The 66,968-nt window shown below is 35.5% G+C and overlaps 13 protein-coding genes across 27 annotated transcripts in view; 7 read left to right on the forward strand and 6 right to left on the reverse strand.

Annotated features, from left to right (window-relative positions):
* The window catches only part of LOC108556621 (17-beta-hydroxysteroid dehydrogenase 13-like), a 3,834-nt gene extending 803 nt beyond the window's left edge, over positions 1–3,031 (reverse strand). Inside the window, exons 1-6 of one of the 2 annotated variants that reach the window (XR_001890825.1) lie at positions 2,883–3,031; positions 2,224–2,441; positions 2,040–2,166; positions 1,727–1,980; positions 884–1,359; positions 287–373 (exon numbers count right to left, since the gene is read on the reverse strand). Coding sequence is in view for 1 of the 2 variants with exons in the window: in XM_017912801.1 (XP_017768290.1) it covers positions 1–146; positions 217–373; positions 884–1,002 (422 nt within the window). In the remaining variant the exon portion in view is untranslated. Of the gene's footprint in view, positions 147–216; positions 374–883; positions 1,360–1,726; positions 1,981–2,039; positions 2,167–2,223; positions 2,442–2,882 lie in introns of those variants that run through there. The other variant, XM_017912801.1, reaches the window with a different exon arrangement.
* Positions 3,032–5,770: 2,739 nt separating this feature from the next.
* Positions 5,771–11,408, reverse strand: LOC108556614 (casein kinase II subunit alpha). 7 transcript variants are annotated; one of them, XM_017912796.1, is made up of 7 exons: positions 11,314–11,408; positions 10,156–10,451; positions 9,840–10,090; positions 8,557–8,916; positions 8,332–8,480; positions 6,264–6,353; positions 5,771–5,943 (listed from the first exon to the last, which is right to left on the reverse strand). In XM_017912796.1, exons 2-7 carry the CDS (start codon positions 10,360–10,362, stop codon positions 5,819–5,821), a joined length of 1,182 nt encoding a protein of 393 aa, XP_017768285.1. In that variant the 5' UTR covers positions 10,363–10,451; positions 11,314–11,408; the 3' UTR covers positions 5,771–5,818. The 7 variants fall into 7 exon arrangements, with proteins under 7 accessions (XP_017768285.1, XP_017768284.1, XP_017768279.1 ...); XM_017912795.1 differs by lacking the exon at positions 11,314–11,408 and adding an exon at positions 10,945–11,170; XM_017912790.1 differs by lacking the exon at positions 11,314–11,408 and adding an exon at positions 10,788–10,921.
* Positions 11,409–12,819: 1,411 nt separating this feature from the next.
* Positions 12,820–17,611, reverse strand: LOC108556616 (trafficking protein particle complex subunit 8). Its single transcript, XM_017912798.1, has 7 exons — positions 16,808–17,611; positions 16,458–16,755; positions 16,115–16,392; positions 15,813–16,061; positions 15,292–15,757; positions 13,357–15,233; positions 12,820–13,300 (listed from the first exon to the last, which is right to left on the reverse strand). The coding sequence occupies exons 1-7, from the start codon at positions 17,416–17,418 to the stop codon at positions 13,033–13,035; spliced, it is 4,047 nt and encodes a 1,348-aa protein (XP_017768287.1). The 5' UTR covers positions 17,419–17,611; the 3' UTR covers positions 12,820–13,032.
* A 1,033-nt stretch (positions 17,612–18,644) lies between these two features.
* On the forward strand, positions 18,645–20,358 carry LOC108556613 (protein tipE). The gene has a single exon (XM_017912788.1). It carries the CDS (start codon positions 18,752–18,754, stop codon positions 19,544–19,546), a length of 795 nt encoding a protein of 264 aa, XP_017768277.1. The 5' UTR covers positions 18,645–18,751; the 3' UTR covers positions 19,547–20,358.
* Positions 20,359–20,443: 85 nt separating this feature from the next.
* LOC108556611 (tripeptidyl-peptidase 2) lies at positions 20,444–25,416 on the reverse strand. Its single transcript, XM_017912787.1, has 10 exons — positions 24,981–25,416; positions 24,795–24,923; positions 24,247–24,745; positions 23,958–24,192; positions 22,516–23,898; positions 22,220–22,454; positions 21,928–22,169; positions 21,648–21,868; positions 21,014–21,278; positions 20,444–20,951 (listed from the first exon to the last, which is right to left on the reverse strand). Exons 1-10 carry the CDS (start codon positions 25,137–25,139, stop codon positions 20,573–20,575), a joined length of 3,747 nt encoding a protein of 1,248 aa, XP_017768276.1. The 5' UTR covers positions 25,140–25,416; the 3' UTR covers positions 20,444–20,572.
* Positions 25,417–25,786: 370 nt separating this feature from the next.
* LOC108556608 (E3 ubiquitin-protein ligase MSL2) lies at positions 25,787–27,580 on the forward strand. The gene is made up of 3 exons (XM_017912784.1): positions 25,787–26,835; positions 26,902–27,070; positions 27,133–27,580. Exons 1-3 carry the CDS (start codon positions 25,936–25,938, stop codon positions 27,231–27,233), a joined length of 1,170 nt encoding a protein of 389 aa, XP_017768273.1. The 5' UTR covers positions 25,787–25,935; the 3' UTR covers positions 27,234–27,580.
* Positions 27,581–28,190: 610 nt separating this feature from the next.
* On the forward strand, positions 28,191–29,316 carry LOC108556610 (adenylate kinase). The gene is made up of 3 exons (XM_017912786.1): positions 28,191–28,434; positions 28,494–28,730; positions 28,782–29,316. Exons 1-3 carry the CDS (start codon positions 28,330–28,332, stop codon positions 29,166–29,168), a joined length of 729 nt encoding a protein of 242 aa, XP_017768275.1. The 5' UTR covers positions 28,191–28,329; the 3' UTR covers positions 29,169–29,316.
* A 196-nt stretch (positions 29,317–29,512) lies between these two features.
* Positions 29,513–36,187, forward strand: LOC108556609 (ATP-binding cassette sub-family A member 3). Its single transcript, XM_017912785.1, has 15 exons — positions 29,513–29,765; positions 30,374–30,589; positions 30,648–30,994; positions 31,046–31,290; positions 31,361–31,607; positions 31,667–31,846; positions 31,905–32,554; positions 32,616–32,781; positions 32,841–33,216; positions 33,270–33,373; positions 33,432–33,787; positions 33,843–34,052; positions 34,109–34,772; positions 34,825–35,556; positions 35,643–36,187. The coding sequence occupies exons 2-15, from the start codon at positions 30,393–30,395 to the stop codon at positions 36,122–36,124; spliced, it is 4,956 nt and encodes a 1,651-aa protein (XP_017768274.1). The 5' UTR covers positions 29,513–29,765; positions 30,374–30,392; the 3' UTR covers positions 36,125–36,187.
* A 207-nt stretch (positions 36,188–36,394) lies between these two features.
* On the forward strand, positions 36,395–38,627 carry LOC108556607 (mitochondrial folate transporter/carrier). 2 transcript variants are annotated; one of them, XM_017912782.1, is made up of 6 exons: positions 36,395–36,820; positions 37,046–37,250; positions 37,325–37,475; positions 37,601–37,853; positions 37,914–38,027; positions 38,085–38,627. In XM_017912782.1, exons 2-6 carry the CDS (start codon positions 37,061–37,063, stop codon positions 38,337–38,339), a joined length of 963 nt encoding a protein of 320 aa, XP_017768271.1. In that variant the 5' UTR covers positions 36,395–36,820; positions 37,046–37,060; the 3' UTR covers positions 38,340–38,627. The 2 variants fall into 2 exon arrangements, with proteins under 2 accessions (XP_017768271.1, XP_017768272.1); XM_017912783.1 differs by lacking the exon at positions 36,395–36,820 and adding an exon at positions 36,866–36,983.
* Positions 38,524–44,961, reverse strand: LOC108556604 (oxysterol-binding protein-related protein 8). Of its 5 annotated transcripts, XM_017912777.1 has the most exons (15): positions 44,760–44,960; positions 42,618–43,491; positions 42,517–42,557; positions 42,234–42,467; positions 42,021–42,165; positions 41,756–41,962; positions 41,534–41,694; positions 41,303–41,481; positions 41,055–41,250; positions 40,727–41,002; positions 40,539–40,664; positions 40,292–40,484; positions 40,016–40,239; positions 39,794–39,948; positions 38,524–39,743 (listed from the first exon to the last, which is right to left on the reverse strand). In XM_017912777.1, exons 2-15 carry the CDS (start codon positions 42,775–42,777, stop codon positions 39,533–39,535), a joined length of 2,508 nt encoding a protein of 835 aa, XP_017768266.1. In that variant the 5' UTR covers positions 42,778–43,491; positions 44,760–44,960; the 3' UTR covers positions 38,524–39,532. The 5 variants fall into 5 exon arrangements, with proteins under 5 accessions (XP_017768266.1, XP_017768263.1, XP_017768262.1 ...); XM_017912774.1 differs by having other exon boundaries at positions 42,517–42,790; positions 44,760–44,961; XM_017912773.1 differs by having other exon boundaries at positions 42,517–43,153; positions 44,760–44,961.
* Positions 44,550–47,914, forward strand: LOC108556605 (glucose-6-phosphate 1-dehydrogenase). Of its 2 annotated transcripts, XM_017912778.1 has the most exons (8): positions 44,550–44,812; positions 45,007–45,717; positions 45,796–45,917; positions 46,073–46,437; positions 46,490–46,648; positions 46,705–47,347; positions 47,400–47,560; positions 47,631–47,914. In XM_017912778.1, the coding sequence occupies exons 2-8, from the start codon at positions 45,693–45,695 to the stop codon at positions 47,719–47,721; spliced, it is 1,566 nt and encodes a 521-aa protein (XP_017768267.1). In that variant the 5' UTR covers positions 44,550–44,812; positions 45,007–45,692; the 3' UTR covers positions 47,722–47,914. The 2 variants fall into 2 exon arrangements, with proteins under 2 accessions (XP_017768267.1, XP_017768268.1); XM_017912779.1 differs by lacking the exon at positions 45,007–45,717.
* Positions 47,915–47,925: 11 nt separating this feature from the next.
* Positions 47,926–50,001, reverse strand: LOC108556606 (isocitrate dehydrogenase [NAD] subunit gamma, mitochondrial-like). Of its 2 annotated transcripts, XM_017912781.1 has the most exons (9): positions 49,797–50,001; positions 49,666–49,725; positions 49,394–49,613; positions 49,147–49,337; positions 48,960–49,093; positions 48,671–48,902; positions 48,430–48,616; positions 48,299–48,374; positions 47,926–47,971 (listed from the first exon to the last, which is right to left on the reverse strand). In XM_017912781.1, coding segments are annotated over exons 1-9 (1,158 nt in total). In that variant the 5' UTR covers positions 49,854–50,001; the 3' UTR covers positions 47,926–47,970. The 2 variants fall into 2 exon arrangements, with proteins under 2 accessions (XP_017768270.1, XP_017768269.1); XM_017912780.1 differs by lacking the exon at positions 47,926–47,971 and having other exon boundaries at positions 47,985–48,374.
* An 8,486-nt stretch (positions 50,002–58,487) lies between these two features.
* The window catches only part of LOC108556618 (dual specificity tyrosine-phosphorylation-regulated kinase 2), an 8,746-nt gene continuing 265 nt past the window's right edge, over positions 58,488–66,968 (forward strand). The window contains exons 1-3 of the mRNA XM_017912800.1: positions 58,488–59,325; positions 65,110–65,618; positions 65,936–66,968. The exon at positions 65,936–66,968 is cut by the window's right edge and continues 265 nt beyond it. Coding sequence (XP_017768289.1) covers positions 58,908–59,325; positions 65,110–65,618; positions 65,936–66,616 — 1,608 coding nt within the window. The 5' untranslated portion in view covers positions 58,488–58,907 and the 3' untranslated portion in view covers positions 66,617–66,968. The remainder of the gene's footprint in view (positions 59,326–65,109; positions 65,619–65,935) is intronic.

Consider the following 66,968-nt stretch of genomic DNA (forward strand, 5'->3'; position numbering starts at 1 on the left):
TAAGCTTTGGAGTATCCTTTTTTCTCGATTTCCTTGATTGTTTGTATATTGTTAGCTTCATTGATATCCCAGGCTACAACAGTCGCACCATGCGAAGCGTATTGCAAAGCAATTTGTTTGCCAATTCCATGACCTGCACCAGTTACCTACAAATGTTATAAATATTAGAAGATATTCCAATTTCCAATTATATGACAAAACTGAATATATCCTTACCAATACAACTTCTCCTTTCACGGAAACTTCAGTTGCCGGCACAAAGATCCTATAGATCGATTCAATGTTGAAATATGCCAATTTCAATAAAAGCAATAAGATTTCCCCGATAATCTGCAAAACAGTCCTTGCTTGCACAAAAGCGCTAATCTCCTGCCTAAAAAAACCACAACCAATTTATATTATATACTTGTGATGACAATAATACACAATTAGCATAAATAAATGTCTATGTAATATTTAATGTAATATTTAAGAAATTATGTGACGATTTCAAAACTTCTATAAATGAAGTTTAAATACAACACAAAAAAAAATATAAAAAAAAACTGAACAGTAAAAATTTGATAAATTAATAAAGATAATGTTCATAAAATTGAAAAAAAAAATAACAATCATATCTCATAATAATGTAATACAATGCTCAGAGAAACATACTAATCCGTTTGAGTAAAGTTCAATCATTATTATATTTTTTTAATTAAATACGATTATTATCACAATAATAGATTTATTATATATTTCTCGCTGTTTGAATTGGAAATAATGAATTTGATGTTAACCAAATAATGGAATTTAAAAGCTACTTCATGATATGTAAAAGTCCTCGTCTGTGTATATTTCGTAGGTAAAATCTATTTTCAATAGTCTATATTTAGTAACTCACTTGTGTACAGCTTTCGTGTGTTTAGCCATTCTGATAAGGTTTGGTAGAGAGCGATCGCGATGCGCAACTGAATGTAGTATATTCTGGTTGTGACCATTAAAACTGGAGCTGAGATACATACAAAGAGCGCGAGGCTTATGGTGGGGATTAAAATGAAAACAAAAACTACCAAAATATTAGATATGAAACTAAGCTGTGAAACTAAACACATTGCTATTTTAAATCAGGTTTCTTGATTACAGCAGTCTCCTCATCATTGTTTCAATGTTGCAAGGAAAGTGTCCTTGAAGCGTTCCGAAGGTAAACAAGTACCAAAGGCTTCCAGCAGGAGAGGTTCCTCCTCCACTGATCCTCTGAAATCGTCAAGAGACACCCTACCATCTCTGTCTCTATCCAGCTTCCTCATCACTATTTCCACAAGATCTTTCACACCTTCGTCGGGGTCTTCGTCCTGTGGATGCTTTACCAAGCAGTTCCTTAAAGAAAAAATGTACAATCCTATAATTTTATTAATTGTCTATTTCAGTTAAACAATGTTTATTTTTTATATTTCTTTAATGATTAGTGTTATGTAATATAATATAATCTTTTATTTGAATATTCATAGAAAGTTCACAAGTTTAATTATAAGATTATATAATTTAACTTTGTATATGTTGTTTTTGTATGTAATAAATTTGACTAGATAATATATCAAAAAGTATAAACATTTTATTTAAATCTGAAGATGTGGGTTGAATGAAATTTTCTTAACGAAGATAAATTGTTTTCAGGACGAAGAAACGAGTTGTGTGATTTAGTTACATGGTCATATACATTTATATTTAATGGGATTTAACTTACTTGAGCAATTGAAACATTTCGTCCTTGCTTATGAAACCATCCGCGTTCAAGTCGTAAATGGCGAAGCAGAAGTCGATCTGTTCGACCTTGCTACCACGTAAATAAATGGAGAGGCCAGAAAACCAGGCGTGAGGTGTCAGTAGACCCAAGTTCTCCTTGTCCCACACACAGAAGATTCGATCCATCAACATGTCTTCACTTACAATACTGAAGGTATTATGCAGCAGCTCGCAGAAGACCGTCCGATTGATACCCTGAAATCTCGATACATTCAATTGAATATTACAAATCATTTCCTGTTATTCTATATTACTTCTTGTATAGATGTAGGTTTCCTAATTACCGATCCAGCATTGGATCTCCTTTTATCATTGTTCGCTCTCGGCTTATCAAGTGATATCAGTTTCTTGTAGATCTTGTACAAGGCCTCGATCTCTGACCTGAATACAAACAGAATCAAATCAACAATTTTCCACAACCTGGTCCAGTTCATTTACCTGCTGAAATGGGTGTCCCGTTTGCAAGATTCCAAAAGCTTACTGGAAATCTTATTCTTATTATCCTTGTCCATCCTTCTTGGTTTCGCGGCTTTGGCGGAGGCAGAAGATTGACTTGCATGCACGCTCTTTGCATTCCTTCCACTCGAAAGGAAAATCGAGATAGTTTTCAAAACTAGGGCTCCGCCGCGCAAACTCAACCCTTGATCCTTGGACATCTAAGACATAAATATCACACGACAACATCCCTACATTCAGAGGAGAGGAAGGAGAGAACCAATGGGCAATAAACAAGTAAAATAGTAAAAAAAAGAAAACATCAAATAAGAGGAAATTTGATGGTTTTATGTTCGGTACACACGTAGGCAGACCTATCGATTTAACATGCCCTAGTATTAATTTCGAAAGCTCGATGTCACTTTTGATTGATATCTAGAAGCAATAACTAAATGACGTTCGCCTCGTCTTTTTTTGCCCCGCTATGGTTTTTATTTTTTCACATGTATTAGGATATTGTTTCGGGGGTGGATTTTGCCTTCAATCTTTGAAGCATGCAAGCTACCACACGCAACGTCTATCACATATACATGAATACTACTATTACTACTTCTTTTTTCTCTGACTATGGTCGTTAATAGTTTCTACTTAGCCAAATTTACCTTGGATGAAGCTACCTCGCAAATCGAGTTCTGTTGGACTACATAAAACCTATCAAGTTGTTTACAGCTGTCGCCTTGGCAATGAAAAACCTCACCAGACTCATCAATTCCAAGTTAATTCCCATACTTTATTCCCACAAAATTTCATTAATATTACTCATTTCTAGTAAAAACTTAAATAATATTAATTAATTATTCAACAAGCACGAAAACAACTATTTTTATTTCTAAAAAAATGTTGGAATTAAAATAACCGGTAAATAAATAAAAATATATATTTTTTCATTACGTGATCAATTAAATGTCTTATCAAATTCAATTCTATATATTAAATTTGATTGCAACTTATTTATTTACGCTTATTAAGCAGATAATTTTTATTGTTTAAAGCTACATGATAAAAATAAATATACTGGGGTCAAAAGATTATTACATTTGACCCCAGTATATTTTTAACATGTAAAAACAGATAACCAAAACATTTGAAAACAGATATTCCAAAATTTGAATTGTAAATGTAGAGAAAACATTTAGATTTCTAAAACTAACTGATATATTTATAATTTAAGTTAATACTTATAATATTTGTCCAATGGATTAAGATTTATATCGTAATTCAATTTAAAAGTTAGTCTATTAATACTTGCTGTCTTATAATTAGGACCCTGAGACGCAGAAGTGAATCAATGTAATATATGGATGATGCACATGCCGTAATCATTGGATATCAAAACATCTTTAATAGACCTTGAACATGAGCTACAAGCATATAGTTATTCGATACATAAAATGTGATTGCAGTTTTTAAGCATTTTACTTTCAATTAATATTCATGATTCAAGTCTCATGTAACTTATTGAACTGTATTATTCCATTTTACAAAGGTAGATGGCAGGGATTAAGGAAAAACGCTCACTGACTATAGTCTTTTCAAAATAAATCGTTCAGGAAGTTGAAGGAAAAGAATAATAATAAAAACATCGAATTAATAAAATCATTTATTCTACAATTCACATAAATCTCTCATGTAGATATAACTTTCTTCAGTATGTGTTATTCTCCGCTCCCATTTCATATTTTGGTTTTCTCGCTTCGTTTTCATTACAAAAATACAGAAAAACAAACTCGATTTGAATAACTTTACTTTAGAGGTAACAGTGAATTATTTGTTCATTTCGCAAAACAAAAGTAAATGTATAGAACGCAAATCAACTTTTGACCCTCCCCCCCACACTGATAAAGTGATTTGCCCTAGAGTCTCACAGCACGACATACAAAAATATAATAGTATAACAGATAAGAAGGCTTTTTCATTTGAAGGACAAACACTCTTGAAGCAATTCATATATATATATATACTTTTTTATATATAATATAATCATTTATCCTGGGCAAATATTGTCTGCTCTACAAACTAAGCTCTATGGATTTATGCTCAATTTTATCTTAAGTATTATTTTTTATTAATTTCTTTTGTCTTAACTATTATAGGATTTTACATAATAGGGGATGTTTTTTTTGTTTGAAAAAATGTCGTTTTGCTTACTTTTACGTTAATTTCAATCGTAACGGGATGTACAAGTCTTAAACGAATATAAGAAGTCGGGTAAAACAATGCGGTCATGATTCTTAATATTATTATTTTTTTATCATTTTGTTTTCTTTTTACTTATAGAACTGGTAAAGATGGTAGACAACACAAATAGCATACAATATCCTTTAACTACTAAAGAGAATAACAAAGAAACAACAATAATATAAATATAAGTGTATATAATCAGGACAACGGCATCTTCTGGATGGACATCCGCGCCCGAACGCAAGGACAACCACAACAGAAACACAGCAGCGTAACTCACGATCATGACTGGTACAAAGGCCAAGGTTGCTTGGCTTTAGAATAGTTCCTTAATATTATGAATTATTAACAATTGCATTCGGCTTTAGAATATATGTTGCTATCTCTCGTATGTGATCACATTGGAAACTGATTACATAGTCAAGTTGGTGTTGAGATTTTGTTTGTTGGGGACCAACAAAAATGGTCCCCAATTTAGAATCAATGAATATTATCACACTACTTTATATATATATAAAATTCATTTATATTAAATACTATTTCTCATAAGACTTAATTAATATAGTGCATCGCCTAATGAATTCTTCATCGTTTATTTACTTATTCCTTTTACTATTCATCGAATTTATCACTTACTCTTCATTATTTTTTTTTTTTGAAAACTTGCGAAATTCTGTAGTGTACAAAATACAGCGAAAAAACAGTAATTTGTGTAAATAATTAAATATTATTCCTTTCAACGTCCGCTCTTATTTTTTTTTAAGTATTTAACTTGGCAGTATTACAGTCATGAAATTTAATTCATTATCTTTCACCTTACTTTCTGCTTAATAAAGACTTACTAATAACTATACTATACTTTAGTTAAGGCTCCTTGGGGGGCTCTCGCATATCAAATAATACAAATAATCCTAACACCTAACGAAACATAAGTTTTGTATTATTATTAATTAATTATTATTTTTATTTTTTTTTTGGAAAATTTTTTGTATCACTTTTTGTTTGTATTTTTTTTTGTAATTGTTTTTAGACTTTTCATATTTTTTTATATAATATATATATATACGTAGTGGTGTATACGTGTTCATAGAATTTAGTTATGCAATGAAATAAAATAGATATTGCTTTGTAGTCGATATGAAAAATCTGCTTTCTATGTACACGTATGAAAATAATTAGTAAACTTCTTTCTTCATATATATATACTAATATTAGACTAACTCTTTATATATGCACAATAAAATCTTTTGCTGAGGAAACTTAATCTCCTTAATCATAATTTTCGTCTTGTTTAAAGAAAATACAAAGCTTACGATTAATGCATGTTGTTGTTTATGTGTTTATATAATAAGGTGATTCATGTGGGGGTGGGTGTTGTTGAAGAGTCGAGGTTAGTGAAAAATGCCGATGACTTTCGCATCGACATCAGTTTTGGGGACGCTGGAATTGTTAGCGGCGATCCAATTGGGGAGGCAGGACCACCTAGAAAAACCCAAAGATCAGAGCTCTGAACTTTTCAGAAAAATTCCTGAGTCCTGGAAAGAAAGAAGACAGTGTGGACAGTCCACGACAAACATACAAACAGGCAAACAACAACAAAGACATTCAATTTATTCTGTACTTATTATTTCTTGCATATTCTTTTCTTATTTTTTTTTTTTTGATAACAACATCGAACATTTAGGGGAGAACATAGATGCTGTAATATTGAAGAAGTGTGTCGTGAAAAGTATTGTATAGCGAGGGAAGGAAGGATGAAGCTTGTGTCCAAATGATAAGTGCTTTACCTGGTAGCTACTCACCTACTCCTACAACAGACATTGTGCCTGTAGGCGGAGTAGGAGATGAAGTCACCGTTGACATCATTCGGCAGTGTTCCTGAACAACGGGGTCTGCAATAGGACCAAAAACAATACTCATTAAACCTCAGTACCAAAGATCGCAACGCTTCTATAACACCAAATAACGAAAAGGAACAGAAATTTAAAAAAAAAAACAAATCATAACAACGAACATAATGAAAAGTATAAAGAAATAATAATGACACCCATTCAAAGACAGATTTTCTTTTACAAATAGTTATTTTTCTTACATAAAATCTGTGTGTGAGAGAGATCAAATACCTTTCCAAAAAATCTGCCTTCGTTACACTCTTTATCCATTCCGCCAACATACAATGATAATGATAACATCTATATGGTTGGTGAAAATGAGTCCAGCGATTTAAATGAGTAATGGGGCTGAGTCATCCTGAAATGGTTAATTCAAAAAAAATGGACATGGGATGATTAAAAATGTTCGTAACAGAAACGACGAAGAAAATCAAAATTAATAGAGAACCACCGCCATCGAACAAGACATTAGAAACAAGTAAGAGTAAAATAATTAAAAAACGTACAATGAAATGTTTTATTTGAAAAAAAAAGAAAGACAAAAAAAGTAATAATAATGAAAATACATTTTTGCAGATAAATTTAAATAATTGTACAAATCAAAATTAAGTTTCAACATTTCCTTTTCGAAAATGAAGACGACAAATAATAATCAATAATTTTTTTTAATCAGAAATTAAATCAATTGGAAAACATTTTTTTTTTGCTTCAAAAATGGAAACAGTACAAAAAGAAAATTAATTAGTTAATTTGTAAAAAAAAAATCAGTATTCCCTCGGACTACTACGTAATATTAATATTACTTTTTGTTTTATCTTTTTTAGTAAAAGGGTTCAAAGATGCAATTCCCTGAACAAAGCTACTTTTGTTTTCACTCACTCTCTCTAAAACATATCTTTCTTCACATCAGCTTATACAGTATATACAAATCAAAGGAATGACGAGTTGATTTTATTTAAACTTATGGATTTTGAAGGGTAGATTGTCGAGCTGCGTACAAATTGAAGCCAAAAAGAAAAAAAACGCATTCTCCAATACGTAATCACTAATCAACGAGCAAAAAGGGGGAAATGTGCTTATAGAAATAATAGAATAAACATAGAGAATAAAAGCACTTCGCCATTCCCCATTGTATGGGATCAATTAGAAATTATTGGCTATGTCGAAAGAAGAAAGAAAATCATAATCCTATAAAAAAATGATATATATATATATATATAATAATAATAATAGTCAAGCGGTTCGTTTGTGAGAAACAAAAACTAACTTTGAGCTATATTTTGCTTCAATAAATAAATAAATAGTTTTCCGATACAAAACACGTTGTATTTTGGTTAGCAATTAATCTGTATTGCTGTACGATTCATTATTACAAGGTAAATTGAAAATCATAATAATAAAACAAACAAACAAAAAAAAATAATAATGTAATAAAAATCGATGTTGAGACATGTACATAGAAAAACAGGATGCCTTTGATCATTAAAATATGTTTATTTCTTACATACAAAATATATCATTAATATGCTCGACGAAAACAAATACTTTTCAATTCACTTCATATATATATTCCAATTAATTTTATACATAATAATTATAGCACACAAGCAAGTTTTCATTGATGTCAAACAGCATATCTAAGGTGGTGTTACAAATTGCGTACAAAACGTTTTTCCATGTACATGACAAAAAAAAATTGATAGAAATAATAATAATAATAATAAGAGAAGAAATTAGGATTATGGTAGCGTAAACAATCAATAATATTTATAAATCCCGGATATGAAAATGTGTCCATTTTCAGAACATAGGTTGGAAAGAGGAGAAAGTGATACTAAGCAGTAGATGTTATATACACAACGAAAACTTGAAAAATAATATAAAAAAAAAAATTAATATACTTTATAACAAAGAATTTAACTGTCCTAGCTGATTTCAAGGGAAAGCGCGGATTGAGACGTGCGTTGCGGCAACTTACAAAAGTAGGAGTGATCCATCGCGTCACGAGCCGTCAAACGCTCCAGATGGTCGTAACGTAGCAGCTTGTCCAAGAAATCGAGCGCCTCTGGGGATACTAAATGTTGGTTTTCGCTATGGACGAAGCGTTCCCATCTTTTGCGGGAATGTCTGCAATCACGAAGAACACGCACAAATATATCAATAGTAATAAGCATATTAAGACTGTAGACGCGTCACTACTCACCTTCCAAGAATATCATTAAATCGTGGATCTAGTTCTATATGGTATTTATCAAGATACTCGAAAAGCTCTTCGGTGCCCAGCACCTTCGCAATGCGAACTAATTGATCGTAATTGTCGTGGCCATGGAAGAACGGCTCCTTCCGGAAGATCATCGACGCCAGCATGCATCCTAATGACCACATGTCTAGCGAATAGTCGTACATTTGATAGTCCACCAACAGTTCAGGACCCTTAAAGTACCTAGAAGCTACGCGAACATTGTACTCTTGCCCGGGATGGTAAAATTCAGCTAACCCCCAATCTATTAAACGTAATTTTCTATTTTCGTGGTCTATCATTACATTATGAGGTTTTACGTCCCTGCGAAGAAAAACGACGCGTTAGTTTATATTACAACTCACTATCAACTACTAGCTCCAAAATCAATACAACTATTAAAGAGATGCCACGCCCTTAACATTCGTAATCAAGAAGTAGCGAAAAGACTTTTTCTAAACCGTATCTCAAACAAATCACAAACCCATCTTTTAAATATGTAATAAATTTAATACTTATTTTCTTTCTACTGACAAATTATTATTTTTTTTAGAATAAATAAATAGAAAAATTGTAATTCCAATAATTTAGATTAAAAAAAACTGTTTTAAAGTTAGAACTACAGAAAATAAAAATTTCTTTTAATTACATACGGCCACTTATTTCCAATGAAAATATTAAGCTGAGTTTTAAGAGCAATTTAAAAAACTATTCAAAAATAATTTCAAATACGTTTGTGATCAACAGACAATAATGATCATCATTGGAGCACAAATAATATGAATCACGTTGTTTGTAATTTGATTCAATCACGTATGCAAGTTTTATAGCATTAAACAATACATATTGTAAAGACTTAAGTCTGTATTGTTTAGGAAAGAATACGTTCAAATGCGTAACGCTTTTTTTATTCATATCTTCGTTATTCACTGCTATTTATTACTAATTGTAAGAAATTACGTGCATTCACAACGAATTTTAAGAAAAATATATCATTTCGAATTTATCATAAACAAAATAATTGTGATATGCAATACAATTAAAATTCTCGTTTTAAAATCCTTTGATAATAAATAGATTAAAAAATTAGTTCCATTTTAAATAATGTGAATTTTTCAGTATTAAATATTAATATAGAAATGTAATTGATGTTAGCAATTTTTGGTATTTAAATATTTTAAATATTTTTTATAAAGTTGCAGAAAATAAATAATGTGATATGTGTATAGATATTATGTAATATTTACCTATGCATAATTCCTTGACTGTGACAATAATCCAAAGCCTTGAGCAATTCGAATAGGTAAAAACGAATGTCAAAATCAGTAAGCGTCTGGTACAATTGTTTGAAGTCTGTATTGTTTACATGTTCAAAGATAAGAGCAGGTGTCCGAGAGACAGGATCTTTGACCACAGCTTGCAAAGTAATTATATTTGTTCCACCACGCAGATTCTCCAAAATTTTAATCTCCCTTTTAATTTTCTTCTTCTTAACAGGCTGCAACAAATGAAATGATTAGTACAAATCAATATATATGCATAGTATGAAAGTTCAAAGGTTACCTTTAATATTTTCACTACGCATTTCTCATTGTTTGTAACATTAATTGCTTCGAAAACCTCACTATATTTTCCACGACCCAACTTTCGCACCAGTTGGTAGTTGTCCTGTTGGCCCCAATCCACTACATAGCTTTCATAGTCCCAGTATTCCCTTGGTTTCAGAGAATTAACGTCAGTATAGACTCGGGCCCTACTTGGTACAGACATTGTGTGTTTGTAGTGCCTGTTAGAGTGTTGAGCGTCTCCTGCTGCAACCGCTCTTTGAAACCAGGTACTAGCAATGTCATAAGACGTTACTGAAATGAAAAAAACAAGAAAAAATGTACTTACATTTCACTGAAACTTTATTTTGGAATTATTAGCATGCAGTGTAGGCATAAGAATTAATTCTGGCTGGCTATAGAGTGTGTAATCAACCGAAGATTAATATTTCTCTTCTCGAGAAAGCATGGTTGCTCAAAAAAAAATTATTTGTTTACTTGATATTTCGAAGTGCATGCATTTACTCTGAAATTGTTCATTAATGAATGGGCTTTTTTGAATCTAAATACCACTACAAGTGCTGTATGTAACTGAGGTCTAGAGTTACCTTGTCGAATGCACAGTTTTGCTAATCTAGAACAATATATTACCATGACTAAAATTCATCATCTTCTAATAAGGATATCCACGTATTATTTAGCAGCCTTGTTTCAATGAGTATTTGCAAGCACACGCCATTTCTCACTCTTTTAGTATTACTGTACTGTATATAAAGCCTACACTGGCTACTTTTTTAATACCTCATACCTATTGCATGCCGAGGGATACGATTTATCAATCAATAAAATCCGCAAATGAAACACATGTGAACGTAAACAGAAACGTAATTTCGTAAGGATTAGGTCGCCAAAAGTTTATGTATTTGATACGAGCCGGCTTCCCAACGAGGAGTTAAATCCAAGATGGAAGTAACATCCCGCCACGGTAGACTGGGTAAGAGGCTAATAAAGAGGCACACGTTTCAGTATAGCATGTACCCCTCTAAATGTACATTGCCAAGAACCAGGGTCGTATTCCGAACCTTCAAAAATTCTCAATCCACATTGCCACACAAAACCTAACTAAATTTCAACGGGTTCTAACTCTCGTACGTTTTCTACACATAATGCATCTTACCCAAAACAACAAGCGACCACTCTCCACTCTTTAATACAACTTTAAAATATAGCCTCAAACTCTTCTAAATACGGGACTACATTTACTATAATTCCATATCCAACCACACTTACACCACGCTACAATACCCAGCCTTTCTTCTAATACTGACGATCGCGTTGTGGTGGCGCTACCATCTAACTAATACCACCTCCAATCCAAATACAAAATTACATTTTTAACTTCTAATCCCACCTATCATCGACCGCGAAACCATCATCCCTCGTACTTTAGTAATCCAAAACATACCACTTTCCAATCAAATATTATATATCATCTATGAAATTATCAAAAACCTAGATCACAGCACAACAATATTACTAGTCATCTCACTTTTGCCAACTCACTAGTCTGAAATCTGAAATCTAATTTACACCAGGAAACGCTTATTATCACCAACTTATATTTCATATACCAATATTAAATCGATTTTCTTTACGTTTTTACTCAATTTTATTAATATTTCTTATTGATTGTAAAATTGACCTTTCATCGTCATTTATAATTATATATTAATACATTTTTCAACTTTATTTGTCTACAGGTCTTTTACACTTTTATTACAATGTAATTATTATCTTTATGTTATCGTATAATTGTTATAATAAAAAACAAAGTTGTAAACTATTTCTTAAAATATTCATATACTAACATATTCAAATATTAAGTTTGTTAAATAATTTAAGTATTTATATGTTCAAATGACTTCTTATAAGTTAGATATTTAATGTTCACTATGGTTATACAAACTGTGACAAAATGTGATAGATAACAGCAGATATAAAATATTTCAATTAAGTAATTCTATAGAGTAATTAATTTAATAATCTTGTAAAGTAAATATATATCAAACTATAAATCAAAACGGTAAAATAAAACTTTACAGTAATAACGATGTTACGAGCTAAGAGTATCCCTTACATAAATGCTTAATAGTCTGTCTATTATTAATTACGTAACACGGATGAGGCACATTATTGTGCGCGCCGTTATTGGCGTATCCGGATGCATATTTGATGCTATCTCTGCTTTAAACTCTGTTCCATATATGAGAAGAGTTCAGCTGTAACTAGGAAATCAATTGTGACACCTGTTGAGCGGGCTTGACCTTATGAACTCTCCAAAATCGATGAGAATTCCTGTCGCGCTTTGCTATAGAAATCGAGAGTAAAATTCCTGTCATCGATTCATCCCATTTTGTACTTTATATTATATGAACTGGCTCTCAATCCCGTTTGGTTATAAATACTGATAAGCTTATTGTTATTATGTAATGACTTAGTGACTTGTGGTAAGGCTGATTTAGGAAAATTACATACAACTAAAAATGTATTTATTCAAAAATATAAACGAAGTCGCTGAGAAATTATGGATCATTAAAGCGATTTAAATAATAACAACAAGTATAAATGAATTAACAATTATTAATTTATTAAATATATTAATTAACAAAAGATGAAGGTGGGGGATAGAAAACGAAATATATATTATATATATATATACGATTACAGATAAGTCGATATTTACAGACTTAAAAATTAAACGAAAAAAAAAAGCTAATAATTATTTTAAACTCTGTTGAGTAAAATTGATTTATCCATCTCTGAACGGTGTTTCAGAAACAAGTGTTGAAACTAAATATAACACACCACTTGCCCGGATATTCGGTGATACAATAGTTTAACTATTTCCACCGGTAATGATCAGCGATGATTGAACGCGACATGATTGAAGGACAGCAGTTTCCAGTTGATCTACTTGGTGACAGTAGACCTCAATTCTGGATCCTAAATCGTACGTGCCAGGACATAAGGCAGCGATTGATAATTGTATGTTCAAAGAGCTAAATGGCTCGATTGTTCTTACAATCGACCCGGTTTTTATCCAGCGAAATTGCGTGGAGGAAAATGGATAATACAAGCCTGGTCTATGAGGCATAGGAGATGAACTGGAATCAAATAATATTAATATGCTATAATTATAATACATCGTCATATAAATTACCTGCTAGTACCTATTGTACAAATTTTCACTACAATCTGGGTTTCAGAAACGCTATGCAAGTGCAAGTTAAGAGGTACAATACATAATTTGCTTTGATCGAAATTGTGGCAGACAACTGGTGGATGAACGATGTTATAAGTGATTTGCTTGTCGTTTAATTTCACCAATTTATCGGTTTCCTCTGTTTGTAAATCAATGGGGATCCTTTCGAATGAATAATTCGGTGCTGGACAATCTTCAACCAGAGTTTCTTCCACAGTGGTAACGTCAACTGGTATATGATTCTGTCCAGAGATCATCCTCTTTTGACCCTCACTGTCCGTAATGATAGCTTGCCAACGCAAAATCAAAGTCCCATCATGCTTTTTATATGAATCCAGCGATTCGATATTATCGAATATGTTGATCCTACTTTGATCATTGCGTTTGGCGAAATCCAAATACGCATACTGCGACTGTTGGTTCATTTGCTTAGTCGAAATAAATGACATTTCTGAATAATTGCTGATTTTGCTGGCTTTCCTATCGATCTTCATGAATATGTTCACCGACTCTTGCGTATCCAACTTAATATTTTTAGGACTGGACACGTCCTTAGATAAAATCCAGTTCTGGCTGAGGAGAGCAACCTTGATCAAAGTAATTTCAGTGACAACAGCGTGATGAATTTTGTTCAAATTTATAGCTTTTATCGTAAGAACTAATTGCTCAATATTTTTGGAATTCCAACTCTGCTTTGCGTTCACCTCCACCCTTATCGACTCCTGTATATGCAAATTCCACATATGCCTGATCAACCTATATCTAGGTATACTACTGCTATTAAAATTTTCATAATAGATCAATAAATCGATTAACGCAGGCCCAATTGTTTCTGGGGCTTTTAACCAAATGAACACATTATAATACTGTCCTGGTTCCAGAACACCGTTGGGCAACGGGAGATGAGACACGTGGTTTTTCCTGGCTTCTCTCTCCCTTGACGCAGTTGTTTCAATACTAGCTGCATCCAGAAATTCGGTACCATTGCTTTGGAATTCACAGCTCGATAGCAGATGCGGCATTGCTGTTGCTAAATATACTTTGTGCAATGGTACACTACCAACGTTTCTAAGCTCAACGGATATCTCTTGTAGTTCGTTCCTCAACAACTCGGAGTTCATCTCCCCAAAACTTATCTGCAGACATGGCGCTGATGGTACAATTTTTAATTCGAAATTAGAATCGCTGCAGTTATTCTTCTGTTTGGGACCTTTGAAGTTGAATATTTGCTTCCCTCGAAGTCCAATTTCATTCTCCGCGTTCGAGCTGATCAAGCTGTAGCATATACCTTTCACAGAAACATTACCAACTGCCATTGGAGTAATAGATAAAATAACTTCTTCCGTGGAGTTAGCCTGTATAACCACGGACTTGACGATTTGAGTTTTCATGATGTGATCCAAATTGTGTCCCATGATTTCGTTAACTGCAAATCGATTATTGTCATCCTTGAACTGCCAAAGGAGGTAGATGTCTTTAAGATTTAGTAATATCTGCAGAGGGTTCTCTAGTTCCACAGCCACCTGGATTGGTTCTCCCATTATCGCTATGGGATTGACGGTATTAATATTATCCATATTAAAAAGAGTGACCAAGGGTTTGAAAATCATCGGGAGAGAACCCTGAGCTTCCTGTACTAGCATCTCTTCTAACTTATTCCACTTTTGCCGTGTCGCCAGGTCTCCTTGATTTTTAAGATTGATGCCAATCGCTGGAACTTTGCCTGGTGTACGCAAAGGCACTCCGGGTCCAACGAGAATCCGAATCGTCTCGTTGCGCACCGTAGGCAATGGAAGAACTTGTGTTAACAGATTATTCTGCTTCTTTAACAATTCCTACAATTGAAAGTTATTAAAAAAAAATATTTCCTAGGTAAATAGTAACTTTAATTACATTGTGAATATTTAAATATTCCTTCAAAAATTTCGCTTGTTGTGCTGACGATTGCTTGCTTTCTCCGGTTAGCAGCTTCGAATAGGATTGAACGGCCTCCTCGTGTTCGTTCAAATTATTTGCAAGACATCCTATCGTATAGTATATATGATCCTGAGCCAAATTCCATCCCTTGTTTTCATATATTTGATATGCTTGTTTGTAACATCTGAGAGAATGCTTTCTTTGAGCGGCCTTTGTAAACCTATGACCGGCTAAAACCATGTGGAATGCATATTTTCTGACCATATTTGGTTTCGTGCAAAGAAGAAAACAGTAGGAAGCCTGTTCCAATAACAAGGCTGACCTTAGATCAGATTCCTCGCTGGTCATGCGAATTAACTGATTCGCAGCTTCGGCGTGCATATTCTGACCTCTTAAGCATTCAGTGCTCAAGAGAGTTGCTCTTGTTGCAAATTGGGCCATTCTAAGAGAAACAAAGAGTAAGCAAAATAGGTGTAATAGATACCGAAAGAACTTACTTGCATGTATTCAGATATGTTATTATACTTTCTTCCATATAATCAAAACTTTTTCGGGACGACTCGTTTCCCATAAACGCTGATAAAGCTGCCATTTCCAATGCACCTGCATAATAGAGCCAAGCCTGATCCGCCATAAAATCTCTTTTGGCTGAATGATATGCTTGAAATGCCATCGAATAATTTCCGAACATGAAGTATAAATCTCCTAGTTTCCTAATATGCAATTCAGGTGCATCTTGAGGATACCTGAAAAGAAAATAAATTTTAATTTTAAAACTATTAAGTTTACTAGAATTTACGTTAAAGTATTTATTGTGGCACTGTTCGATGTTGGCTTATTTGGAGTAAACCATCTTTTGGTGGCGCTGAACAAGGATTTGCTTACACCCTTTTTGTTCGCTATCATATCACTAAGATTCAGAATCTGTTTCTCGATGTAGGGCAAGAGAGCCCTAGTGCAGAAGTCATGAATAAACAATTTAATTTGCTCCACATCTTCAGTAGACAAACAACCGCCATGCAATACAGGTATTTCCGATTTTTTCTCATCTATTTTCATTTGACTTATGCTATCAGCCTGAAAAAGTTTAAAGCTCATAATTAGCAGAATAATGTATACAACCTGAAATCAACTGTAATTACTATTTCCTGTTCCTCAGAACCATCTGGGCTCAAGGGATGATAATTCAATATGTTATTTGCATCCTCAATAACCTCTTGACCCATCTCAAGTGATTGTGTCAAAGCTCTGCTCATATTTGGTGAAGTCTCTGGTGTTATTATCATTGTAGAAGCCGATTGTATATTATGATTTATAAATTGGCACCATGGGTCAGGTAACTGTTCTCCTGTTACATTAGGAGATCTAGAGTTTGTTTTCATTAGAAAGCAATTTCCATTCCCATAGGTCCCCTTCATTGACTCATATATATCATTGATTCTGAAAGAGTAACATTTACACCTTAATAAAATTATCAGATTAAACAACATACCTTATGTGATCTGTGTCAATGGTTTCATGTAAGATAACATAGTATCGAAGTACATTGTTGTTAAACCACTTGGGCAACTTAGCAATAGAAACTGTTTGCATGTGATTCAAAGATTGGCTAAGTTGGTGCAAGGAATCAATGGGATTTGTATCTGAGGAAGCAACAACAAGGACACAGGCAACAAAGTGCTTTGTGAATTCATGATCGGCTGGATATTGGACTTGGAAAAACGTTTCTCTCCAGGTTTCAAACCATGGAGCACTACTTGGTATAGTAAGTTCATGATCTCCAGCATTGTATTGGAAAGGTCTAGGACAGGGAGCTTCACTTACACTAAGGTTTAGAAACTTTCTAGCTATTGCTGGTATTGGAGGTTTTGCATTAATATCCAACATTGACACTTTTAAGTTCCTTAATGAGACTATAGCCCCATTTGGATCCCTGTATCGCACTTCACTATTTAACTTGCAAAAGGGCTGAACCAACTCAATAAAGGACAGATTGTTTTTCCTACATATCTCCTCTGCATTCTGACTACAGAGAACACCAATTTGAGGACTAAATGTATCTTTTATGAATTCCTGAGGGGTGTTTTGGAACTGAGCCATCATAGATTGGTTATGTTGTTTAGTTTTATTCACAGAATCATCAGCACTTGTGTATATATTAACTCCTATTAACTAAAACTGGGAACAAATAACTATGTGAAATGTTCATTATCCTTTAACAACTGCACTATTTAATCAACAGCTGATATACACAAATTTAAGCTGCAGGAATAATCAAAACACTAAATGGATTTAAGTTGACACATATGAGGATTAAGTTAGATTGTTTATAGATCAGATTAATCTTAGATATGTTAAAAGTAAAATACTTATTTAAATATGAATAATACAAGTATTGTAAATTTCAATTTATCATTAATCTGTTTTTTTATCATCTATTCGAATTAGTATACTTATTATGTAACAAATTATAAAAATCCTATTTTTTTAAATAGCTTACATATTACACTTCTATACTTTTTCAATATTATATATATATATAAATGTACATATTACATTTCCACTAGGATAATAGTTTTAATTCAGATTGTAATATTTAGTGGACATCTAGCGGAAATAGAAGAAACTTATGAGCGCAACTATTTAAAAATTTGAATTTTTCTAGTATCAAACATAAAATTTATTGATATTGGTTTATAACATTTCGTAAGTGTAATCTAAGGCTATATATACTCAAAATCCGTATAGAAAAATCAACACTTTCAATTTACGTAGAAATCATACCCGTAGTAGTGAATATTACCAATTACATGATTCATATTTATATCCAATATCAGGAACATGTATTAATTATGTTCATGTTTTAAATTTAATATTTTAAAATGTATACAAATAATATTTTTATTTATTACATTAAATAATAGTTAATGATCTAGACTCTACAATATGTTATCATTGTTGTCCTTAATATACTTGGGTGTATACAAAATTAACATGAATAATATAGATCTTTTTGCGGATTCGTGTTAGGTAATAGTGTAGTTATGTAATAAACAGTATCTTGCATGTCTGGTATTTGTTTCAAACGGAATAAGCAAACATTTGATGTTGTGTGTTTCATAAAAGAACATGGTTTTGGGCGTGGAACGGGAATGGGCGACCGGCATTGTTTACCTTTCGTGGGTTTATTGACAAATTCGAAAAGAAAAAAACGGAGCAGACCATGTAATGGAAAAATTGGGGTAATTGCATATTGCGAGAAAGGAATGAAGGAAAGCAGATGAAACGTTTGGGGCGCTTGCGCCTACGTCGGCGTCGTGCGGTATGTGTTGGCAGGGGCAGGCGTCGGGGCGCCCTACAGCGCCCTAGTAATGACAATGGGTTGCGCTGCGATTGATATGACAAGTGGGTGGTGATGCCCTAGTGCGGAACGAAAATGAGGAGCAGCAGTTCGGAACTGCTCCTGGAAGAACAAGAGGAACTTCGAAAACGTAAGATCCAGGAGTTGGCGACGGCGAAGAAAAATCGCGCCGCCAGCGAGCAGTCATGCCGCGAAAAAGCGCTCTTCTACTCGACCAGCGTGCTGGCTGTGGTCGCGATGTCCGCGGGTTCGTCCCTCCTTTTCCTGGTGCCGCTCTACGTGGACCCTGCCATATCCACGCTGACATCGAACTTCGTGACTGAGCCAGTGACCTGTGTGACCACCAAAAGGGAGGAATTGTCCGGCCTCGCCAACTGCACCTGGAGTTCGTGTCGCGAAGGGTGCACCAGTGATGCATACCATTGCACCCATATCTACGTCAGCTATAACGATTCGAGTGCGAATCCGAACCAAACGGACGATGCTATATTGCTGGTGAATATAAAGGGCTGCGGGTACCCGCCATCAGTACTGTGCGCCAATTTCACCGAAGCATACGGCAACGAAGGTACTGAATTCCCGTGCTACCATTCCCAGGAGAACCGCACCGTCGTGCTGACCCACTACGAGCGCGACGAGCAAGTGGCAATAATCATACATTTCTTCGCGGTACCCTTCATCATCACACTGGCCACCTCCGTGGCCCTCTGCGTTATGCACTGTGATTGCCGCTGCCATCCGACCGGCCGCCACAAAAGATCCAGGAGACCGCGGCTACAAGACCTCAGCGATGGTTCCATCAGCACCGGAGTTGACCTGCACCACACACACAGCCACCATTCTGATCTCATTGCAATTAGGCCAATGTAAAACTACTAATTAATCACTACTAATATCAAAACGAAAACCTATCCTACAACTTCCCAGACTACCTAAGTTAATTCCCCTCTTCTCGTTTCCTTCGCTTCATCCCACATTTCGTATCAAAATTATCACCGATGTATTTTTGTATATGTAAGGCCTATTTACTCAACAAACACAACTAGCATACGTGTTTCCAGTTGAGTAAATTGTGCTCCGAGCCCAGTAAACGCTTAAAACTTAATCCAGAATTATATAATCTGTAAGTACATATATACAAATCAGTTGCGTTCGCTGGGGACTGTTTAGAAACTATGATATATATACATAGATATACACAAACATATATATGTATATATTCATGACCCTCCGATCCTTTAAAGAACCACCACCACCACCCTTCTGATTTTTCTTAGCATTTCCACTTAATTCTTCTTTGCAAGGACAGACATACAAGATAAACCGACATAAGTAGCGTTAGGCAGAAAGCGAAAGTTTATTGCATCTCGTAACACATTTACCGAAGACGTCGAATTACAAAAACAAAATAATTGAGCAGACACAACCAATGATGGAATTGAAATCGTTACTTAAAGAAGCAAAAAGAAAAATAATGATGAACATGGACTTAATTTTTATACAAATATTATCAGGGTATCGTTTTTACACCGAAACGGAGAGATGCAATAAATTCTGGTAAATGTCTTGTAGCATTTACAAACAAAAGTAAAGAAAGAAAAAAACTACAAAATAAAAATTGTAAAGGCTCTTTTATACGTGGTACAGGCATTCAAATTCATTTATTTTTTATTATTGTATACATACACAAGATTTTTGTATCAAGAAAGAAAATCAAGAGTGATGAAAAAAAAAATATATATGTTATGTTTAATAACAAATAATATGTTTCTTATCCTTATTCTTATCCCAATTATGTCAATTTATTTATGTTCGCTTACATCTTTGTTTATGAATATTATTTTCTTTGTATACATTCAAGATTATAATTATGAATAGATTACGTTTAGGATTAATTTAGAACGGTCTGTAGGCGTTCGGATATTTAGCGAGTAACTGTCGCTTGGTATGTTGAACCAAGAAGTCCCAGCCGAGCTTCTCGTATACCTCAATCAAAGCTTCTTCAATTTCCTTTGTGGACTTCTCCTCGTTGATTTTCATCAAATACTTGGCCATTCTTCCATAATTCTTATTAACTCTGGCATGCCAAAGCGCGAAGAACACTACGTTGCCCTGATATGTCTTATCGTTGGGATCGACAATTTGAAGCAAGTTCTTCCATACGGCTTGAATCGGATCCAAATCTCGATCCTTCCCCGCTATAGATAATCGGCACAAAGAAATGCCCTTACGGCATAGGCAGTCAATTAAGACTGTTTTCTGACGTTCCATCAACCTTTAAAGCAACAAAAGAAACATTTAGAATGTAAAGCTTTAAAAGCAAACATTAATTATTACAATTTGATTTGGCCGGCTTCCGGCCTCTGATCGCATTTAATGGAATTGTTGATCAAAATCGAATCCTGATTAATGTTTTCAATGACATTATCGCAAATTTCGATTACTTGTTTAAGCTCATCCAGTTTGTTCTTGTTCAGGACTATTTGTTTTCTGGCATCCATCGCCTCTAACGCCTGCAAGTAAGAAGAATGCGTCGGAATGTAATCAGGAAACTCGCCCAGGATCTCATTGTACAGAGCTTCCAACTTGTTCGGCGCGTCTCCTGCAAGAAATTTCATAAATGTAATGCGCGAAATACTTGCTCGTGGTTTATTGATTAAAGCAGTTTATGATAACCTGGTTTCCGAGATCGCGCACAAGTCTCACTTGAAAGCCTTCATTATTGATCTTCGATAATGATTACCCATGGACACACGACTCAAACACATGCTTAACCGCAGTGCGGATTTTATTGATATATACCCGTACGCCTCAAATAGAATCGGCTATTGGCATTGTGCATTGAGCATAAGCTTCAGTAAATATTCCGCAAAGTATACTCGTTCTTATTAATCGGAAATCCACGAAAATATTATTATTATTTTATACTTATTAATGTTAATTGTAAGGTGAAGAGTAAAAGTGATCGTACCCAATTTCGCAAGCCATGCAACTTTCACATCCCTGAGAGCATCCAAATACTCCTCCCATTTGGTTTTATCTTTGTCGGAGCTCTTGACGCTGCTCTTCTTGTTGTTTTCACCCAAAACGTACTTCATAGTGTACACATCGGTTTTCTTTCCAAGCTCATCTTTGGCGTAGGTCACGGTGCCCGTCAAATAATGAGCCATATTGTTGTTCTTCGAAGTATACCTGAAACGACAGTATTCAGAGTATTGCACAGAAGGTATGATATAGTAACATTATATTACTTATCAGTCGGTAAAGGAGCAATGTACAACGGAATCGGTCCACGATTGGATTGTCCTATAGAAGCCTTTTTACCATTTGTTATAGCCTGACTATATGTTTTATAGACATCCATTGTAATATTGCTAGTCATCTTCTGATTCAATAGCAATGGTGCATCTGTTAAACGCTCTAGATACTCTTTCTTTTCATGACGGACTTGCAATTTAATTACATAATCCCCTTTGTCAAGCTTCACTAAATACTAAAATAAATATAATATAGTTAGATATCAAAGGTAAAGTTGTTACATACTTTCTGGTAATACGCATCGCCGCTTCCCAAATACTGCTTGTTACTATCATATAAAATCCACAATTGTGCTTCAAACTCAGATTCATATAAAACATCACTGAGCATCGGGTAGTTCGGCGACACTTCAGTACCTTTATTCAAATGAAAATTAAAAGTTGAAATAAGTTCGTAGATTTGACGTCCCTTCGGGATAACATCTCTCTCAGTCAATGGTGAAATCTTTGATTCTGTTGGCCTAAAAATAAATAGGTTTACAAATAACTCTTCTTTCAATAGTTCTTCTATTCAATAGTGACCTTAATATTTGCACTGCATTTTTTAGAATAATGCTTGGAACGATTTCCTCGCCCAGGAGACTAGTGACTTCTACGCAATGAATGCCGTCGGATGCAAGCATAGTAATTGTTCTTTGGTTTGGTTGAATGCCATGGAAAGTGATCGAGTAGTTTATGTTCATATTCCCGATGTTGGCCCAATATTTAGCAATAACCACTTCAAGAGTTGCCGAGCTTCGAACTTGGAAACTCAAAACGCTGTCAGAGATTGCTGATACCGGAATATGTTTGTTCATCTCGAGAGTTTTGCAACTCTGCTTTGGCAAGATATGCATGCAATGTATAATGAATTTCCCATGGTCCTCCTGTTCGCACGCACGCAGTTTGATCACAGCCCACGTAGCAAATTCAGGTACAACGATAAAATTACGTTTAATGGTATTCGCCTCAAAATATACATTATTTTCTACGAGTGAATACTGTGGTGCATCTATTTCCTTTGGTACAATAACTGTAACTAATATTTTAAATACGGGTCCCTTCGCAACGCAATTTACATCGTAAGCCTCGATAACTGTTGAACTCAACTGATCTAGACCGGCAGTATCGATTTGTACAGAAAACACTCTCGATAGATTACTTAGATCTAAATGTTTTGGATGCTGCACGTAACTAGCTTTACAGACCAGCGCGAGTTTTAAGTTAAAATTAATCTTCATTTGCGGAGTGACGTCCATTGAATCTAAGAAAAATGGTTCCACGCTCACGGAGATTTCATGTTTCTTCTTTTGATTTTTGTTTCTGATATAAATGCCTTTCGCGTTGTCCGGGCCACAACATATTTGGAATCTCACGTCCCTCTCGAGAGCATCGAAATGGTTTAGCAGCAAATCGAATGACTTCTCTACGTTTAACAAACCGCTACCCTGTGCAAACCTCTCCACTTCGTTCAAGTAAGTCGCGCCGTTCTCCAATGCTCTTTTAATATTGTACGGACTATACTTGAGAAGACGTTGCTTCATACCGGAAATTAATAATGCTACGGCACCCGCAACGTGAGGTGCAGCCATCGATGTTCCGTTCATCAACTGCGAATTTCTTAAAGTACAGTTAGGAACTGATGTTATGGCACCTCCAGGTGCACATACAGTAACCCCCATTCCACCATCAATGGTGGGCCCACGCGAGGACCATGTATATGGCATTCCTGGCATTTTTTTTCTCATAGCATATTCCGCCACCATCATGTCAGGAGACACATAAGCACCAACACCTATGATTGTCTCTTGACTAATATCAGGAGGAGTGCCAATAGTACTCAATGCTGGACCATGGTTACCAGCTGACGCCACCCACGTAATACCGTACTTATTTACAACTTCATTCATCAAGTCGCCAATCCTCCTGCAATGTAATTCCTTTGTAAGAGCGTACATACAAACTACAGAATTTTATTTATTTACCCTGTGTTGGACCAATGTGCGTGTTCACCGTAACTCATGTTAATAACGTCAACGTTACCCAACTCCATAACTTTAATCATTGCTCTAACTAAAGCCGTTCCAGTTTCCATCGAGTTTAATCTGCCATCGCCGATAGTCAGGGATACAATTTGAGCTCCTGGGGCAACTCCATTCTTTTCCGGTTCATTGGGAAAGTATGCTGATGCAATTGAAGCAACGTGGGTTCCATGGCTTGCTACAATACACTGACGTTAATAATGAATGCCATGAATTTACAATATACACCTACAATATAGTCCAACAAGTTCCAATGTATTTCCATAGTCATAAACATTCATGCTGAAGTTTAACTGGTCTTGAGGACTCAATACAGCATAATCATGCGTTATGCTGTATTCACCAATCAAAGGACATTTTTCCAAATCACCCTCTTCTGTCGTATCAACACAAGCCACCCATTTCGCACCATCATAGAACATAATACAGTCATAAAAGATGCCCCAATCATAAAACTTCTTTTCCACTGTAATCAGATGTTCTACTATTGCCTCAAGATTCTCCTTCTCCAGGCGATTTTCTTCAGTTAAAGTTTGTGAATTGTTCATTTTAAGTTCAAATGCAGACAACTTCCTGACTGCTTCTGCATATACCATTTTATAAGGCTCATCCCAATTCTTCTCTTTTAACTCATCCTGAACTCTTTCCCTCAATCTCTCAGGATATAGATCATAAGCATTTTTGATTCCTACTCTGTATGTATTGGAAGGATTTTCCCAGGATTCTGGTATCTAAAGAAAATGTATAATAGTTACAACTTTATTATTACATTCATAGTACCTTCAATTGTCTTCCAGACAGTCCAGTTACATGTCCTTCCTTGGGTACAACAACATGTGTCATTGTAACATCTCCACATCCACTACAATCAAATCTCTCTATAACTTTTATCTTGCCATCTGGTGTTTCCTAAAAATCAATAATATACACTGATTGGTAAATACACGTATTATCAGTAAACATTACTTGGAGGCCTGGTGCACCAGGATCAATACCAGAATCAAAAATGGCAATTGTTGCATCTTTACCATCAAACATCTCATATTTAGATAAAAATGAGATGATACCTGTCTCTTTCTTGGGAAGAAGACCCCATACAGGGAAATACTCAATTTGGTTTTCCATTCTTTCAAAATGCAAGTCACAGTTATTTACAACTCAAAGCAGATGAAAACTATTAATTAACACTTAACTGCTGCAACTGGTAATGAGGATTACGTCAATTGGAATCAATTAGTAAACACACTTTGGAATAGATGGACTATTATAAATGAATAAATAAGGAAGGAAAGAGCTAATATATGCCAATTGGTTCAAGGAGTGAGGAATGGAAAATATTACTGAAAATATCGAATATTCGATTGGTACCATTGGCATGACATGAGTCTATCCTCCACTATCCTCTTTCCTCGTCGCTACTAAGAAAGGCGCACGCATTAAAGCCCAATGCAGCCAACGTTCCATAGAACTTCAAATCTTTACCATCATTCTTCAATATTTCAAACAATCAATACATTTCAAAACTCAATATAATGTATATATTTAGTTTGAAGTTTAATTAAGTGAAAATTCAGGAGAAACATGTTCTGTGTCATTTCTTGAATATGTTCCTTCACTCTTCATTTTGCATATGTTTATTAAAAAAAACAACAAATTACACGATGTAGAGTAGAATTGTTAATTGTTTAACAAGATGCAGTATCAGAAATGTACATAATATCTTAAAAGTGATATTTGTTTGCATTTTAATACTGGCAATCCTGAGTGCGTGTAGTTGGGTTCGAGGAGGTTTGAGGGGTATGGGTGCGTTTCAATACATTCGTATAAGGTCCTTCTCCTTCTCATCACATTGGTGGCCATCATTATGTTGGTATTGCCGAGAGCATTCAAACAATAACAAACATATGAAAACAACTGCAAGATGTCAAAAATGAACTCGACGAGTTTGTATGTAACAACAAATCAAATTATATTGAAAGGCAATCCGGATATACCATCAACATGGCAAGATTTGTACCGGTTGCTACCCTACCTCCGGAACTCGCTATGCTGTGTAGTGTGCTGCAACTTACTAATAAGCCCTCTAACCCCAACAACAGGCAAGTGTCAACACCACCTCTGCAACAAATGCAAAGGTGGTAAAAAGAAAATAAAACCCGCGTGTGTCTGGTGCAAAGAGTGTTTATCTTACACAGAAAACAAGCAGCTCCGTACATTGCTTCAGTGTTACAAAAAGATGTGCATTTTCCTGCTAAACTCAAACATTTACAAGAACTTGATTGAAGCATCCAAAGTGCCTGCAACTGGAGTGGAGAGAGGCGCTGGTAATTTATTGATATTAATTAAAGAGGGTGCTATGTTCCAGGATCATTATGAATGCAATGTTGGACTTAGCAAAGATGTTTACAGCATTTTACCATGTGTTTATACAAACTCGTCAACTCAAACGTTGCAGAATTGTCAGATCATTGAGGGCAAAAAGAACATTATTATTAATCCTAAGAATACCAATGGCACACCAGTTTATTCAGTGATGTATGCAGGCACTGGCAATAAAATTACAATCAAGAGGAAACCAAAAGATCACTTGGAGAAACAGCAAGGCCTCAAAAAGGATAGTAATGAGAAGGCAGTTTTTAAGAAGCCCCCAAGTAAATGTGTTGTGAAACAGAGAAAAGGCTGCAGATGTGGAAATGCAACAGCAACTCCCGGCAAGCTTACTTGCTGTGGCCAAAGGTGTCCATGTTATGTAGACAGTAAAGCCTGTGTTGAATGTAAATGTAGAGGATGTCGGAATCCTCACACACCAGATGGAAACAAAGTATTTAAAATGAAACAGATTCTTTTTTCATTCCATACTAATTGCTTTTTTTTTCTCCCATTTCAGGTGATAAATCTACCGCATGTTATTAACCAGTATAAGGAGCAACAATCCAAACCAATCCAACAACTACAAGCAATAAATAGTAGAGAAATACCTGTACTGCAGCATGTTAAAATAGAACTCGACGCCAATCTGACAATAGAACAATTAAATGAACACCTGAAATTACAAGGTAATCTAGACATATATAAATGTAGACTATTGATATTGACAGTGGCTTTTGTTACATGACAGTGTATGAATCATACTCAAAAATTCCTCAAACACTACCTCACACCTTCCTCATGAATACCAAGCGAGAAGACGAGGACGAAGAAATTACTGTGGATGTCTGACCAAATCCCAGTATCGTAATGGTGTATACAATAATGCCTTACTCCAATGGAAAGCGAGCTGGATGACGATTGTGAGCCTAGCCAAAGAAGTTTCGATTTTTTGAGTAAAATAATGAAAAAAGAGGGTACGACGATGTGCAGTATTATTTGGTACTGTGTTTTTTGTACATTATTTATTAAAGATGGATTGATTAAAAATGTTGCGACGAGTAATCATTTGCATTATGTGGCTCCATCCCATCCTAACATGGCTGTACCTTAACCAACCTTAACTTTTGAAGTTCACGGAGTGGCGGCGCCACCAAATCAACAATTTCACTTTCATTACGCCCATAATACTAGGTATTGATACTTTGCTTTTCTATTTCATTCATTTATGCGCATGACGTAACGTGGTGAGTAGTATTTATTAGACATATTACGCACCTGAAAATTCATCAATTTCATTTATTTTAATTAATTAAGCGGAAAGACTATGCTCGTTTGCCCTTATGCTCTAAGTGAAATTAAATATTGAATAAAATAAGTATATTTTGTACTAGCTAGTTAATACTATATATATATTTTTTAATTTTGTATATTAATATTTGTATGTTTACCAATAATGTAAATATGTGATAATTGTAGCGTTTATTATTTTTTAATAAATAAGTATTTTAACAAATATACTAATTTTCTTCATTTGTGCATTCAATTACATTTTTATCTAATTATTAAAAAAATATATTGCAAATTTTGTTGTTTCAAAATTATATAGAAAAAGGTATTTTTTTTTCTTAATGAATGTTAATATACTGCCACAGTATTGAAAATAACTTAATAATTATATAATGTAGTAAATCCACGTTGCAAAAGTTTCTTGAAAATTTACTTAATAGATATAAGTCCGCGCGTTAGGTCGTTAGGTGGAGAGTGAAAGTTACAATCGACATGCGCAATACCATACATTTTATATTAGTACCATGCATTACGACAGTCTCACTGCTCACTATTTTTAGAGGTCAAAATTCCGTGAACTTTGCAGTTTACCGAGAACACACGTTGTTTGCACAAGTACGGGATTCCTTCAGATCAACTGTGTCACTCATCTCACACCATGCCGCCAGCCGTAGCAGAGCCGAAATTTGCTGAAGAATCTTCTGAGGCCGTTGGAATAAATGCCGTACTTTTAGGTCCTCCTGGATCTGGAAAAGGGACACAGGTTAGATTATTGTTACATAATTTTCGCTGTTGTTATTCAAAGTTTTCATGTTTCTGTAGGCTCCCCTTTTGAAAGAGAAGTACTGCGTTTGCCATTTGTCCACTGGAGACATGCTCAGGGCGGAAATCGCCTCTGGCTCTCTCCTAGGTGCCAAACTGAAGAAGGTCATGGATGAAGGAAAACTTGTCAGTGATGAGCTTGTTGTGAACATGATAGATAACAACTTGGATAAACCAGAATGCAAGAATGGATTTTTGCTTGATGGATTCCCAAGGACTGTGGTCCAAGCGCAGAAGGTACAGTGTTTTAAAAGTAATTAATTACATAATATAAAACAGTCATTTTAGCTGGATGAGTTGTTAGATAAAAGACAAACTACTTTGGATGCTGTCATTGAGTTTGGAATTGAGGACAGTTTGTTGGTACGCAGAATCACTGGCAGGATGATCCATCCATCTAGTGGTAGATCTTACCATGATGAGTTCCATCCTCCCAAGAGAGCAATGATTGATGACATTACTGGTGAACCACTGATTAGGCGTTCTGATGACAACATTGAAGCTCTGAAAAAGCGTTTGCAGGGATATCATAATCAAACTCGCCCCCTCGTTGATTACTACCAGCTGAGGGGAATTCATCACAGGGTTGACGCGTCTCAAGCCGCCACAAACGTCTTCCGTAACATAGACAGCGTTTTCCTTCGTTCCAACATGAAGAGGGCATCAATGTTGTGACCATAAGCACATCAAGATATGCAGAGAAACAATAATATTAATTCGCATTTTTTAATATATCTTTTCCATTCCGGTGTCTGCTAACATATCAAATAACGATAAATCAATGTGAAATTGAAGTTTAGTATAATAAATAATGTAAATATAATACATTCAATTTTCATTTTTGTTTTGTTTTTGTAAATGGAATTGTTGTAATTGGAAAGATAAGATTAAAGTGATTTAAATAATATTTTTTGATATTTATTTTGAAATAAGAATAAAAAAAAGTTAGTAATCTATGTGCTTGTTATGTATGTGGAGTACTTGAGTGCGTGATGAATATTTTCCAGTGTAACGAATTTATCTAAAAACGTTCGGCAGATCGGCGTGTGCATTACTTTTATTTTATAATGAAGTAGTCGTGCTGACTAATACTTGAATTTAGTTGCAGTTATTCTTATGTTTTAGTTCATACAGTTTTGTTTTAGCACAGTGCGTCAGTATTTTTATCGTTTCCCTTTCGAACAGTTATTACGAAAATATCTGAATAACCATGAAACTTTGATAGCGGTAATCGAAGGACATAAACACAAAATTACTATTCGATACAAAAAGGTATGTAAATCATTGTTATTTTAATTATTTGCTACGCAACAATGACCATTTTTCAAAAAAATATTTCTGTTAACAAGAGTTACATATATGGTGCGATGACAAGTCAATTTGGTATAAATAATATCAAATATCCTGAGATTATAGATAAAGGGATTAATAAATAGATAACTATATAGGAAAATTTCATAATTATTTGATTCTTTGCGAAGTTGCGAGTGCGACCTTGGTAATGAAGATGCCTTCACGGTCGCTCGCAGTGGTGATTCATGCGAAGCTCTGTTTATCTTTCAAACATAGGTGTTAAATATAACAAGTAACAGTGGATATAGATTGCATGATAGCATATTCCTAATCTGGCAGTGATGAGTGATAGTAGTCAAAGGATGTAGTAAACATCACAATAGCAGTTTTCAAGGTTCCTGGTGTAAATGTCAACACATCTAGGAATCTGGGTTGTTATAGACATAGAGAAATGAGCGGATAAATGAATAATAACCTGCGGGAATTTCCCTGTATTGGGCGTCAGTTGTGAATATGAAACAAACGAAATCATTTATTTATTCATATTTGAACAGTCAAAATCAATAATAGTTGGGAACAATTACTAGATACATTTTAGGAGCAAAGATGGGAGCACGATGGGACAAGTTTGTGCTCCTAATGTGGAAAAATTGGATTCTGCAGCTGAGACATCCTGTGCAAACCCTCTTTGAGATTCTAGTGCCAGTGTTCTTCTGCTCAGTGCTAGTTTTAGTCCGGAGCCTGGTTGATAGCACCAAAGAGAACCAAATTGTATATAAAGAATACAAACCAGATTATTGGCCGTAAGTTTATTTCAGTTTTCACTAATACATTAATATTATTAATCATCGTGATTAACAGTCTTTCAGATAATTATGATATATTATATTCACCAAACATCACAGTGTATAATGATATCATGGAGCTTGCAAATTTTTCATACAAAAAATCCTTAGTTGGATACCCTGATCGGCAGAGCTTAGATTTGCAACTGAATAATGCTAATAATAAAATTGGCATTGCTTTCCCAGATGTTAAAAGTGTAGATGCAGAATTACCAAAAAAGATTGAATTTACCTTAAGATTCCCAGCAGAGACTAAATCTGTAAATCCCATTGTCATAGAAAATTGGAGGACGAATTTGTTGTTTCCTGTTATTCAGATGGCTGGACCAAGAGATTTAAATTTTCCTCATACTGCTAGACCTGGTAGAATTAATATTTTTAATGAAATTTAATAGCTTAAATGAATACTTTTAGAATATTATTCTGAGGGTTTTTTGGCTATTCAAAATGAAGTAAATCGGGCAATATTGGGATACTTGGGCCAGGATGTGGATAGACAAACTTTATATATGAGCAGATTTCCGTATCCGGAATATTACAGCGATATGTTGCTGTCAGTTCTTCAGAAGATGATTGGATTGATAATTGTGTTGGCGTTTGTTTATACGAGTATAAGTACGATAAAAGTAATAACAGCAGAGAAGGAGAAGCAGTTAAAGGTATAAAGTCGTTCGGATTTATTGTTTTTCTTTGTCCAACTATGCATGTGCATGTTTATCATTTTTTTAGGAATCTATGAAAATTATGGGATTGCCCAATTGGTTGCATTGGACTGCTTGGTTTATGAAATCGCTATCTTTTATGTTAATATCGATAGTTTTGATGGTATTTTTATTGAAAGCGAAATTTTGGTACTCCAACGACGTGGAAGCAGTGTTTCCCAAAAGTGATGTCTTTCTAATGTTCATCTTCCTTTTGCTGTACTGCTGCTCCATCATAACATTATGCTTTTCTATTAGCGTATTTTTCACCAAAGGTTTTTATAACATTTCTCTCTGTTTTCCGTCACTCTTATATTAACACTATGGACTTTAGCAAATATGGCCGCTGGTATTGGTGGAGTCCTGTTTTTCCTTTTCCTAGTGCCTTTTTCACTCTTACAAAACCATTATGAGGATTTATCGCTCTCTGAAAAATTATTGGCATCCTTAATGTCTAATAGCGCAATGGCTTATGGTTTCCAAATAATATGCATGTTTGAAAGTACTGAAGAAGGTATATATAACGTTTGTTGAAATCACATGCCACCTACAGACAAATTGAACGTTTTTAGGTCTCCAATGGAACAATATCTGGAGTTCTGTAACACCTGACGATACCTTGGTAATGGGTCATATCTTCGTGATGCTTATCATCGATTCAATTATTTATTTCCTGATCGCTATATATGTGGAAGCCGTATTCCCCGGAAAGTACGGTGTCCCTAAGAAATGGAACTTCATATTTACTTGTTTAAGTCGCGATACTGCTAAAGTAGAAGTTGAAAATGGCGAAAGTGTTGAACCGAAATCAGACACATATGAACGAGAACCGAACATGAAAGCTGGCATTGAAATAAAACATTTAGGAAAAGTGTATGCCAACAAGAAAGTGGCTGTTAAAGACTTGTCTCTGAATATGTTTGAAGATCAAATAACAGTATTGCTGGGCCACAACGGCGCTGGTAAAACCACGACTATGTCTATGCTCACTGGCATGTTTCCGCCAACATCTGGAACTTCTATTATAAACGGATACGATATCTGCAAGGAAATAAACCATGTTAGATCTAGTCTAGGTTTATGTCCTCAACACAATATCCTGTTTGATGAATTGACGGTAAGTGAACACATCTATTTCTACAGCAAATTGAAGGGCATGGACAAACGGGACGTGCAACGCGAAATCGATCAGTACGTTGCGTTGTTGGAACTGGAAGATAAGGTATTAGTATGAAATTTATTGTACAATAGCATTCTACGTTTGTTTTTTTTTTAATTAACAGAGGAACAAGAAGTCCTGCACATTGTCTGGCGGAATGAAGAGGAAGTTGTCAGTAGCTGTAGCGTTCTGCGGGAATAGCAAGGTAGTTATGTTGGATGAGCCCACAGCTGGTATGGACCCGGCAGCTAGACGAGCTCTTTGGGAATTGGTCGAATCCCAAAAGAAAGGTTTGCCATTTCCCCCGTTTACATCTTTACTATATTAATATATGATTAATATTCGCAAGGACGCACTATCATGTTAACAACGCATTTTATGGATGAAGCCGATTTACTTGGTGACCGAATTGCTATTATGGCCGGAGGACAGCTGCAGTGCTGCGGTTCCAGTTTCTTCTTGAAGAAGAAATATGGTGCTGGATATCATTTAGTCATGGATAAATCACCTAATTGCGATATAAACGATATTACAAACGTTCTTAAAGCTCATATACCAAACATCAAAATAGAGAGCAACGTTGGTTCCGAGCTGACTTTCTTGTTGAACGAAGAGGACTCTTCAGTTTTCAAAGACATGTTGAAGGACATCGAACGAGAATCAGAATCATTGGGAATCAGGAGTTACGGCATTTCACTGACCACCTTGGAAGAAGTCTTTATGAAGCACGTGGGAATAATTGTAGAAATATATTAGCTAATTGATTCTGCTATTTTAGAGTTGGAACGGATTTTGGACATTCAACTCAGAGTTCGGAGACTAGAGTAGAGCAAACTCCTGAAAGCAGGATCGAATTGGACAGGCAAACCTCCGAGATACAGCGTGAGAACAAATTATTTCAGATTTTGATTGAAGATTATTTTACTTTTTTTGTTGTTAGTGGATATTGGAATGCGACCTATATTGATGGGATTTAACTTATACTTGAATCACTTTAAAGCGATGTTTTTAAAGCGTTTCTTGATTACTATGAGGTCCTGGGCCTTCTTTGTAGTTCAAATGTTGATACCGATTTTGCTGCTAACTTTTGCCATATTCTCTGGAAGAAATTCTGGTGTCAAAGATTTACCGGCTATGAAAATTTCATTGGATTCTTACAACAAACCAGTCACTGTGCTTGGTACCACGAATGCTGATAATGAATTGTATAATTACGCAAAGAAATGGTTGAGCGATGAGGGGAAGACTGTATTGGATATAGGAAGTGACAATATGGTTAAAAAAATGTTGGAAATTGTAAGTTTCATTTTTTATAAGCTTCTTAAGCATGTCTAAAGTGTTTCTTTTGCAGACGAAGAAAGATAAAGCAGCTGTTCGCATGCATTATTTACTTGGAGCTGAATTTCGAGATGATTCTTTCTGCGTGTATTTTAATAACGATCCATACCATACACCACCGTTAGCTCTTCAATTTGCGTGGAACATGATCTTGAAACAAAATCACCCCGATTATGAAATTACCGTGACCAATGCTCCGATGCCATTCAAAGTCTCATCACTTGTAAGAATAGCCTCTAGTTTTTGTTTTGTTATATAATCTAATTACTTGTTTTCCAGCTTCAAATACTCCAACAGGGTAACAACATGGGTTTCCAGTTGGCAGTGAATATTGGATTCTGCATGGCTTTCATATCGGCATTCTATATTTTGTTTTATATTCGCGAAAGAATTTGCAAGATAAAACATTTACAGATAGTATCCGGAGTAAACATTCACATTTTCTGGATTGTCTCCTTCCTGTGGGATTGTTTAACTTACATAATAACCGTGATTTGTTTAATTATCACATTATTATGCTTCCAAGAAGACGGATTCAAGAGTTCGGGTGACATCGGCAGGCTAATAATCATTTTAACATATTTCGGATTCGGAATGTTACCGCTGATCTATTTGATGTCTTTTATCTTTAAAATGCCCTCTTCTGGATTCATTAGGGTTATACTGTTCACCATGGTATTAGGGACTTTTGCTTTTATGGTCGTCGAGATTCTATCTGTCGATGCATTCGACCTTACACATATCGCAAATATTTTGGATTGGATATTGCTATTCGTGCCGCACTATTCTTTGTCTACGGGAATCCGAAACGTGAATATTGAATATATGCGTTACACTAACTGCAAGAAAGTGGTTGATGTATGCGTAAAGATGTCTGGGAATATCAACAGTGAAGATATATGCTGGAGATTGGTTTGCATTGCACAAGAAAAGCAATGCTGCAGTAAGTTGAAGCCTGGATAGTCTTGGTAATTATTTTATAATTTATTTTTTAGGAAAAACGGAAAATTATTACCAGTGGGAAAAGCCAGGGATCTTGAGGAATATCATAATATCAATGGGTATTGGTACTTTGATGTTTGTTATTTTGTTCCTAAAAGAGACTAGGGTGTTTACTAGGATAAAGTATGCTTTTATGAAGAAAAATAAGAATGTGGAAACCCCAGAATCAGAGTATGACACTGACGTTTTCGCTGAAAAGACTAAGATTGAGATCATGACAGACGATGAAATGCGAGAGCAATCATTGGTTTTGAGGGATGTAACCAAATATTATAAAGATTTCCTGGCTGTTAATGGTATATGCCTAGGCGTGAATCGTTTTGAATGCTTCGGATTGCTAGGTGTAAATGGAGCTGGAAAAACGAGTACATTCAAAATGATCACCGGTGATACAAGTATATCACACGGTGATGTTTTCGTAAACGGTTTGGACCTGAAGAAGAACATGAAGAAGGTCAACAAAGTTATTGGCTATTGTCCACAGTTTGATGCACTATTTGATGACCTCACCGCCAAAGAGACTATTACCATGTTTTGCCTACTTCGTGGTTTCCCGAGAAAGGACTGTTCCTCCGTTGCTCTAAAGCTGTCGAAGGACTTTGACTTCACCGATCATTTAAATAAGAAAGTAAGAGAACTTAGCGGTGGTAACAAACGGAAACTTAGTACCGCCTTAGCAATCATCGGTGATCCTCCAATTTTATATCTCGACGAACCAACAACAGGTAATATTTAATGCTATTATTATATCATTGTTTCCTGAATCCGGGCCAACAATACGTTCAAATATTTGATACATTTTTACTTTCAGGAATGGATCCTGCTACTAAAAGGTACCTGTGGGACACCTTGTGCAAACTTCGTGATAGTGGAAAATGCCTGATATTGACATCGCACAGTATGGAAGAATGCGAGGCTCTTTGCACACGCCTGGCCATCATGGTTAATGGACAGTTCAAGTGTCTTGGTTCCACTCAGCATTTGAAAAACAAATTTTCTCAGGGCTTTACGTTGATCTTGAAGTTGAGAAAGCCGGGATCCGCGGCCGCTGTTCGATCAACTATAAGTAATACTAATATCGAGGAGTTCATCACCGAAAAATTCCCTGGATCAGTTATACGGGAACATCACCAAGAGCTTATTACTTTCTACATCCCAAGCACTAAGTTGCCCTGGTCGGAGATGTTCGGCATCATGGAAAGTGCCAAAATCGAGCTGAACATTGAAGATTATTCAATAGGCCAAACTAGTCTGGAACAGGTGTTCCTTCAATTTACCAAAATGCAAAATTAACGATACCATTAACTAATCAAACCAAAAGAAAATAGTTAATTAGATAATTTAATAAAGACATATATTCTACAACATTGATTTAATAGTTCTTAAACCTTCTCTTTCAATGATTTTTGGTATAAATTCAACTATAGTTGAAATTGCTACGCGTTTGAAATTCCCGGCTACAAAGTTTAGCACCTTTGCGCAGCTCTTTATCGGCAATACCAGGCGATACTTTGATCATGGCTACCCCAGGCTACCCCCTCTATGATTCTTTATGGAAATTTCCTAATTCCGTAGTAATTGCAGATAAACGAGATTTAACGATAGTGGAGACGTAGGTTGAGCCAGGTTGAGCAATAGATCAATAGGAAAGGGAAAAAAATTGGTGGAAGTTCATGGATGATTGCGAGTTGCGTGCGCGATTTACGTTTGCTTTGCAATATTGAATGAAGGACATCCATAGATACGTCACACTCAGTCACACTCATACTCGTTTTTATCAATTCAACTATGACTATTAACGCGCGCCTGACGTCGATCTAGAGGGAAAAGGAAAGGAAATTAACTGATTAACATGTCTGAGACGACTGAGACATCCTAGACAACCGATCCACATCAGTGTTAGTTAATTCCTAGTTAACAGTTTTAGTAAAAGGAACAATAGTTAAAATAATTAGCAATAATGGAAGGGACGGACTCCTCGTGATTAACGTAAGTACGACTTTGCCAATCTGAAATTCGCATGCCAAAAAAAAAAATTACATAACCTTTTAACGACACTCCTATGCGAATAATACTATTTTGGGAAACACATGGCAAGCTATTATTAAAAAGCAGAAGTGTTGTTCGTCGTGGAAATAAGGCGCATTTGTAGGTGCAGTGTCTATGAATGCATTTGTGTGCATTCAAGGATTCATGATTTTTGTGTATTTCCAGGACTTTAGAAAATGTATGTTTTCCGGAAACACCAGCAATAATACAGAAGCAACAATGAAAAATCACACAACCAAGAACAATTACAATAGCAACCTCAGCCTGTTCAACCACATCAAGTATGAACACTTGCTGGCAGGAATATCTGGTGGTGCAATATCCACCTTAATTTTGCATCCGCTGGATCTAATGAAGATCAGGTTCGCAGGTAGAATTTCAAAACCATTATTTTTATAGCATTTCAAGCTGTGTTTGTTTTCTGTTCCGTTTGTTCTCATTTAGTGAGTGATGGACGATCTGCAGTGCCACAATACAGCAGTCTGACAAGTGCATTTTATACAATAATTAAGCAGGAAGGGGTCAAGGGTCTTTATAGAGGCGTTGCACCGAATGTTTGGGGTTCTGGGAGTGCCTGGGGCTGCTACTTCTTGTTGTAAGTAGTTCTATTTTATGGCAGGATCTTGATACGAGATTGTCTGAAACAGTTGCAAGATGCCTTTGCTTTAAATTCAAAATCAAAGAAAACAGACTAGGCAATAGTGCCTTATTTCCATTTAGTTATAACTCAATAAAGACCTGGATCCAAGCTGGTGACTCAGAGAAACCCCTTGGTGCTACACTACATATGTTAGCTGCTGCAGAGGCTGGCGTACTCACATTACTCATTACAAATCCCATTTGGGTTGTTAAAACCCGTCTCTGTCTACAATATGGCTCTGAAAATAAGGCTGTGAATAGTAATTATTATAAGGGGATGACGGATGCGTTGGTCAAAATATACCGCTCAGAAGGTGTTCGAGGATTATACAGGGTAATTACGAAGCATTTTTTAATAGTCTGAATGGTTTATTTCTAAACTTGTATTTTGTAGGGATTTATACCAGGGATGTTCGGTGTGAGTCACGGAGCGTTACAATTTATGACCTACGAAGAAATGAAAACCTTCTACAACCAATACAGATCTCTTCCATTCGATAGTAAATTGGTATGAAAAGAAAATACATTTGCCATTCTTCAAATTTATCCTATTTATAAATTTTAGACTACAACCGAATATTTATGTTTCGCCGCAATTTCCAAGTTGCTGGCAGCTGCCGCAACATATCCATACCAAGTGATAAGGGCTAGGTTGCAGGATCAACACAATAGCTACAAAGGCACTTGGGATTGTATAGTCAAGACGTTTAAGTTCGAAGGGATGAGAGGTTTCTACAAGGGATGCGCACCTTATTTATTACATGTTACACCCAATATCTGTCTAGTCATGCTAATTTATGAAAAATTCACTAACAAGTAAAGATCCACTAGATGAGGATAACGTTTAAATAAATAGTATTAAAGCAAACAAACAAAAAATAAATAATATATATATATAATAAGTGTTGTAGTAGAAAGCAAAAAGTACTTATATTCGCAGCAACACTATTACATTTTTTTACTGAACTTAGTTTATAAATTCGAAGCAATTAAAAGCAACATTGGCGTTAACACTTGTAGGATCCTCTTAAATCACGAAATGTATTTTATTTTTGAAATTTGATGTGGACATGTTTGGAAACGCAATAAATAAATGGATCAATAATTAGTATAATGACTCTTTACTCCTTCATTCATCACGAATGTAAAATCCAAAGGTGTTCTTTTATTTTATAATAAGAGTGCAAATTTTATTCGTATTCAAAATAATCGGAGAGACAAAAATATTTATATTAAGGAACAAATGGTACAAAGATTTCAATTGGTGCACACATAACGAGTATTGTGAAAACCACCTTACTGAAAGTAATATAGAGAGGGTATTATATTACAGGAAACGTTTATTTCTATATAGGACGTATATATTGTACGTTTCTCTTTCAACTATATTTTTCAACAAATTCTTTAAAAATTATATAATATAGGAAAAAAAAAATAATAATATTCAACGTAATTCTAAACAATTTGGCACCTCGGGTCATGAACTCTGCACTGTATCCGTGCGAGCACCTAAACTCTTTACAAAGAATGTAAAAGTACAACAAAACAAATAATCTCTTTCAATGGTATTTTAAAAAGCGTATTTCCCCATCACGGATCAGAATAGAGGTCCAAGTGTACTAAGGTAAATAATATTCGATAGAAGAAAATAATAATCATAATAAAATAAAGAAAACAAACAAAGAAACTCCCTTATTTCTTTACCTCCATAACCATATGTCTTTGTTGCAATATGCATACTAGAATAATTCATACTAAATAAGCTTTTACCTTCGAAAAAAGAAAAATATGTTTTTTTTTGATTAAGTATTGGATCTGAAACGAGTATAAATTAATAATACTAAGATTATTCGAGAAAGTAACGTTCGACATAAAAACTAAGAAAACGAAGTAGTGCCCGTGTACGTGTATCAAAGTGATGATGTAAGTTATCTTTTGTGCTATTAGGTAAATAGTTAAGGTAAGGCTGCATTTTGGTAGACAATATACATGTATGTATGTATATAAGTAAATTCAGGGTCTTGTGCAGATCATGTAGTACAAAAAGATCGTCTGCAGGACGAAGAGTACGCAGAGTACTGTTAGTTGCTCCCGTCCGAATTGAAGATTGGGCTTCTGCTTAGCATGCGTTAGGATAATCTGCTGTAACTCCCCAGACACCTGCTCGATTTTCTCGCTTTGTTCGCTCACACTTTTCTCGACGTTCTCAATTGCTTGTATGAACCTGCAAGTTTGTCAATGAATGATGGTCAAAGAACATCTTACAAATCTTACTTGATGTTATTACACGTAGGTTTACGGCCAGATTGCGTGGAGTCCGAATGATACTCCTCCGATTCGCTAGCAGTATCATCGTTGGCGTCAATGTCAGAGGATATCTGTTTCGCTGCGATCTTCCTCTTCGCGCCTTTTAACGAGCGGCTCTCGCTCTGTAATTCCAAGAAAATAAATAAATAGAACAGATTTGCAGTCGCTGGTTATGCCCAAACACAATACCGTTGCGTGTTCAACACTAACAATGCTAGATGACCGGATCATTGGAGTGGCGTGCTTCGTACGCGTACTGATAACGTAGTTGTGCTCGTATTGATACAGATCATTCCTCGGATCCCAAGGACGCAAATCGGAGAACTTGTAGACCCATTGCCCGGACTTCAAATCTTGCTGGAAATGCGTAGGCATCCAATCCTCGCATTTAGCCTTGCGTTCTTTGCACAGAGCTAACAACATCCGATTATTCATAGCCCCCACCTAGGTGAGATTAAGACAAACCTCTTTGGACTTCTTCCAGCGAAGTCTTTTCTTCTGTAGCTGCGTTCATATCATCCCTCAGTATAGCTGCAGAGACATGCTGCCACAACCGTTCGGACTCGTTTTCTTCCTGCTGATCCAAAGGCACAGTATATCGTTTCAAACGGCTCTTCCTTACCGTGCTCCCTGAGGCATTCCAGAATATCTTCTGCTCCTAAATCAATAATACCAGTAGGTTTTCATTGCTATAACAATATTTGATTCATACCCCAGTTCGCCTATCTTTTATAGTTATAACACCATCCCAGTAACCTTCAATAGTGGCAAGAGTTTCCTTCCCCAATTTTAAACGTCCCGTAATGCAGTTTGTTTGCTCGACCCCGCCGAGGAAAGGCTAATCAGGAAATCACTTATTCAGTGAACATCGATTTTGACAATGAATTATTTAATACTTACTTTCAACTTAAATTCTATTTCAGTATAGTAGCCTGTTTTCTCGCACTCGATAGTTACTTTACCACCCAATTCCATGCTCAGTGTGCCCATCAGGATACCTTTGCAATGTGCATATGGTACAGTCAGAGTGTAATTCTCTCCTCGAGGCATCAATGTTAAAATTGCAATTCCGTCCAGAATCGCTGATGTAGAGTTTCCGTAAAATTTGGATTTGGCGAGTATAGACGCAGTTATGGAAAATCCCTCCTGTCTATTGCTAACATAAAATGCAGATACCTACAATAATGGGATTAATAGATGAAGATAATGTTGATACTGAAGATCTAACAGGTGGATGATGTGAGACTTGTTCGGCAATATAGTAAGTCTTTGAGCCATTTGGGTGTAGCCAATAACAGCGAAAAGCTTCACCTAGAATCGGGTTGTAAGGTTTCTTCAGACCTTTGGGCTTCTTGTATAACCCGGACAGGTACCATTTCACAACGCTTTTCATCCTGGTAAAAGCATCGTCCTCTAAAACAACTCTGCAAAGTGAATGATTGAAATAGGGATCATGTAAAAGCGGGATCAGTTTACGATGATAGGATGTCCACGTGATAGTAAGAATCAGCAAGTTTATCCAAAAAAGACCTGGGCTCTAATATGAAGGTAGGTAAAACCACTTTGCTTAAGTCCATTCCTGGCCTAACTTGTTTCACTAAATACCATATCAGTGATTTATGTTCATCGGCAAGTTCTTCAACCTGAGCGCCAGCCTGAAACGTTTCATTGATTAATTTTTGCGTAGTCCTTGGGGGGATTACTCACATCACCAAATTCCTCCTCGTTATTCGGTGTGTAAGGAGTCTCTTCGGGTTCCTCATCAACATCTTCATCTTTGACCGATATGTCTGAATCAGAGTCTGTAATTTCACCGTCACCAGTACTTAATTGAGCTCCATTATCTAACTGACTAATATCATCTAAATCTATAAAATCAATAATATGTGAATTAGGCTAAACTAATGCTATTTAGAGGAGTGGACAAACCGTGATCAAAATGTTTTTCATAATCTGCTTCAGACCATTGCGTTTCGTGATTTGTACTTCCACTGTGCGACTTATTGCTAACAGATCTAACTAAAGCCGAATCATTCCTAATAGAGATTTCTAAGGCATCTAACCAGCACATTCCAGATTCCTGCGAAGATGCACGGAATATCGTATGAGAATTTGGAAGTGGTTGTATCACAGCGCCTAAAAAATGAATCCTTTTAATAATGGGTGAACATATTTCCAAGTGAGTATGGATTACCTATGGATTCATTCTCAGGGCCTCTGGGCGCCCAGATTGACAGATCTAAGGGATTATAGAGTTTGAAACAAAAGCCATCTTTTTTACTAGGCCTTTCTATGACTTTGCAAGAATTGAGTAGTATTGTGCCAACCCAGTGATTGCTCTATGAAATAACAATTTAAAATGTTATCAAGTTAATTTAGTACAATTACAAGAGATAAAATATATTACTTTGCACTTTGCGCTTTTGTAAAGTAATAACATGCCTGGCTTTAGGACACACCACAGTTTTGTCCATGATTTCAGGGTGCCCCTAACTTTCAGCCAGTCAGCCAGGACAACTACAGAGGGATCTTTCAAGGAGTTCAGCAATTCATTTGTGACCCTCTTCTTTTCCTTTCGATAGTTCTTCCTTTGAGCTTTGTAGGATTCCTTGCGTGTCAGCTTTGATTGGGGTTCAGCCAACTAAAAGACAGCTATTGAGGGGACTGCTTGGACATGGGAAGCTGCTTACCTTATCCAAATAGTCAGGAAGCTTATCAGTGCATGAGGGTCCTATAAGAAATTGCGATGAGGTTACAAGCAGTGAGAGAATTGTTATTGGGGTGTTCAAACCTGGAGAGGATGGACCAGGACTATTGCTTAGCGAATCATTTGAAGGCAGCTTGGATAACACATTGAATAGGCCCTTGGCCTTTTTCTCTTCAGAGCTCTTGATGTGGATAGCCCCATCGGACATTGTGAATGCAGCCTGGGGTGAGGACATTTTCTCCATTTCTCTCACTTTTCTAATAAATCACCACCAAACTAGATCAGATCTGTGCGACTCTTCCTTCGAGGATCGTCGTAGTTTGCGACGTTACATCTTACAATACGCGAATGTACCAGCCATATGGAGCGACCGGTCACCAGATCGCAGAAACATTTGCTAATTGAACTGTACTAAATGAAGATGAATAGATATACGTTTGACGCAGAGCTCAATATACGTTTTCAGACCGGTTTTTATAAATTCGTCAGTGGACACGACAAACTATTCTTAATCATGTCAGCAAAATATGTCAGTCTTTGTACATATCACAATCTTGCTGAATGGGTACCTGATAGCCGGACAATTCACGGTGCGAAAACAACGATGTCCGAAGATTCAACTGAAGTCAAAGCAAAAAAAAACAACAAGTTTTGTATCTGTAACACCACGAATTACGTATATAGATTTTCTGCATCGATTATGTAACGCATGCGCCTACGAATTGTTTATAATTATAAACGTAAACATTGCAGACGCGAATTGTCGCGCGGCTTACGTAAGCCAGCTCATTACCAACTCCTGCCACTGACACGACACCACAAAGTGACATCAATTGCTACAAGCGGGGACACGCAAGAAACGTCAACTGTCACAAGTATCATCGCCACCAAATATCACAAGAGAACGCAATAAACAAATAAACAAAGCTAGGCAACCAAACGTACACCGGTGTAAAACCTATATCACAAAATTGAAAACACTTATATCATATATATTTAAACTAAATCTAGAATTTAAACTTAAATATCATATTAGATCATAAAAATCATAGTATATATTATAAACTCTATATAATAATGAGTTTACATATGACCTATTGTCGGGATTTCTATACAGTCGGCATTTCAAACGTCGGGATTTCGAATGTCGTGAATTTGATTGGCGGTATTTCTGTCCTATTTCGGAATTTTTTACTTTATTAACTAAAGATTTAAATTGAAATAACCGATATTGCTTTTAGATGACTTTATTTATTCATTAAACGATCAATCAGCTCCACGATTGATCGTTTAATGAATAAATAAGATGCGCTTTAAAAGAATCCACCACCTGGCAGACTTGATAATATTTCAAATTACTTAATAATTCATATATTCTCACTACGTTAAACAAGAAACATTTGAATTTACTAATTTTAACTTAAATACAAATTCTAATTAGTTATAATAAAACAAATTTAATTCATCATTAAAATTCATTTTGAATCAATTTTTTGTTTCTTATTATCATCTAAATTATATTATTTCCTGCCGTTATTTATCTATCAAAACATACATTAATGATATAAACATTATTATATAATTAATACAAGGGTTTTGTAATGTCTTTAAAACAAACTCTTATAAAAAACATTTGTTTTTTTGTTAATCCATAAAGAACAACTGTTTCGTGCAGGTCATGGAATGAATTAAGATACGAATCTGAGGTCAAAATGAATTGCTTATTTTAGGATTCCAAAATGTTTTTCGTAAACACAAACGAACGCTTTAAATGAACTTTTTGATTTTTCTTTTTCAATTACGACTTTTGATTTATACATATTTCTTTAGTATATGAAGATCAGAAATTTATATTTTAAAGTGTATACAAATGATAAAAATCTGCATTCTTTGTGTATTGCTCAAATAACTGTGTTAATTAAGTATAAGAAATAATTGTTATTTTCTAAGCCATTTTTAATTAAAAATTTTAGATTTAAATATAGAACATATATTTTTATTGAAAATAATGATTATATTTAATGCAGGATTATTTAATATTTCTTTCCATCCGTGGTAATTACACATGAAATACTTATCAAACCGGATGTACCGTTGTAGTATTGTGTTCAATTATCTTGACTCGTCGGTGTTAGTTCGTATATTCAGAGAACCACGACGAAGTTCGCCGTCGTCGACGTACACCGAAACCTGTGTGTTATAAAATTCGTGCATTTTTTGTTTTACCTCCAACCACATTCGACGAACTTGCTGGATTCCTGTACCAAAAATGAATACAAGTAAGTCTTGATCAAATCATTACAACACTCGATGAACTTCTTATGCCAACTCAACCACTTATCGGTAACCAACTGGCGTTATCTCGGCAGCCGCGCTCTGTTATCATTATCACCAGCCACTGGCACAGAAGCCAAGCTACTGCAATTGCATTGTTTCGACACATCGTACGATTCTATGATCGATGTTTTTCCAGCTCGACATTGAAAGTGCCATTTCAAGGTTATTATAGAATCAATGATCCTGCGCTCTCTTTTCGCAGTGTAAATATAATCCCAACGATTTGCTCTTCTCTATGAATAAAGTCTAATAACAGGTGTAATAGCCTACACTCTCCAATCACCCGCAACCCTGGACTCTAAAAACCTCGCCAATGAATCATGGTCCAGTTTCTTTGTAGCTGTAATCAAGAGACAATATATCAATTAATCGAATGTAGTTCAACTATAGCTCTTGGTGATGTGGGCCAAGGTAAATGATCTGCTATTAACATAATTCAGAGACCCCACTCGCTCGACGCAACGAAATGCGATCATTTAAATGAAATCATTTGAAGGCAAACCGAGTGAATAGCTTTTTAAATTATTTGGACCAATAGGAGAGTGCGTAACTTCCGATTGGTCCACAGTCGACGAATCGGAATGAATGTTTCTAAGTCGATCTGAAATTTTGAAATCAAAGAAGTTCTAGCGAACTTTCCAATCACGACCGAGCCCTGCCACCAGAAAAATGGACAGTTCACCTTGAAAGTTCGTTATTGACTCGCATGAAAGTCATTCTATCTAATCTTTCATGCAATTTTCATACGAATCCATGGGCAGTGAGCGTCCACTGTTCGAATGAACAACTTCTCGAGGTGCAAGTCGAGATCAATACTTGGAAATGGCTAGCAGACGCGTATTTGACGGTAACGGCTTTCGGAAGCGGCGCATTTTTGCAGCGGTATAACTCTATTTTTGACTATCGTCTTCTATTTTTGTTTTAGACAAAAGCAAGGAAGAATGCTTGAGTTTGTACAGGAAGTCGTTGGAGTCGAAAGACATGGACCACGACGGTACACACTTCGATGGAGAACATCCCCATGTATTCGTCATCTTCGGAGCTTCTGTAAGTTGTTTTTCGGCCTCCAATTCACATTTTTATCGCGTACAATATTTACTTTATAAATATATACATAGTGATAACACTTTATTCGTTGCGGTTGGATTCATTCATTCATCCATCACGCGAATTGGGTCAATAAACTCAATATTTTTTTTTAGGGTGACCTTGCAAGGAAGAAGATTTACCCAACGTTGTGGTGGTTGTTCAGGGATAATTTGCTGCCCACGAATACCATATTCATAGGCTATGCGAGGTCCAGCACAACTGTGCTCGATATCAAGAGCAAATGCGAGCAGTATATGAAGGTGAAACCCAGCGAAATTGAAAAGTTCCAGCAGTTCTGGAAGATAAATTTCTATGTAGCCGGCTCCTATGACAGGGATTCGGATTTTGAAAGACTCGACAGGGAGATTCGCGTGCACGAAACTGGACCGAACGCTAATAGGGTGTTCTATTTAGCCTTACCACCGTCTGTATTCGAAACAGTAACTGTTCACATCCGAGGAAAATGCATGGCTTCTAAGTAATAGTTAACTATTTTATTAAAAACCCGACTAACCAGTCATGATTTCAAGGGGATGGACGAGGGTCATTATAGAGAAGCCTTTCGGCCGCGATTCCGTGACCTCCGAGAAGCTATCCAACCATCTCTCGACTTTATTTACGGAACAACAGATTTACAGAATCGACCATTATTTAGGCAAAGAAATGGTGCAAAATCTGATGACTCTACGGTAATTACGATAAGCATATTAAATGATTAAATTTAAATCTTTCATTGGGTTTGTAGATTTGGAAACAGGATATTTTTCCCAATCTGGAACCGGGATAATATTGCATCCATACAGATTTCCTTCAAAGAACCTTTCGGTACGCAGGGTCGGGGTGGATATTTCGACGAGTTCGGTATTATCAGAGACATCATGCAAAACCACCTGTTGCAAATCCTAACGTTGGTGGCAATGGAGAGACCGGTTAATTGCCATCCAGATTCAATTAGGAATGAGAAAGTTCGTGTTTTAAGGTGCATTGAACCATTGCACACAAAAGACGTGGTTTTAGGACAGTACGTTGGAAACCCAAATGGATCAGGACAGGAGACGTTGGGATATTTGGATGATTCAACTGTGCCGGGTGGATCCGTGACACCTACCTATGCATTGGGAGTATTGAAGATTAATAATGAAAGATGGGACGGCGTACCATTCATATTAAAGTGCGGTAAAGCTTTGAACGAGCGCAAAGCTGAAGTTCGTATTCAATTCAAGGAAGTTCCTGGTGATATTTTCGATGGTAAAGCCAAGCGCAACGAACTGGTCATTAGGGTACAACCTGGTGAAGCTTTATACGTTAAGTTGATGGTGAAAACTCCTGGTAGTCCATTTGATATGGAGGAAACAGAATTGGATCTAACGTATGGTAGCAGATATTCCGTAAGATTATTGTCTCTAATTAGTTACATCGTATTAAACACAGAGCTTACAGAACGTGAAATTACCCGACGCCTATGAAAGATTAATCCTCGACGTTTTCTGCGGGTCCCAAATGCACTTCGTTAGATCGGACGAGCTCAGCGAAGCCTGGAGAATATTCACACCTCTGTTGCACAATATTGAAAACAACAAGGTTCAACCAATTCCTTATACGTAAGTCAATTTTAATATCATGGTAATAGGATATTTGAACTACTATTAAAACCAATGAATTATGTTTAAGGTATGGAAGCCGCGGTCCAAAGGAAGCCGATGAACTATTGTCCAGTAATAACTTCACTTATTCTGGTTCCTATAAGTGGAAACCAACTTAAAAATATATATTCCTACCGTCCTACAGTTAGTTACAACTGTTTTTTTTTTGTAAATAACTTTAATTGATAATATTTATTGAGGTGTTAGGTGAATGGGTAAAAAAATTGCGGTAGTTGATTGTGTTTGTAGTTGATACTATTTATTTATTTACACGATTTCATTGCTTTATTTAAATAAATAACTGATTTGATGAGTTTTGTTTCTGTTTCTGTTTCTTTAAAAATTGATAAATGTTTTGAAGATATCGATCTGCAAAATAGAGAATAAAATATGCGTCAGAGTCAATCGCATTGCTTCATTCAAACAATATTTGCACCTCGCTTTAAGCTCTGATAGTGCCAGCAGAGAGAAAAGAGAAAGAAAAACAAAAAAATAAGTCAGTAGAAGTATTGTAAAAGCATAAAATGATAAAAAGAAAATAAATGATTAATAACTAAAAACAGTCCATTAATAGAGTATAAAGTTAGTAAAGTAGAAAGGAATGTTAGAAATACTGTTCAATTAATTTCATCGCAAAAGACACCCGTTAATCAGTTAAGTGGCAATTAGGCATTCCAATTAAGCCAATTAATTTACCAGGTTCTATCTGAATGTACAATATGATCGATGACTCTTTGAACAACATCACTGCTCGAGTGGTGACCTCCAAGATCTGAAAGTATATGCAATTAATAACGAACATCGATGCTTCCTGATAGCTGTCATACCTGGAGTTTGAATATTATCCTCGCAAATTGTCTTAACGATGGCTTGCTGAATCATGTCTGCGTGTTGCTGATGACCTAAATGCTCGAGCATGTCTACGGATGCGTTCAACATGGCAATTGGATTGGCGATATTCTTTCCCGCGATCGCTGTGCCGGTGTTACGAGTACCAGGCTCGAAAACGGCGTACTAGAAATATCATTGATATCATTCATTGATAAATTCTTGAAAACTAGTACTTACATGATCGCCGTAATTTCTTCCGGATAGCAGACCGGCACCTCCAATCAAACCGCAGATGACGTTGGAAACGATGCTACCGTACAAATTGGTCATGATCATGACATCGAATTGATGAGGGTTGGACACAAGCTGCATGCAGCAGTTATCAATGATCATGTCATTATGTTCAATTTCTGGATATTCCTTAGCAATCCTCCTTGAAGTTTCTAAGAACAAACCATCAGAGAGTTTCCTAAAAAATGAAAACAAACATGTCACATACATAGATATAGATATTTGGTTCACTTACATGATGTTTGCTTTGTGCACAATGGTCACCTTCTTCCTTCCATGCCTCTTAGCATATTCAAAGGCCCACCTGGCTACTCTTTCAGAGTTAGATTGTGTTACAATCTTCATACTTTCTACCACACCATGCACACTCTATAAAATATATTTGTTTTATTGAGAGAACAAATTAATAAAATCTTACAAACCTCGTGTTCCAACATAGCATACTCTCCTTCAGTGTTTTGCCGAATAATAACAATATCAATATTACTTTGTCTGCATTTAACACCTGGGTAGGACTTACAGTTTAGAACATTAATAAATAAATCAAGTTCATTGCGGATGGCTACATTCCTTGACTGCACCTCAGTGTCTTCACTTTTAGTTTCAATGTTTCCTGTGCAATTACAATGCAATTACTTTTAAATAGTTTCTTAATATTTAACAACAAACCTTTAATAGCAACTCCATTCCTCTTGATCGAGGTGATGGCATGGATCAAGTCATCACTCTCATCAGTGTTTGGGTTAATGTTGATGGTCTCAAAGTCAACTGGAGCTCCAGCATAACGGAAAACGTCCCTCACATAGGCCATAAGCTCTGGGCCTATGCCACTTCCTGGTAACATGGTGACTGCATGCCTTCCACCATAAAGAGCAACAGGGATTTTTTGCTGAAGTATAAAGAAATTACGATTTGCTAATGAAACTATAATTTAATCATACCTGCTTCTTGACTAGAGGAGACTTATGCTGGATTTCGAACGCAGACAAATTAGTAGAAGCCTGAAAATCAACGATTGTAGGTTATACATTTAAGTTCGTTAGGTAACAGCTCGGTGTGAGCGCACTACAACCTTGCGGAAAGTTTTGCCTAGTTCCAAAGGCCTTTTCATGAAAATCCTGGCTGCCATTATTTGACTACAAAGGCACACTTAGCACGGCGACAAATAAATTAATGAAACTAAACCTTCGAAAGTTAAAAATGTACAAGGCATATGTCAAGCACTCAGCTGACAGACTCCCTGGGATGGTACAATTTTTAATTTCGCAATGATACCTATCCTGTTTACATCTGTTGCCAAACTGATAAAATTTGACCCTTGATACATCATCTATATCCAAATTGGTACAATGTTATTCTAATTTAAATATTACTAATAATTTAACTCAATAGTCTTATTGTTACTGATTTACATTCATTAAATTATCCAAAAGAAGTTTAATAACGAACAAATAAAGTATTTATTACATCATTAGGTAATCAACATTTAAATGTTTTATCTCTTAGGCAACCAGATGTACAAGCTACAATAAAATCAGTGGAAAACTTATTAATTGAACTCAATTGATACTACATTATGTTATTTACTAAACTGTAGTTAAAAATGTAACAATTTGTTCAAAGTAACAACTTTATTTACTATTCTAAATCTTTTAAAAAGGCAAAAAACTGATTTTAGTTCTGACGTTTTGGCGCTGATCATCAATTACAACTAGGCAACCAAACATAAATATTTCTTTCCCACTTCATTTAGCTTACGCTATTACGCCTAAGCGGAATATCGTCAGCCTCTTATCCAACTCTTATCTAACTCTACTAAAGTTAATTACTGCTGATGTTACTGCGTATGTTACTGGATAGGATTGGAGATAATGGTAATCAACAAATGGCGACAAAGCATAATTAATAAATTTAAATAACTTAATGAATGAGCTGAGCAGTCCCACTAGGATAGATGTGAGTGCGGTGAGATTGAAACTGTGGACCATACACTCTTCAGCTGCCAGATACACCATAGAGCTACCAATGAACAAATTAGCTTAAATGAAAATACCATTCCCAACATCTACAGCAGTATTAAAGGCAAAGCAAGACTGACATGTGTATGTAAACTATCATTTAATATATCCTATAAAGTTAATTAATAATTGGTGAAACTGTGCAATCTGGTGCAGTCCACAAAGCAAGTGAGGAGAGTAGAGACGAAGAAGAAATAACTTTATACCAAATAAAAGCTAGCATTTATAAGTAATAAAATGTATAAAACCACACTACATTTACAGGTACAACAGTTTAAATGCGGATTTACAAAATATGTTAGTATTAAAATTATAATATATTTAAGATTGTACTATGAATGTACTTGGTTTTTAAGTATGATATAAAATCTGGATAGAATATATAAGAACTATATTACACAGTTCTTTGTCCAATACAAGAGGTATAAGTGGTAGAAAAATAATATCATAGCATATAACTTGTTGTTATTTATTGCTCTATTTCATGTTGTTTGTTGTCATAATTATCAAATTTAAATTATGTATTTATAACATCATGAATTATGGTTAGGCAACAAAGAGTGATCTTGAGATTTAAGATTTTTAGAAGTTGCGCCATCTTTTGATGGAGAGATTACGCATTATCTTCTGCTACTGGACACCACAGACCACCAAGAAATGGTAAACAAAAAAAAATACAAACTGGAGAGTTTATTTTAAAAAATGGACCTGGCATGAATACGTAATGCCCGTATGTTCATTGTGAAGAACAGGTTTAAAATGCGTATGCATATGCACACGCCAACGAAAATACTCAGATTAGGTTACCATTCGGTCGGTCTTGTGCAATTGTTGTAAAGGAGAATGTTACTATTATATATTTGGATTTTATTTTGAAGATTATAAATTTTAAATGATTTCCGAGTGAAAATTTGATTACTGCAGTTAGGTGTATTGTAGCAGCTGCAGCCGTATGAAGTCGCCTGGGGATGGGCTACTATTTTAATTACCACCCCCTATTGCTGCTACCACCACCACAGCGCGCGCTTTACGTAACATTGCTGGCATGAGATTGGGGATTGTGATCAATATAGCCTGGGCGAGGTGCGATCGAAAAGTCGAAAATTCCAACCACCTGTGGATCCGCGGAACGTCCTCTTCTTCGTATCCTATAGCATACATAGCAATATATTCTTTTTGGTCAATGAACTCCTCATATCTCACGCATCTCCAGGCCAATTCGGAAAAAGATCCGGCTGTTATGTAACCTCCGGCAATAGAGAGGGAGGTGACCAGAAGGTGGTCGGAATAGTATGCATTTGGCTCGGCGTATCGATTGGCGGCGGCTTTTGAATAATTGATCGTGTGACTCATATGCATGTATGTATGAAGAAACAAACTTCATTATGACGTGATTACGGGACTCGCGGAACACGATTGGTCGGGTTTGCTCCTTAATTAACCCATTCATCCTTACGTCATTCGATTAACCAATCGAATTACAGCAATTCCATTTTCAAGGAAAAGCGACGCTGAATAACTATGCGAGGGGTGTTTAAAAAGAGAATATTTATATATATATATAAAAAAAAATATTTATGGTAGGAATCAATAAAGAGAATGAGCGCTCTTTGCGTGCATTATTAAAAATAATAATACTAGAAGGGTAATAATAATCAATGTCAGGTCAGGTTAAATTTAGAAGAAAAAAATTGTCACCGGATCGAATGTGGGTGTATTCGGGAAATTGCGATGGGAAAAACTCAAAGGACGAGTGTTGTTACTAAGATGGAACCGTTTTCCAACTGAGAGAACTGCTGGACCAGCGCCAAAAATCTCAAACTCGATTTCCGCATTTTATTTTGGTCCGAGGACCGGGGACTGCTCGTTATATCCGTAACGGATGCAAAACCACCTTTTCGGCCATTCATTCTGCCAAATGAAAACTCGAGAGAGAATCCGCTCTAAAACCGGCCCTGCCGCGGGCAGCGGCACCAGATTTCGCGTATTTCTGTCCCGTTTTCAATGTCAATACCACGCGGATCCCGTTTCACGTTCCTGAAATTGGGATGATCCTGGCACTTCCAGGACCTGTCCCCACCCGCAGACTGCAACAATGGTACAGCGACGTCCGATTGATCTTGGAACTGGCCGAGGAACTATCCTTCCTCCCCACTACAAGGTCTTCGCATGCTCATTTTTTTTTGTTCATAGCTTCTTTTTTGGCCTGGTCATTGACCAGGCCTGTACGCGCTACGCAACATGCCCATTATTTTCATTAGATGTCCAGACATACGACAAAAGAAATAAATTCATACTCGACGTTGTTTTTTCACGCCAGGCGACGACCGACTGTTCTGTTCTCTTTATTCACCTTCGGATTGCATACAGCTACTCTTGGTCTCAACCATTATTTTGCGAAATAACAGATAATCACTTGTTACGCGAAGATAGTATGGCATTACTGTTGTTTCATCGTGAATATCTTAGATTCGCACAATGGCGTAAGTTACTTACAACCAGAAAATCATACAAAAACGCATATATTTCAACAACAGACTTATTCTCTATAATTATTTTATTCATTATTTACTTTTAAAAAGTTCAAATTAACAACTGGAAATCCGAGTCGCCCCATGGGCAACATTAATCGTCACCCGAGTTTGAAACACAAAACTTTGATGTAACGAGCTTTGACCAAACAAATATTCTTCAGGTGCCTGCGCTTGCTATTAACCATGCATATTAAATAAAATTAAATTGTCTAAGAACAATTACATTTACTTTCAATTATGCATTTTCACTACCAAATATAATTCTATATTTGAAATACAAATTCACCAAAGCTGAAAAAATCTTATAAGTCTAAAAGTGAAAAATAATTAACTAACAATTGAATTGTAAATTTACTGGTAATATTTTAGATTTAAACATATCTGCAAATTAGAAATAATTCTGAGAATTAATAATATCTGATTATTAATCTGCTTTTATTGACTTAGCAGAACGTGCGAAAGTACTGGGAATATTTGTATTGGTATTTGTTATCAAGTACTGATTTCATTGCAAATAACACTTGTTTGTATTACGAGTATCCAATATGTCTATGCCATTTATTTCTAACAATGGTATAAGATATGACTATTATTAAACCTAAAACTTTCAACTATTAATTTTACCTATTATTGATCCATTTGACAGATGTAATTCGTTTATACAAAATGTTATTTAATATTATTATCATGTGGAATTCCTACGTATTTGACTGGTTTCCATGTTGAGTTTACTGTATAAATAATTGATTTGATAGTGTAATTTTCCAAACAATTTTAACGGATATGGGTTTCGTTAAATTATTTCAGATGGGATGTTACGTTTTCTAATTGCTAGCAATTTTCCACTTTCAAAGTCAAATTGAGTGAAAAATAAATTTTCACTGGAATTGGAACTCACTATAGTTTTTTTTTATTAAATTCATGCATTTCGATATGTTAAGTTTACTGTATGATTATGGTATAAATAATTGATGTGATAGTGTCATTTTCCAAACATTTCAAACAGAAATGGACTTCGTTAAATTATTTACGATTTCTAATTACTACCAATTTTACAGTTTCAATGTCGAATCGAGTGAAAATAAAATTTTGCATTGCATTTGTTCTGAAATTGTTTTCCACTGCTACGAATTATTTAACGACTTCGGACGAGCGCGTTTCGCTTCGAAATTAATTCATTAATTAATGCTGTGTATATGCGCAAATAGTCGACGTTTGCAAAATATTTACTGTTCAATTTCATTGCCAGATGTACGAATGCATTCGCACGCATACGCACGCACATTGACGGTTTAGGGGTCAAAGTTGCCAGCAGCAAACGTTGATTTAATTCAACAATTTCAAGACAAAATCGATAGCACGCAAAATTTAGAAAGTCTATTTTCGTTTTGTGTACATCGTTCCGTTTCGTTTTGTACTTGGAACAATCCAATTGATTTTTCCATCTTTTCCACTGTATATTTTCGTAGCATTTCTATTTATTTTATTCAGTTGATTGAGGTGTATTTATTTATGAAGAAAATGTGTTTTTCTATATGACTTTGATGACGCGTTCAAACGTATGCAGTTTCAACAACAAATAATTTCAGCTAAACTCCAACTGAAAACGTGTATCAACTACAACTTTAAAAGAAATATGCAAGAAATTAATAATATATTCTTTCAATAATGCATTTATTTAATTGAATTAGGTTTAGGTTTTATGAATTTAAAAAAAAAACGGGGTCACAGCGATTCAAACTTGAATTAAGTTTTCTTTGAAAACTTTGTTTCGCTTCTTTTCAAAGTCAAATCATGTCAGTCACGTTATTTTATAATAGGTTAAAGTTGAATAACCTATTTTATAATTATTTTTAAATATTTGTAATTAAAAGTATTAATTAGCAAAATTTATTTATATATAAACAAAATATTATTAATTAAAAATAATATGACTAAAATTAACTTTTTTTAAATTATTTTCTACATCATTTTGCAGTTATTTTAAAGCAATATGAAAGTAATAGAACAAGAAAATACAATATAACGAAATGTGGTTTTTATACGTTCGTTCTTTACGTTAGTCTTCGTGCGGTTCTACCTTTTTCCCCACGGTAGTTCGAGTTTTTCATTTTCAGATCGATATTACCTGAGGCTAGTCATAGTTTTCGAGTACCGACATCACGGCGACAGCTTTAATAATTCCCATCGTTTCTTGGAGACCAGTATCCGGTTATGGTTTTATAGACCTTATCTGGTGGCATCGCTATCATATTCACCGTGAAATCAGTCCTCTGGTCGTCCGTCATGTCACGTCTGTAGAACTATCATGGGTCGCATTTCAGACGAGAAGCGTTTTTCCCTCTAACATAAGTATTCACAACTTCATCAGCGGGGTGTAAAAAGAATAATGAACACAAAAAAATGACCTTGGACAGCACAAATTGCACAAATTCAAGGCAATTTTTCGAAAAGTACCTGCATCGAAAATTCACGCTCAGACTGTGTCACGGTCGACGTTACCAAAATTTGGATGCGGCATAATCGTAGTAATAAATGGAACATGGAGCTAATTGCTCTGTGTCATGATTGAGTCAGTGCATTAGAGACTTTCTAAAAGGATCATGCTCGGACATATGTCTCACGTGTTTCTTTCCATTGAGGGATCCGATGTAAACAGATAATGATTGACTCATCATTTGCCAGTCGCCCGTATCATTTTTCCTTATGTTTCATTTCCATTTGTTTAATATTTTTATTGTCCGTTCGCAGAAACACTGTGTTTTGTAATCGAGATTACTCATGTGTTCAGCTAATCAGTGCACCGTTGGCGGTAAAACAATATACAAACAATGGCATTATTAAAAATTTGTTGCTTACGTCGATAGTTATGTTAATAATTTCGAGTGAACCGTTCCTTGGAATATTCGATATTTCGCCCATAAGCCATTCCTAGAAAGTTATTTATTCTTGTCCACCGTTTGTCTTTCTTTTCCGTTCGGTTTAGCCTTCGTACACAGAAATACGTTTTGTCATTATCTGGAAAATTGAATATTTACAATGATTGCATTCACCATAGGTTACCTTATCCTTTCCTCATACAAAGCAAACTTTTTTCTATGAAAAAAAAACCTTAGGCTAGGTAACATAAGTTTTCAAATAAAACCTTAAATTATATTTTTTATTTGAACATTGTAAAAATGTTATAAATAAATTAAAAATCTGCAAGATTATAGATATTTCTTTACATAATCTAGTAATTCATTTGGTTATTTTTTTTTTGGTTTTGTATAAACAAAGATTATGGAACATTATTACTTATGTCATAGTATTTTATAAATAACATATGTAATTATTTGTGCAGTGAAAGCTTTCGCAAGTCGTCCGTTTGCGTTATGCAATTGATTGTTAATATTTGAACATCTTATATGTAGGTTAAAAAATTCCGTTTGGTTATTTTCAGTGAAGACGTATTTGCTTTCATGTATTTTTGAGCAGCATTTCTGATTATTTGTTTAAGGTCAATGGTAATGAAACATTGATGCGATCGGAACGAGGATGTTCCGCGCAACTGGTTGAAATATTAAAGGGCCGGCCAATTGCGATGTGTAAGGAACTAGATGGAGGCGGCGACGACGACGACGGCGGCGGCGGTGACCCTTTATTTATTCAAGGTACAGCATGAAAATAGATTAAGGTCAGTCGAAATTCGAGCGACGACCATTAGCTGGGCGTTTTACCGTTGGAGGTAATGAATGCAAATGAATTTCTAACGACGATAAAGAGTACGTCCAGATTTTCGCGTTAAGTCTGAAGTATAGGGTTTTGCGGGGTGTAGGAAGGGGCGATTTCTAATACGCAAGGGTCACCACATATATGTATACTTTCACTATTGATATTACGAATACTTTCCTTTCATACAAATAATATAAATACTAAATTGATAAATCAATATGAATATTTATAATAACACAAAATAGAATAAAATAAATCAACTAGTTTGACATTTATCGATTTTGAGTAAACACTATTCATTGAATATTCATTTGAATTAATATGGTTGTAGTTCAGTTATGACATTTAACAGTTTTTAGTAATAAAATTTCGAATATTATAATAATTATACTTAGAATAATTGACTTTTAACCTTCAAAGAAATTGTAATTTATTAATAACAAATATTAATATACAAATTACATAATATACCTAAACACTTGAATATTATATAACAGTAAGATTTACTATGAAATAAATATAATTTTGCATTTATTTATTTTTTTTTTAAATCGAATCCAGTAACTTAATATTTTCAGAATAATGTTGTACACTTTCTTTTGCAATAATCCATTAGCTTGTACGCTTTATTTACATATAAATATATTTTTTCAGTTTTAATTTTCATGAGATAATCCATTAAAGTATTGATTACATGTTGCACTTAATAATATTTTTTATCAATCTACAAGAAAGAAAAAGCAATAATGTTTATATATAACATTTACATTTAATTATTAGGTATAATTTATGTGTTTTTGATAGTTAGTAAGTCGCTGTTAAAATTTTTTCATAAAATTATTTCGATTTTGATCAAAAACTATCAATTTATAGCTAACGGATAATGAAAATAAGTTACTGTATTAATTGTTACATTTAGAGGTTAATTAAAGTCGCCAAAATGAAACTATTTGTAACATTTGTAGGTTAACCGGTTAACTGTAAGTGGTTGTCAAATTTTGAATTTCTGTTTATTTTTTTAGATTTTCTCCAGAAGACAGTTCAAACTGATTCAAATATTGTATATGCATTTGAAAGCTAATTCCATAGGGAATAAAATGAAGCCATTTTTAATAACTGTAACAGTTATCTGTTTCTTGTAAATTGACTTCAAAGTAGATTTTTGATGCTTAAAATAGTATTATCTCTAGATTTTTAATCAGTTGGTCTAGTATGAAAGTTCATGTGATTGGTCGATCTGTAGCATAATCTGAAAGATCAAATGCATCGTTTGTAATATGGTTTGAAATTGTGAGGGTTGTGTCCAGTTGTGTCTGGTTGCGTTGAAGCGTTGCGGAGTCGGTATGCTTGGTGCACTGGTGTCGACCATGGGTATAAGGATTGAGAAGCAAGAGGCAAGCAGCAAGAGTTAGGCAGGCAGGAGCGCTTATTAGACGGAACGAATCCGAACTAGTAGTCACTAGCTGTTGCTCCGCGCGTAGCTCCACGGCCCTCGGCAGAGAGTCGGTTGTGCAGCTATCCACCATCCAGTCATCCAGCCATTCAGTCATCCAACCCAGGCAAGCCGTGCGTGCGTGTGAGTGCGGTGTGGAAGTGGAATGAGCAGAGCAGAGCGGAGAGTTTCAGTGAGGAAAGATGGCCGTCAAATAAGCACATTTTCTTTGTTACAAATGGTGTGTTTGTAAATTAAAATCGCAGCGGTCGCTGTCCGGATTGCCGGGCGATACTGGGTAGGTCCGGATCAGAGGGTTCCCATCGGTGGATGTGCTGCGGCGTGAGCGGAAGCGTGATAAACAGCAGCCCGTGTTTTCGGTAGTTTTCAAGTGTCTTTGCCCCCTTATAACTACTACTATCCGCTCTACTGGTTGGTCGTTCAACCTAATGAAATCTCGGAAATGCGCTTGACTAACACCAGAGATGTCTAGTGCCACAGCGAACCCCATCAAAATGCCCCTGTCTCGTAGCACGTTACTAGAACTTCCACCACCAGCACACTCCTACAATCAAGATGGGGTCCTGCAACCAATGAAATCAAACATGAAGGAATACAGCCCTCCAGCCACATCGGCTGCTTCCTCCATGTTGCCCGAGCTACCTATTGCCTGGGTTAGAACCAAGGCTCCAACACCCACATCCAACTCAAGTACCCCCCAGCAGCAGCAGCAACAACAACAGCAACAGCAGCTACTCACCAGGAAAACAATGGTGGCTACACCCGAGCAAGTGCTCAAAATCTACAGACACAAGCTCACCCCCTATGAGCACCGGGAGATATTCCACTACAATCAGATTTATTTCATCGGGGCCAATGCTAAAAAACGCCCTGGCATCATAGGTGAGTTGGAATTCATTAACAAAAGGCCACTGACCAAATACCTATCTACCTGCATCCCAAAAAAAAAACAATTCCCCACAAAACATGTGCTTTATGCTCAATTCTCTCTCTCTCCTTATATATTATGCACCTGCCCACATCATGCACAAACCTCAGAAGAAAGGAAATATTCATTTAGACCTTGAAACCGTTTTGCAAATCTAACCAAAACATTTTCATAAATATAAATATTTACACCTGCAATTGGTTTGTCTCTCAAACCAAATGCATATCAGTTGATTAAGCAATCAACTAACAACAATTTCCGTTGCCTAATAATACATCCAAACAGAAAATCACTACAAATCCATTCTCTTATTATTCATTTTAATACAAGTACATTTATTTAAATACTCCAAGTTTCTTTCTATTAATATCCTTCCAAAGTAATTTACAAACAATGAAGGAAGTCGTAAATATCGAGAGTTTCGTGTCTACGAAACAAAATGAATTTTTAAACAAGCGTCTTGGTTAAGAAAATTCTATGTTTATTTATATACACCGTTTACCTAATTAAAATCAATCGAATTTATTAAATATTAAAAGTTGATTGCTAAAAATATACATCATTATATTTTACAAACATTTCCAATTATTTCACAATCGCAATTGTTGCCACATTCGTGATTTGTTACGTTTCATAATGCAATTTGTATTATTCATTTGCAATTATAGTAGATGTAACTGTAGATGGAACTTTATTGTTTGTTTCTTGCACCATGACCTCCAATTAAAAATTAAACGATAGATACAAACAATTATAGATTTATTGGTTTACTATTGTCTATTGTAGTAGTACATCTATGAGGTGGTTTATAACTTAATCAATATTTACTCCTTAATATTTATCCTCAATCCAAGTACTATTTATAACATACCTTGGCTTAACTTTTGTAATTGATTTATACAGTATTATAAATGTATTTGATTGTTGTATTATATGAAACTTTAATTTTATTTCAGTATAATGCATTAATTTTCAATGAAAACTAGTGCTTTTAAGGAATTATATATTTCATGCAGTTTCTGATCAAATCATCGAAAAATGTTCAATTCGATTTAGAAAAATTATGCCTTCATTTGCAAGTTTTCTATAAATTTGTTAATTTTAGATTGAATATTTTCAATGTTAATATGTGCTATTTATGAATTGTTTATTTTGAATCAAATTATCGAAAAATGTTCAATTTGATTTACAAAAATTAACAACATTTATCAATGAATTATATATTTTCATATTAAATGCCAGATGATTTGTTTGTCTTTATTTCCTGGTTACTTAAGTATTGTAAATGTAAAAAAAAAATCATTTTTTCTTATATTCGTTGGTATAATAATGACCAAAATGTAAATTGAGTATCAATGCTCAATGATTTTATTTACTGAAAGTGTTATCGTTTTGTTAACGTTAACTGGAAGTTTATAAAACAGTATGCAATCTATTCTAACTGTACCTTGAAATGTATTCTTGACCTCCAGTTAAACGTTAAAACCGGGCATGGGAAAACCATAGTTTTATGTGTTAATTAACTGTATATATGACTTGATTTATTGCAAATATGAATTGATCCAAAAATTATTTAATTTTTAAACGTTTGCTAATATTGTTATAATCAATGCAAAATGAAATTTTCAAGAATCTTTTGTATTTTTATAACCTAAACTTTAATATGAATATAAATATATTAATGTAATGAAATATTATTTCTGTGTATTTGATCAGAAAAAGAATAGATATTAAAATAAGGTTCATAACCTCCCGGTTAACATTAATCCCAAGGTTAATGCATTGACGTACATAAAACGTACATATTTATAGTTTTCTGAAAATCTACGATATATTTTTTTTACGTACCTTGAAATGTCTATAAAAATAATACAATGTTGTGCGTAACTTTCAAATATTTATCAATAAGATATATAATTGATTAATATCACTTAAGGTTATGAAAATATCAAGTTTTCTTTTGAAAGTACATAGTATATTAAGTATTACAAAAAAAGTTTATACCTTTTCATCTTTGAAAATAATCATATGGTTGTTATTTACAACCAACGTATACTCAAATGGAATATTAATTATTGTAAGGATGGACAAGCTTTGACGTTTGACATATACAACCTATTAACATGCAGAATATTAATAACTATTTATACATCTGAACCGATTATGATGAAATTGTTAAGCTAATGAAAGTTGCATTCAGTGAACACATGATCACGTCTTTAGGATTTAAGATTCTTTTAAGCTAATAGGGGAATCATCAGTTATAATTCGTTGGTTAAGCTTGTATCTACGAACCCGGTTAGTCTACAAGCAACTGAGAATTGCGTAATCAATGACGGTTTCTACACAATTGGTGAAAATATATGCCATCTGTGCGTATATCGAACGTAGAAGTGAAAAAAAAAAACAAATAGAAATAACTGCAAAGTTGTTACGAAGACGTTTTGAAGAAAACTTTATTTTTACACACTCGGCTTAAAGAAAGAGCAGCGGACATAAAACGAAAAGAGATGAAAAGGAATATGAAATGAAATAAAATAAACGCTTGCCAAGTCTAGCGTTCCGCGATTATGTAACAAGTTGATGGAGGCAGGCAGGGAACCATACATTTTGGACTAATTGCCGTGCATCGTAATTGGTACAAACGGTTTGCACCAACTATTTTGTGCGATATTGTCGTGAATTTCTGGTGCTGTTTCATTGTAGGCAGCGACTGTTCCGTTTCAACGGGATTCGATGTTAGATGCCTTTCGATACGCCGACGGAACCAACTATCGGGTGTTCCCAATGCAGTGGTTAAATATAAATACACTGTGGCAATTTGCTCGGTTTTATTGTCAAAGCTGAAAAACGGGTATTTCGAACATATTTAGCAAATCCATCCAATCAAATTTACGGCGTTGATGAATGTGTTTTTCCCTTTTGTTTTCAAATATTTTTTTGGTCGTTTGTAGTGTGAAATGTAATTAACGTTTGGCACGGTGCGTTATATATGTATATAATATTTTTTTTGGTATAGTCGGACGATTTATTTTCGGTTGACTGTGCTTTAGAACAAAGCAAACGCTCCGAGCTTCGCTAAATGGAATTTCGCGAATGTAACACATATTTAATGAAGTCTGCCACTGATTATACAAAATCCAATGTAATTTACGTCTAGGTGGAAACCATATTTGCACAAGTTTTCATTCGCACTTTTGAACCAACGCTCTTTATTTACATTTATTTCGATTCGCTTAAATAACATTTCCATTGAGCAATTACCATTTCATTAGCCACAAGCTAAATTGCTACAACACACATACACATTCACGATTAATTGCTTTTCGTGATTATGTACGTGTTTTTTTTCTCTATGAGATTTTTTTTTCATATACCAGTTTCGTAAGTCCAAGTTAACTTTCTTCGGTTGCTTTACGAGAGTAATTCGAAATATGCTTAGCGAATGTACCTGTTACGCAACGCAACCGTGAACCTCGGTATTGTCCTCTTTGTGTTGTCGCTTGTTTTAAAGATTTCGTTGCAATTAAATGGCTTATATTATTTTTTTTTTGCAAAGCGCGCGCGTTTCGTTCGCTTTTTGCAATTCGCTTTTGTAAACATTTTCGCTTTACCGTTAATTAGAGTTTGATCAAGAACAGTTACTATTTCCTGTTTGAAAAGTCTTTGCACTTCGCCGCTCGCCTGCCAGTTTTTGACCGACTACAGTTATTTGTTTCACATTGGAAACCAGAGAGTTCGGATGCCATAGCGCTCGTAATCTTGATGATGATTTGATTATATTTCTTTAAATCTCTGTTTGAGTTCTTTATGAGCATAGCTGAAAATTCGGTGTTTCGATTTTGATCAAGGACAATTATGATTTCCGGCGCTTTGAGAAGTCAGATTTTTTTTTTGATTTTATCACTGCATGTGGTCATTTCCTGTAGGAAAAGTGTTTAGAATGTTGACCTGCAAGTTTACATATGAGGTGTTTCTCTCAAACCATACTTGAAATTAAATAATGCATAAGCTTTAAACATAAACAAGTTTTAAACGTAAGCAATTTACTGAAATAATAATAGATCTTTTTTTTATCAAAACGTTCACGTTTCATGCCAACGTACGCATAATGTTTGATTGTATATTACACAATTGGTAAACAGGAATTAATTTTATCTGAAAACGTGTGTATTGTCATTATCAGTCAGTATATCAGTCGATAATGCTTATCACCTACATTCTTATAACTAATTACTTATGTCTGCAAGATTGCAGTCGATAACGATAAGATAATAAGCGAGCCGATGACACGTTTAGTATTTAAAAACAATAATTGCATGCTCTATTTGCTTGTGTTTTGCGCTAGTCTCGGTTGGTCACTGGTTTACATAAGCAATCCATTATTCAAGTGCAAAAACGAACACTGTGTAACGTACATAAAGCAATCAGTTACCAAACGCCCTTATGCAAAGTAGCTTTGAATATTTGTAAAGGATAATAAGACTGATATATTAACATGATCAATTTTAGATTTCTGTTCGCATTAATATCTTCATGATGTATTCATTTTGATATTGGATGTGCATCTACTACGTTAAAATCGAAATATCCAACTTCAGATGTCGTTTCAAAATATTCCAACAGTGGTTAATCCTAGTATCATCATACGCTTAGGCAAGTCGCGCAAATCTATTTCCATGCAGGCTTAACGTTGTAGCATTAAGCGAGTTGCGTAATATATCTTCTGCTGTATACCCAAAATGGGTTATGCAATCAGCTATATTTATTGCGGATGCGTTCGCAATAACCAAAATTAAAACAGTGATATTCCGAGGGGGCACAGGATGAGGAAGCAGCGGTGACGGAGAGGATGTTGTTGGTTGATGGGAGATCTCACGTTGAATGGGACGAGCAAATTAATTGATTAATTGTTTACGAATTTATGAATAATGCATTTGGAAGCATCGAACCGCCTTGAATCGGTTTCTTGTCCTTTCATTCAGATCGCTTGGCAAATTTACAATTTGAGAGAAAGGCGAATCCCAGGATAAAAATAGTCAGACGTGTGTGTGTATGCGCATTTTTTTTTGTTGCTTCTGAATGGATATCAAAATTAGATCTCGTTTGAGGCAAAACATTACTAGGTGTGCGTTTGCTTGTATTTGTTTCATGTCTTTCCTCGCTGTTTGTTTGCTATTCTCTGTCCCGTCATATCCTTATAATGAGGTTGATGAGAGTGGCAATGGCATTGACAGGAGGTCAGACTCTTGTACCATCTTATGTAAATATTTTTATTTGCCTAAGTCATTTGCGATCGGAGCTGGTACAACAAACGGCTCTCTGGACTGTGACCAACATTATGTGCGTGCGTGTGTCTGTTTTTTATTTGTATTATTGCACCAGCCTCGTTTATAAATAAACCGTCGGGAATCAAAAACTGGCCGAGCCGCGGAACAGGAAAACAGTATTATTTATACAATGAAGGCGGACCTCATACGTAGCTTTTCCTGTTTCCTTTTTAATGCTATCGCTTTACTCCGCGAGAGGAATTCTTTATTCTTTTATTACTTTAGCTTCTGGAAGAAACATTGTTTGTTTTAATTGGTGGCTTGCCCCAATTAATATTACAAGTCGCTTTAAATTGATCAATTAACCTATTGCATGCATTAGAAACAATCTTTAAAGCAAGTCATCAAACTGTAGTCTGTGAAAGTTTTAAAAATACTAAAGTTTTTTTCATGTTTTCTTGATTTCAGGGGAACCATACAACTGTGATTATGATAATGGTCAAGGATCATATATACATATACCTCACGATCACGTGGCATATCGGTACGAAGTGCTGAAAGTCATAGGCAAGGGTTCATTCGGGCAGGTTGTGAAAGCCTATGACCATAAGAACCATATACACGTGGCGCTGAAGATGGTGCGGAACGAGAAGAGGTTCCACAGACAGGCCCAGGAGGAGGTGCGCATATTGGAACATCTGCGGAAGAAGGACAAAGATAACAACATGAACATAATCCACATGCTGGACTCGTTTACGTTTAGGAACCACATGTGCATTACTTTCGAGCTCTTGTATATCAATTTGTATGAGCTTATCAAGAAGAATAAGTTCCAAGGATTCAGTATCCAATTGGTGCGCAAGTTCTGTCATTCGCTGTTGCAGTGCCTGGACGCGTTGTACAAGAATAAGATCATCCACTGCGATATGAAGCCGGAGAACGTTTTGCTGAAGCAGCAAGGACGCAGCGGGCTCAAGGTATATACGAAAAAATCAATTAGTTTTAAATTCAAGCGTCGGGGCGCGCGGAAAAGTGCGAATCGATAAACCAGTTGGCATCACCTACGCATGTGTTTTAGGGCAGGTCTGCTAGTCCTGGTTTTTCAATGGTTCCGAATGCTTTGCCCCATTTTGTATTTTTGCATGTTTCTATGAATAATAGAAGGACGCGTCCAATCCAGATATGAATAAATATTTTATCAATGGCCTGGATATGCGACTGCGTACACTCTGTAACAAAGTAGATTATCTAATTTGCGAATAGACAGTTGCGTTATGTGGATTTTTAATTTCAGGTGATAGATTTTGGATCGTCGTGTTACGAGGATCAGAGGGTGTACACGTACATCCAATCTAGGTTCTACAGGGCGCCGGAGGTGATACTGGGTGCTAGATATGGCATGCCAATTGATATGTGGTCACTGGGATGCATCTTGGCCGAATTATTGACAGGGTTCCCGCTGTTACCGGGAGAAGATGAGGCCGATCAACTGGCATGCATCATGGAATTGCTGGGTATGCCGCCCCAGCGATTGCTCAGACAATCCAAACGGGCCAAGAATTTCATCAGTTCGAAGGGATATCCTAGGTACTGTACGGCTCAAACGTTGGCGGATGGAACCACGGTGTTGTCTGGAGGATTGAGTCGTCGAGGAAAGCCACGAGGACCACCCGGATCTAAGGAGCTGAAGCGAGCGCTGAAAGGATGCGACGACCCCTTGTTCATAGATTTCATCAGGAGGTGTTTGGAATGGGACCCCGACCATCGCATGACCCCGCACGCAGCTTTGAGGCACACCTGGCTCAGGAGAAGACTGCCTCGGCCTCCTGACGAAGAGACCAAGCAGCAACAACAATGTAGTAGTATTAGAACTCCAATCAGTTCTACCGTTCGGGTTCAGTTAAGTGATGAAAGATCTGCGACATTACATTCACAACATAGTAATCACTCAGGCAAGTTGCCACCAATTTCATAGCCATGTGTCCCTATACATTGTGATTACTTTAGATTAGTTTTTTAGTTAGTTCCAATGACTGGGGTATTCCACTCGAATTGCAGAAAATATAATTATCATCAAAAATAATTCATTAACTATCACGCAATACAATTATATAATTACGTTTTTATTTTAATTAATTTTTAATTTTTGTAAATCCAATGTTACTTTGCGTATTTGTTCACTAGGCATTTTCTCGAGTTCATTTTGCCTAAGCTCTCGGTAAATCCCTGAGCCCTTGTGATTGTGATTCTAAACTATTCGACTCTTCTTTCATAACAACCAAATCAAACGAAGCGTTTATAATCGATTACTACTTACAATTATAGTT

Source organism: Nicrophorus vespilloides, unplaced genomic scaffold, assembly GCF_001412225.1.
Source record: "Nicrophorus vespilloides isolate i.1.1-1 unplaced genomic scaffold, Nicve_v1.0, whole genome shotgun sequence".
Classification (NCBI taxonomy): domain Eukaryota; kingdom Metazoa; phylum Arthropoda; class Insecta; order Coleoptera; family Silphidae; genus Nicrophorus; species Nicrophorus vespilloides.

What these genes read in the sequence shown, in the direction of transcription:
- LOC108556607 (XM_017912782.1), top strand. Translation starts at nt 37,061, where the DNA reads ATGTTTTCCGGAAACACCAGCAATAATACAGAAGCAACAATGAAAAAT. An exon ending in TGGGGCTGCTACTTCTTGTT is followed by an intron (nt 37,476 to 37,600) that starts GTAAGTAGTTCT and finishes ATTTCCATTTAG; the next exon opens with TTATAACTCAATAAAGACCT. An exon ending in GTGTTCGAGGATTATACAGG is followed by an intron (nt 37,854 to 37,913) that starts GTAATTACGAAG and finishes TGTATTTTGTAG; the next exon opens with GGATTTATACCAGGGATGTT.
- LOC108556613 (XM_017912788.1), top strand. Translation starts at nt 18,752, where the DNA reads ATGAGGAGCAGCAGTTCGGAACTGCTCCTGGAAGAACAAGAGGAACTT.
- LOC108556610 (XM_017912786.1), top strand. Translation starts at nt 28,330, where the DNA reads ATGCCGCCAGCCGTAGCAGAGCCGAAATTTGCTGAAGAATCTTCTGAG. An exon ending in GATCTGGAAAAGGGACACAG is followed by an intron (nt 28,435 to 28,493) that starts GTTAGATTATTG and finishes ATGTTTCTGTAG; the next exon opens with GCTCCCCTTTTGAAAGAGAA. An exon ending in CTGTGGTCCAAGCGCAGAAG is followed by an intron (nt 28,731 to 28,781) that starts GTACAGTGTTTT and finishes CAGTCATTTTAG; the next exon opens with CTGGATGAGTTGTTAGATAA.
- LOC108556604 (XM_017912774.1), bottom strand. Translation starts at nt 42,777, where the DNA reads ATGGAGAAAATGTCCTCACCCCAGGCTGCATTCACAATGTCCGATGGG. An exon ending in TTAGTGTTGAACACGCAACG is followed by an intron (nt 39,949 to 40,015) that starts GTATTGTGTTTG and finishes TTGGAATTACAG; the next exon opens with AGCGAGAGCCGCTCGTTAAA. An exon ending in CCTACGTGTAATAACATCAA is followed by an intron (nt 39,744 to 39,793) that starts GTAAGATTTGTA and finishes ACAAACTTGCAG; the next exon opens with GTTCATACAAGCAATTGAGA.
- LOC108556611 (XM_017912787.1), bottom strand. Translation starts at nt 25,139, where the DNA reads ATGGAAAACCAAATTGAGTATTTCCCTGTATGGGGTCTTCTTCCCAAG. An exon ending in GGAACTTGTTGGACTATATT is followed by an intron (nt 24,193 to 24,246) that starts GTAGGTGTATAT and finishes AGTGTATTGTAG; the next exon opens with CAAGCCATGGAACCCACGTT. An exon ending in AATGCAGTGCAAATATTAAG is followed by an intron (nt 22,455 to 22,515) that starts GTCACTATTGAA and finishes ATTTATTTTTAG; the next exon opens with GCCAACAGAATCAAAGATTT.
- LOC108556614 (XM_017912789.1), bottom strand. Translation starts at nt 10,790, where the DNA reads ATGGTAATATATTGTTCTAGATTAGCAAAACTGTGCATTCGACAAG. An exon ending in AGTCAAGGAATTATGCATAG is followed by an intron (nt 8,917 to 9,839) that starts GTAAATATTACA and finishes TTTTCTTCGCAG; the next exon opens with GGACGTAAAACCTCATAATG. An exon ending in GATGGATCACTCCTACTTTT is followed by an intron (nt 6,354 to 8,331) that starts GTAAGTTGCCGC and finishes GTCCTATTGCAG; the next exon opens with ACCCCGTTGTTCAGGAACAC.
- LOC108556609 (XM_017912785.1), top strand. Translation starts at nt 30,393, where the DNA reads ATGGGAGCACGATGGGACAAGTTTGTGCTCCTAATGTGGAAAAATTGG. An exon ending in GTTTGAAAGTACTGAAGAAG is followed by an intron (nt 31,847 to 31,904) that starts GTATATATAACG and finishes GAACGTTTTTAG; the next exon opens with GTCTCCAATGGAACAATATC. An exon ending in TGTTGGAACTGGAAGATAAG is followed by an intron (nt 32,555 to 32,615) that starts GTATTAGTATGA and finishes TTTAATTAACAG; the next exon opens with AGGAACAAGAAGTCCTGCAC.
- LOC108556605 (XM_017912778.1), top strand. Translation starts at nt 45,693, where the DNA reads ATGGCTAGCAGACGCGTATTTGACG. An exon ending in TCGTCATCTTCGGAGCTTCT is followed by an intron (nt 45,918 to 46,072) that starts GTAAGTTGTTTT and finishes ATTTTTTTTTAG; the next exon opens with GGTGACCTTGCAAGGAAGAA. An exon ending in GTTCAACCAATTCCTTATAC is followed by an intron (nt 47,561 to 47,630) that starts GTAAGTCAATTT and finishes ATTATGTTTAAG; the next exon opens with GTATGGAAGCCGCGGTCCAA.
- LOC108556606 (XM_017912780.1), bottom strand. Translation starts at nt 49,853, where the DNA reads ATGGCAGCCAGGATTTTCATGAAAAGGCCTTTGGAACTAGGCAAAACT. An exon ending in GAATGGAGTTGCTATTAAAG is followed by an intron (nt 49,338 to 49,393) that starts GTTTGTTGTTAA and finishes GTAATTGCACAG; the next exon opens with GAAACATTGAAACTAAAAGT. An exon ending in GGATAATATTCAAACTCCAG is followed by an intron (nt 48,375 to 48,429) that starts GTATGACAGCTA and finishes ATATACTTTCAG; the next exon opens with ATCTTGGAGGTCACCACTCG.
- LOC108556608 (XM_017912784.1), top strand. Translation starts at nt 25,936, where the DNA reads ATGTCAAAAATGAACTCGACGAGTTTGTATGTAACAACAAATCAAATT. An exon ending in ACACACCAGATGGAAACAAA is followed by an intron (nt 26,836 to 26,901) that starts GTATTTAAAATG and finishes CTCCCATTTCAG; the next exon opens with GTGATAAATCTACCGCATGT. An exon ending in TGAACACCTGAAATTACAAG is followed by an intron (nt 27,071 to 27,132) that starts GTAATCTAGACA and finishes GTTACATGACAG; the next exon opens with TGTATGAATCATACTCAAAA.
- LOC108556616 (XM_017912798.1), bottom strand. Translation starts at nt 17,418, where the DNA reads ATGATGGCTCAGTTCCAAAACACCCCTCAGGAATTCATAAAAGATACA. An exon ending in ATTGACACAGATCACATAAG is followed by an intron (nt 16,756 to 16,807) that starts GTATGTTGTTTA and finishes TTACTCTTTCAG; the next exon opens with AATCAATGATATATATGAGT. An exon ending in AATATTTAAATATTCACAAT is followed by an intron (nt 15,234 to 15,291) that starts GTAATTAAAGTT and finishes TTTCAATTGTAG; the next exon opens with GAATTGTTAAAGAAGCAGAA.